General features: G+C 45.2%; 1 protein-coding gene across 1 annotated transcript; it reads right to left on the reverse strand.

Annotated features, from left to right (window-relative positions):
* Window positions 1–42,469: 42,469 nt before the first annotated feature.
* On the reverse strand, window positions 42,470–52,507 carry LOC148516738 (gastricsin-like). Its single transcript, XM_088479648.1, has 9 exons — window positions 52,452–52,507; window positions 49,109–49,244; window positions 48,360–48,477; window positions 46,053–46,171; window positions 45,241–45,440; window positions 45,018–45,137; window positions 44,668–44,815; window positions 42,827–42,925; window positions 42,470–42,622 (listed from the first exon to the last, which is right to left on the reverse strand). Exons 1-9 carry the CDS (start codon window positions 52,505–52,507, stop codon window positions 42,470–42,472), a joined length of 1,149 nt encoding a protein of 382 aa, XP_088335774.1.
* Between the last annotated feature and the right edge of the window lie 19,297 nt (window positions 52,508–71,804).

The raw sequence follows: 71,804 nt of genomic DNA on the forward strand, positions 1-71,804 counted from the left end.
TGTGTTATTGTGTTCCCTTCTCCCCATCTATGTTATTGTGTCCCTCCCCATCTGTGTAATTGTGTCCCTCCCCACCTGTGTTATTGTATCCCTCTCCACCTGTGTTATTGTGTCCCTTTCCACCTGTGTTATTGTGTCCCTTTCCATCTGTGTTATTGTGTCCCTCCCCATCTGTGTTATTGTGTCTCTCCCATCTGTGTTATTGTGTCCCTCCCCATCTGTTTTATTGTGTCCCTCCCCATCTGTGTTATTGTGTCTCTCCCCATCTGTGTTATTGTGTCCCTCCCCATCTGTGTTATTGTGTCCCTCCCCATCTGTGTTATTGTGTCCCTCCCCACCTGTGTTATGGTGTTCCTCTCCACCTGTGTTATGGTGTCCCTCTCCATCTGTGTTATTGTGTCCCTCCCCATCTGTGTTATTGTGTCCCTCCCCATCTGTGTTATTGTGTCCCACACCACCTGTGTTATTGTGTCCCTCACCCCCTGTGTTATTGTTTCCCTCTCCACCTGTGTTATTGTGTCCCTCCCCACCTGTGTTATTGTGTCCCTCCCCACCTGTGTTATTGTGTCCATCTCCATCTGTTTTATTGTGTCCAACCCCATCTGTGCTATTGTGTCCCTCACCTTCTGTGTTAGTGTGTCCCTCCCCATCTGTGTTATTGTGTCCCTCCCCATCTGTGTTATTGTGTTCCTCCCCAGATGTGTTATTGTGTCCCTCCCCACCTGTGTTATTGTGTCCCCCTTCTCCCAATATGTTTTATTGTGTCCCTCCCCATCTGTGTTATTGTGTCGCTCCCCATCTGTGTTATTGTGTCCGTCCCAACCTGTTTTATTGTGTCCCTCCCCATCTGTGTTATTCTGTTCCCTTCTCCCCATCTGTGTTATTGTGTCCCTCCCCATCTGTGTTATTGTGTCCCTCCCAACCTGTTTTCTTGTGTCCAAACCCATCTGTGTTATTGTGTCCCTCTCCACCTGTGTTATTGTGTCCCTCCCCATCTGTGTTATTGTGTCCCTCTCCATCTGTGTTATTGTGTCCCTCCCCATCTGTGTTATTGTGTCCCTCCCCATCTATGTTCTTGTGTCCCTCCCCATCTGTGTTATTGTGTCCCTCCCCACCTGTGTTATTGTGTCCCTCTCCACCTGTGTTATTGTGTCCCTCCCCTTCTGTGTTATTGTTTTCCTCCCCATCTGTGTTATTGTGTCCCTCCCCACCTGTGTAATTGTCTCCCTCCCCACCTGTCTTATTGTGTCCCTCCCCATCTGTGTTATTGTGTTCCCTTCTCCCCATCTGTGTTATTGTGACTCTCCCCATCTGTGTTGCATCCCTCCCCTTCTGTGTTATTGTGTCCCTCCCCATCTGTGTTATTGTGTCCCTCCCCACCTGTGTTATTGTGTCCCTTCCCTCCTGTGTTATTGTGTCCCCCTTCTCCCAGTCTGCGTTATTGTGTCCCTACCAATCTGTGTTATTGTAACCCTCCCCATCAGTGTGTTTGTGTCCCTCCCCACCTGTGTTATTGTGTCTCCCCTTCTGTGTTATTGTGTACCTCCCCATCTGTGTTATTGTGTTCCCATCTCCCCATCTGTGTTATTGCTTCCCTCCCAACCTGTTTTCTTGTGTCCAAACCCATCTGTTTTATTGTGTCCCTCTCCACCTGTGTTATTGTGTCCCTCTCCATCTGTGTTATTGTGTCCCTCCCCATCTGTGTTATTGTGTCTCTCCCATCTCTGTTATTGTGTCCCTCCCCATCTGTGTTATTGTGTCCCTCCCCATCTGTGTTATTGTGTCTCTCCCCTTCTGTGTTATTGTGTCCCTCCCCATCTGTGTTATTGTGTCCATCCCCATCTGTGTTATTGTGTCCCTCCCCTCCTGTGTTATTGTGTCCCTCTCCACCTGTGTTATTCTGTCCTTCTCCATCTGTGTTATTGTGTTCCTCCCCAGATGTGTTATTGTGTCCCTCCCCACCTGTGTTATTGTGTCCCCCTTCTCCCAATCTGTTTTATTGTGGCCCTCCCCATCTGTGTTATTGTGTCCCTCCCCATCTGTGTTATTGTGTCCCTCCCAACCTGTTTTATTGTGTCCCTCCCCATCTTTGTTATTGTGTTCCCTTCTCCCCATCTGTGTTATTGTCTCCAACCCCATCTGTGTTATTGTGTTCCCTTCTCCCCATCTGTATTATTGTGTTCCTCCCCAGATGTGTTATTGTGTCCCTCCCCACCTGTGTTATTGTGTCCCCCTTCTCCCAATCTGTTTTATTGTGTCCCTCCCCATCTGTGTTATTGTGTCCCTCCCCATCTGTGTTATTGTGTCCCTCCCAACCTGTTTTATTGTGTCCCTCCCCTTCTGTGTTATTGTGTTCCCTTCTCCCCATCTGTGTTATTGTGTCCCTCCCCATCTGTGTTATTGTGTCCCTCCCAACCTGTTTTATTGTGTCCAAACCCATCTGTGTTATTGTGTTCCCTTCTACCCATCTGTGCTATTGTGTCCCTCCCCACCTGTGTAATTGTGTCCCTCCCCACCTGTGTTATTGTGTCCCTCTCCACCTGTGTTATTGTGTCCCTCTCCACCTGTGTTATTGTGTCCCTCTCCATCTGTGTTATTGTGTCCCTCCCCATCTGTGTTATTGTGACCCTCCCCATCTGTGTTATTGTGTCTCTCCCCATCTGTGTTATTGTGTCCTTCCCCATCTGTTTTATTGTGTCCCTCCCTACCTGTGTTATTGTGTCCCTTTACACCTGTGTTATTGTGTCCCTCCCCATCTGTGTTATTGTGTCCCTCCCCATCTGTGTTATTGTGTCCCTCCCCACCTGTGTTATTGTGTCCCTCCCCATCTGTGTTATTGTGTCCCTCCCCATCTGTGTTATTGTGTTCCATTCTCCCCATCTGTGTTATTGTGTCTCTCCCCATCTGTGTTGCGTCCCTCCCCATCTGTGTTATTATGTCCCTCCCCATCTGTGTTATTGTGTCCCTCCCCACCTGTGTTATTGTGTCCCTCCCCTCCTGTGTTATTGTGTCCCCCTTCTCCCAATCTGTGTTATTGTGTCCCTACCCATCTGTGTTATTGTAACCCTCCCCATCAGTGTTTTGTGTCCCTCCCCACCTGAGTTATTGTGTCTCCCCATCTGTGTTATTGTGTACCTCCCCATCTGTGTTATTGTGTTCCCATCTCCCCATCTGTGTTATTGCATCCCTCCCCATCTGTGTTATTGTGTCACTCCCCATCTGTGTTATTGTGTCCCCCCCATCTGTTATTCTGTCTCTCCCTACCTGTGTTATTGTGTCCCTCCCCATCTGTGTTATTTTGTCAATCCCCATCTTTGTTATTGTGTCACTCCCCATCTGTGCTATTGTGTCCCTCCCAACCTGTGTTATTGTGTCCCTCCCCACCTGTGTTATTGTGTCCCTCTCCACCTGTGTTATTGTTTCCCTCTCCACCTGTGTTATTGTGACCCTACCCACCTGTGTTATTGTGTCCCTCCCCACCTGTGTTAATGTGTCCAACCCCATCTGTGTTATTGTGTCCCTCCCCACCAGTGTTATTGTGTCCCTCCCCACCTGTGTTATTGTGTCCCTCTCCACCTGTGTTATTCTGTCCCTCTCCACCTGTGTTATTGTGACCCTACCCACCTGTTATTGTGTCCCTCTCCCACCTGTGTTATTGTAACCAACCCCATCTGTGTTATTGTGTCCTTACCCATCTGTGTTATTCTGTCCCTCCCCGTCTGTGTTATTGTGTTCCTCCCCATCTCTGTTGTGTCCCTCCCCATCTGTGTTATTGTGTCCCTCCCCATCTGTGTTATTGTGTCCCTCCCCAGATGTGTGATTGTGTCCCTCCCCATCTGTGTTATTGTGTCCCCCTTCTCCCAATCTGTGTTATTGTGTCCATCCCCATCTGTGATATTGTGTCCCTCCCCATCTGTTATTGTGTCCCTCCCAACCTGTTTTATTGTGTCCCTCCCCATCTGTGTTATTGTGTTCCCTTCTCCCCATCTGTGTTATTGTGTCGCTCCCCATCTGTGTTATTGTGTCCCTCCCCACCTGTGTTATTGTGTCCCCCTTCTCCCAATCTGTTTTATTGTGTCCCTCCCCATCTGTGTTATTGTGTCCCTCCCCATCTGTGTTATTGTGTCCCTCCCAACCTGTTTTATTGTGTCCCTCCCCACCTGTGTTATTGTGTTCCCTTCTCCCCATCTGTGTTATTGCGTCCCTCCCCATCTGTGTTATTGTGTCCCTCCCAACCTGTTTTATTGTGTCCAACCCCATCTGTGTTATTGTGTTCCCTTCTCCCCATCTGTGTTATTGTGTCCCTCCCCATCTGTGTAATTGTGTCCCTCCCCATCTGTGTTATTGTGTCCCTCCCAACCTGTTTTATTGTGTCCCTCCCCATCTGTGTTATTGTGTTCCCTTCTCCCCATCTGTGTTATTGTGTCCCTCCCCATCTGTGTTATTGTGTCCCTCCCAACCTGTTTTCTTGTGTCCAAACCCATCTGTGTTATTGTGTCCCTCTCCACCTGTGTTATTGTGTCCCTCTCCATCTGTGTTATTGTGTCCCTCCCCATCTGTGTTATTGTGTCCCTCCCCATCTGTGTTATTGTGTCCCTCCCCATCTATGTTCTTGTGTCCCTCCCCATCTGTGTTATTGTGTCCCTCCCCACCTGTGTTATTGTGTCCCTCTCCACCTGTGTTATTGTGTCCCTCCCCTTCTGTGTTATTGTGTCCCTCTCCACCTGTGTTATTGTGTCCCTTTCCAACTGTGTTATTGTGTCCCTCTCCATCTGTGTTATTGTGTCCCTCCCCAGCTGTGATATTGTGTCTCTCCCATCTCTGTTTTTGAGTCCCTCCCCATCTGTGTTATTGTGTCCCTCCCCATCTGTGTTATTGTGTCTCTCCCCTTCTGTGTTATTGTGTCCCTCCCCACCTGTGTTATTGTGTCCATCCCCATCTGTGTTATTGTGTCCCTCCCCTCCAGTGTTATTGTGTCCCTCTCCACCTGTGTTATTCTGTCCTTCTCCATCTGTGTTATTGTTTCCCTCCCCATCTGTGTTATTGTGTCCCTCCCCATCTGTGTTAATGTGTCCCTCCCCATCTGTGTTATTGTGTCCAACCCCATCTGTGCTATTGTGTCCCTCCCCTTCTGTGTTAGTGTGTCCCTCCCCATCTGTGTTATTGTGTCCCTCCCCATCTGTGTTATTGTGTTCCTCCCCAGATGTGTTATTGTGTCCCTCCCCACCTGTGTTATTGTGTCCCCCTTCTCCCAATCTGTTTTATTGTGTCCCTCCCCATCTGTGTTATTGTGTCGCTCCCCATCTGTGTTATTGTGTCGCTCCCCATCTGTGTTATTGTGTCCCTCCCAACCTGTTTTATTGTGTCCCTCCCCATCTGTGTTATTGTGTTCCCTTCTCCCCATCTGTGTTATTGTGTCCCTCCCCATCTGTGTTAATGTGTCCCTCCCAACCTGTTTTCTTGTGTCCAAACCCATCTGTGTTATTGTGTCCCTCTCCACCTGTGTTATTGTGTCCCTCTCCATCTGTGTTATTGTGTCCCTCCCCATCTGTGTTATTGTGTCCCTCCCCATCTGTGTTATTGTGTCCCTCCCCATCTATGTTCTTGTGTCCCTCCCCATCTGTGTTATTGTGTCCCTCCCCACCTGTGTTATTGTTTCCCTCTCCACCTGTGTTATTGTGTCCCTCCCCTTCTGTGTTATTGTGTTCCTCCCCATCTGTGTTATTGTGTCGCTCCCCACCTGTGTAATTGTTTCCCTCCCCACCTGTCTTATTGTGTCCCTCCCCATCTGTGTTATTGTGTTCCCTTCTCCCCATCTGTGTTATTGTGTCTCTCCCCATCTGTGTTGCGTCCCTCCACATCTGTGTTATTGTGTCCCTCCCCATCTATGTTATTGTGTCCCTCCCCACCTGTGTTATTGTGTCCCTCCCCTCCTGTGTTATTGTGTCCCCCTTCTCCCAATCTGCGTTATTGTGTCCCTACCAATCTGTGTTATTGTAACCCTCCCCATCAGTGTGTTTGTGTCCCTTCCCACCTGTGTTATTGTGTCTCCCCTTCTGTGTTATTGTGTACCTCCCCATCTGTGTTATTGTGTTCCCATCTCCCCATCTGTGTTATTGCTTCCCTCCCAACCTGTTTTCTTGTGTCCAAACCCATCTGTGTTATTGTGTCCCTCTCCACCTGTGTTATTGTGTCCCTCTCCATCTGTGTTATTGTGTCCCTCCCCATCTGTGTTATTGTGTCTCTCCCATCTCTGTTATTGTGTCCCTCCCCATCTGTGTTATTGTGTCCCTCCCCATCTGTGTTATTGTGTCTCTCCCCTTCTGTGTTATTGTGTCCCTCCCCATCTGTGTTATTGTGTCCATCCCCATCTGTGTTATTGTGTCCCTCCCCTCCTGTGTTATTGTGTCCCTCTCCACCTGTGTTATTCTGTCCTTCTCCATCTGTGTTATTGTGTTCCTCCCCAGATGTGTTATTGTGTCCCTCCCCACCTGTGTTATTGTGTCCCCCTTCTCCCAATCTGTTTTATTGTGGCCCTCCCCATCTGTGTTATTGTGTCCCTCCCCATCTGTGTTATTGTGTCCCTCCCAACCTGTTTTATTGTGTCCCTCCCCATCTTTGTTATTGTGTTCCCTTCTCCCCATCTGTGTTATTGTGTCCCTCCCCATCTGTGTTATTGTGTCCCTTCCCACCTGTTTTATTGTGTCCAACCCCATCTGTGTTATTGTGTTCCCTTCTCCCCATCTGTATTATTGTGTTCCTCCCCAGATGTGTTATTGTGTCCCTCCCCACCTGTGTTATTGTGTCCCCCTTCTCCCAATCTGTTTTATTGTGTCCCTCCCCATCTGTGTTATTGTGTCCCTCCCAACCTGTTTTATTGTGTCCCTCCCCATCTGTGTTATTGTGTTCCCTTCTCCCCATCTGTGTTATTGTGTCCCTCCCCATCTGTGTTATTGTGTCCCTCCCAACCTGTTTTATTGTGTCCAAACCCATCTGTGTTATTGTGTTCCCTTCTACCCATCTGTGCTATTGTGTCCCTCCCCACCTGTGTAATTGTGTCCCTCCCCACCTGTGTAATTGTGTCCCTCTCCACCTGTGTTATTGTGTCCCTCTCCACCTGTGTTATTGTGTCCCTCTCCATCTGTGTTATTGTGTCCCTCCCCATCTGTGTTATTGTGTCCCTCCCCATCTGTGTTATTGTGTCTCTCCCCATCTGTGTTATTGTGTCCCTCCCCATCTGTTTTATTGTGTCCCTCCCTACCTGTGTTATTGTGTCCCTCTACACCTGTGTTATTGTGTCCCTCCCCATCTGTGTTATTGTGTCCCTCCCCATCTGTGTTATTGTGTCCCTCCCCACCTGTGTTATTGTGTCCCTCCCCATCTGTGCTATTCTGTCCCTCCCCATCTGTGTTATTGTGTTCCCTTCTCCCCATCTGTGTTATTGTGTCTCTCCCCATCTGTGTTGCGTCCCTCCCCATCTGTGTTATTATGTCCCTCCCCATCTGTGTTATTGTGTCCCTCCCCACCTGTGTTATTGTGTCCCTCCCCTCCTGTGTTATTGTGTCCCCCTTCTCCCAATCTGTGATATTGTGTCCCTACCCATCTGTGTTATTGTAACCCTCCCCATCAGTGTGTTTGTGTCCCTCCCCACCTGAGTTATTGTGTCTCCCCATCTGTGTTATTGTATACCTCCCCATCTGTGTTATTGTGTTCCCATCTCCCCATCTGTGTTATTGTATCCCTCCCCATCTGTGTTATTGTGTCACTCCCCATCTGTGTTATTGTGTCCCCCCCATCTGTTATTGTGTCTCTCCCTACCTGTGTTATTGTGTCCCTCCCCATCTGTGTTATTTTGTCAATCCCCATCTGTGTTATTGTGTCACTCCCCATCTGTGCTATTGTGTCCCTCCCAACCTGTGTTATTGTGTCCCTCCCCACCTGTGTTATTGTGTCCCTCTCCACCTGTGTTATTGTTTCACTCTCCACCTGTGTTATTGTGACCCTACCCACCTGTGTTATTGTGTCCCTCCCCACCTGTGTTAATGTGTCCAACCCCATCTGTGTTATTGTGTCCCTCCCCACTAATGTTATTGTGTCCCTCCCCACCTGTGTTATTGTGTCCCTCTCCACCTTTGTTATTCTGTCCCTCTCCACCTGTGTTATTGTGACCCTACACACCTGTTATTGTGTCCCTCTCCCACCTGTGTTATTGTAACCAACCCCATCTGTGTTATTGTGTCCTTCCCCATCTGTGTTATTCTGTCCCTCCCCGTCTGTGTTATTGTGTTCCTCCCCATCTCTGTTGTGTCCCTCCCCATCTGTGTTATTGTGTCCCTCCCCATCTGTGTTATTGTGTCCCTCCCCAGATGTGTGATTGTGTCCCTACCCATCTGTGTTATTGTGTCCCCCTTCTCCCAATCTGTGTTATTGTGTCCCTCCCCATCTGTGTTATTGTGTCCCTCCCCATCTGTTATTGTGTCCCTCCCAACCTGTTTTATTGTGTCCCTCCCCATCTGTGTTATTGTGTTCCCTTCTCCCCATCTGTGTTATTGCGTCCCTCCCCATCTGTGTTATTGTGTCCCTCCCAACCTGTTTTATTGTGTCCAACCCCATCTGTGTTATTGTGTTCCCTTCTCCCCATCTGTGTTATTGTGTCCCTCCCCATCTGTGTAATTGTGTCCCTCCCCACCTGTGTTATTGTATCCCTCTCCACCTGTGTTATTGTGTCCCTTTCCAACTGTGTTATTGTGTCCCTCTCCATCTGTGTTATTGTGTCCCTCCCCAGCTGTGATATTGTGTCTCTCCCATCTCTGTTTTTGAGTCCCTCCCCATCTGTGTTATTGTGTCCCTCCCCATCTGTGTTATTGTGTCTCTCCCCTTCTGTGTTATTGTGTCCCTCCCCATCTGTGTTATTGTGTCCATCCCCATCTGTGTTATTGTGTCCCTCCCCTCCTGTGTTATTGTGTCCCTCCCCATCTGTGTTATTGTGTCCCTCCCCATCTGTGTTATTGTGTCTCTCCCCATCTGTGTTATTGTGTCCCTCCCCATCTGTTTTATTGTGTCCCTCCCTACCTGTGTTATTGTGTCCCTCTACACCTGTGTTATTGTGTCCCTCCCCATCTGTGTTATTGTGTCCCTCCCCATCTGTGTTATTGTGTCCCTCCCCACCTGTGTTATTGTGTCCCTCCCCATCTGTGCTATTGTGTCCCTCCCCATCTGTGTTATTGTGTTCCCTTCTCCCCATCTGTGTTATTGTGTCTCTCCCCATCTGTGTTGCGTCCCTCCCCATCTGTGTTATTATGTCCCTCCCCATCTGTGTTATTGTGTCCCTCCCCACCTGTGTTATTGTGTCCCTCCCCTCCTGTGTTATTGTGTCCCCCTTCTCCCAATCTGTGATATTGTGTCCCTACCCATCTGTGTTATTGTAACCCTCCCCATCAGTGTGTTTGTGTCCCTCCCCACCTGAGTTATTGTGTCTCCCCATCTGTGTTATTGTATACCTCCCCATCTGTGTTATTGTGTTCCCATCTCCCCATCTGTGTTATTGTATCCCTCCCCATCTGTGTTATTGTGTCACTCCCCATCTGTGTTATTGTGTCCCCCCATCTGTTATTGTGTCTCTCCCTACCTGTGTTATTGTGTCCCTCCCCATCTGTGTTATTTTGTCAATCCCCATCTGTGTTATTGTGTCACTCCCCATCTGTGCTATTGTGTCCCTCCCAACCTGTGTTATTGTGTCCCTCCCCACCTGTGTTATTGTGTCCCTCTCCACCTGTGTTATTGTTTCCCTCTCCACCTGTGTTATTGTGACCCTACCCACCTGTGTTATTGTGTCCCTCCCCACCTGTGTTAATGTGTCCAACCCCATCTGTGCAATTGTGTCCCTCCCCACTAGTGTTATTGTGTCCCTCCCCACCTGTGTTATTGTGTCCCTCTCCACCTTTGTTATTCTGTCCCTCTCCACCTGTGTTATTGTGACCCTACACACCTGTTATTGTGTCCCTCTCCCACCTGTGTTATTGTAACCAACCCCATCTGTGTTATTGTGTCCTTCCCCATCTGTGTTATTCTGTCCCTCCCCGTCTGTGTTATTGTGTTCCTCCCCATCTCTGTTGTGTCCCTCCCCATCTGTGTTATTGTGTCCCTCCCCATCTGTGTTATTGTGTCCCTCCCCAGATGTGTGATTGTGTCCCTACCCATCTGTGTTATTGTGTCCCCCTTCTCCCAATCTGTGTTATTGTGTCCCTCCCCATCTGTGTTATTGTGTCCCTCCCCATCTGTTATTGTGTCCCTCCCAACCTGTTTTATTGTGTCCCTCCCCATCTGTGTTATTGTGTTCCCTTCTCCCCATCTGTGTTATTGTGTTCCCTTCTCCCCATCTGTGTTATTGTGACTCTCCCCATCTGTGTTGCATCCCTCCCCATCTGTGTTATTGTGTCCCTCCCCATCTGTGTTATTGTGTCCCTCCCCACCTGTGTTATTGTATCCCTCCCCTCCTGTGTTATTGTGTCCCCCTTCTCCCAGTCTGCGTTATTGTGTCCCTACCAATCTGTGTTATTGTAACCCTCCCCATCAGTGTGTTTGTGTCCCTCCCCACCTGTGTTATTGTGTCTCCCCTTCTGTGTTATTGTGTACCTCCCCATCTGTGTTATTGTGTTCCCATCTCCCCATCTGTGTTATTGCTTCCCTCCCAACCTGTTTTCTTGTGTCCAAACCCATCTGTTTTATTGTGTCCCTCTCCACCTGTGTTATTGTGTCCCTCTCCATCTGTGTTATTGTGTCCCTCCCCATCTGTGTTATTGTGTCTCTCCCATCTCTGTTATTGTGTCCCTCCCCATCTGTGTTATTGTGTCCCTCCCCATCTGTGTTATTGTGTCTCTCCCCTTCTGTGTTATTGTGTCCCTCCCCATCTGTGTTATTGTGTCCATCCCCATCTGTGTTATTGTGTCCCTCCCCTCCTGTGTTATTGTGTCCCTCTCCACCTGTGTTATTCTGTCCTTCTCCATCTGTGTTATTGTGTTCCTCCCCAGATGTGTTATTGTGTCCCTCCCCACCTGTGTTATTGTGTCCCCCTTCTCCCAATCTGTTTTATTGTGGCCCTCCCCATCTGTGTTATTGTGTCCCTCCCCATCTGTGTTATTGTGTCCCTCCCAACCTGTTTTATTGTGTCCCTCCCCATCTTTGTTATTGTGTTCCCTTCTCCCCATCTGTGTTATTGTCTCCAACCCCATCTGTGTTATTGTGTTCCCTTCTCCCCATCTGTATTATTGTGTTCCTCCCCAGATGTGTTATTGTGTCCCTCCCCACCTGTGTTATTGTGTCCCCCTTCTCCCAATCTGTTTTATTGTGTCCCTCCCCATCTGTGTTATTGTGTCCCTCCCCATCTGTGTTATTGTGTCCCTCCCAACCTGTTTTATTGTGTCCCTCCCCTTCTGTGTTATTGTGTTCCCTTCTCCCCATCTGTGTTATTGTGTCCCTCCCCATCTGTGTTATTGTGTCCCTCCCAACCTGTTTTATTGTGTCCAAACCCATCTGTGTTATTGTGTTCCCTTCTACCCATCTGTGCTATTGTGTCCCTCCCCACCTGTGTAATTGTGTCCCTCCCCACCTGTGTTATTGTGTCCCTCTCCACCTGTGTTATTGTGTCCCTCTCCACCTGTGTTATTGTGTCCCTCTCCATCTGTGTTATTGTGTCCCTCCCCATCTGTGTTATTGTGTCCCTCCCCATCTGTGTTATTGTGTCTCTCCCCATCTGTGTTATTGTGTCCTTCCCCATCTGTTTTATTGTGTCCCTCCCTACCTGTGTTATTGTGTCCCTTTACACCTGTGTTATTGTGTCCCTCCCCATCTGTGTTATTGTGTCCCTCCCCATCTGTGTTATTGTGTCCCTCCCCACCTGTGTTATTGTGTCCCTCCCCATCTGTGTTATTGTGTCCCTCCCCATCTGTGTTATTGTGTTCCATTCTCCCCATCTGTGTTATTGTGTCTCTCCCCATCTGTGTTGCGTCCCTCCCCATCTGTGTTATTATGTCCCTCCCCATCTGTGTTATTGTGTCCCTCCCCACCTGTGTTATTGTGTCCCTCCCCTCCTGTGTTATTGTGTCCCCCTTCTCCCAATCTGTGTTATTGTGTCCCTACTCATCTGTGTTATTGTAACCCTCCCCATCAGTGTTTTGTGTCCCTCCCCACCTGAGTTATTGTGTCTCCCCATCTGTGTTATTGTGTACCTCCCCATCTGTGTTATTGTGTTCCCATCTCCCCATCTGTGTTATTGCATCCCTCCCCATCTGTGTTATTGTGTCACTCCCCATCTGTGTTATTGTGTCCCCCCCATCTGTTATTGTGTCTCTCCCTACCTGTGTTATTGTGTCCCTCCCCATCTGTGTTATTTTGTCAATCCCCATCTTTGTTATTGTGTCACTCCCCATCTGTGCTATTGTGTCCCTCCCAACCTGTGTTATTGTGTCCCTCCCCACCTGTGTTATTGTGTCCCTCTCCACCTGTGTTATTGTTTCCCTCTCCACCTGTGTTATTGTGACCCTACCCACCTGTGTTATTGTGTCCCTCCCCACCTGTGTTAATGTGTCCAACCCCATCTGTGTTATTGTGTCCCTCCCCACCAGTGTTATTGTGTCCCTCCCCACCTGTGTTATTGTGTCCCTCTCCACCTGTGTTATTCTGTCCCTCTCCACCTGTGTTATTGTGACCCTACCCACCTGTTATTGTGTCCCTCTCCCACCTGTGTTATTGTAACCAACCCCATCTGTGTTATTGTGTCCTTACCCATCTGTGTTATTCTGTCCCTCCCCGTCTGTGTTATTGTGTTCCTCCCCATCTCTGTTGTGTCCCTCCCCATCTGTGTTATTGTGTCCCTCCCCATCTGTGTTATTGTGTCCCTCCCCAGATGTGTGATTGTGTCCCTCCCCATCTGTGTTATTGTGTCCCCCTTCTCCCAATCTGTGTTATTGTGTCCATCCCCATCTGTGATATTGTGTCCCTCCCCATCTGTTATTGTGTCCCTCCCAACCTGTTTTATTGTGTCCCTCCCCATCTGTGTTATTGTGTTCCCTTCTCCCATCTGTGTTATTGTGTCGCTCCCCATCTGTGTTATTGTGTCCCTCCCCACCTGTGTTATTGTGTCCCCCTTCTCCCAATCTGTTTTATTGTGTCCCTCCCCATCTGTGTTATTGTGTCCCTCCCCATCTGTGTTATTGTGTCCCTCCCAACCTGTTTTATTGTGTCCCTCCCCACCTGTGTTATTGTGTTCCTTCTCCCCATCTGTGTTATTGCGTCCCTCCCCATCTGTGTTATTGTGTCCCTCCCAACCTGTTTTATTGTGTCCAACCCCATCTGTGTTATTGTGTTCCCTTCTCCCCATCTGTGTTATTGTGTCCCTCCCCATCTGTGTAATTGTGTCCCTCCCCATCTGTGTTATTGTGTCCCTCCCAACCTGTTTTATTGTGTCCCTCCCCATCTGTGTTATTGTGTTCCCTTCTCCCCATCTGTGTTATTGTGTCCCTCCCCATCTGTGTTATTGTGTCCCTCCCAACCTGTTTTCTTGTGTCCAAACCCATCTGTGTTATTGTGTCCCTCTCCACCTGTGTTATTGTGTCCCTCTCCATCTGTGTTATTGTGTCCCTCCCCATCTGTGTTATTGTGTCCCTCCCCATCTGTGTTATTGTGTCCCTCCCCATCTATGTTCTTGTGTCCCTCCCCATCTGTGTTATTGTGTCCCTCCCCACCTGTGTTATTGTGTCCCTCTCCACCTGTGTTATTGTGTCCCTCCCCTTCTGTGTTATTGTGTCCCTCTCCACCTGTGTTATTGTGTCCCTTTCCAACTGTGTTATTGTGTCCCTCTCCATCTGTGTTATTGTGTCCCTCCCCAGCTGTGATATTGTGTCTCTCCCATCTCTGTTTTTGAGTCCCTCCCCATCTGTGTTATTGTGTCCCTCCCCATCTGTGTTATTGTGTCTCTTCCCTTCTGTGTTATTGTGTCCCTCCCCACCTGTGTTATTGTGTCCATCCCCATCTGTGTTATTGTGTCCCTCCCCTCCTGTGTTATTGTGTCCCTCTCCACCTGTGTTATTCTGTCCTTCTCCATCTGTGTTATTGTGTCCCTCCCCATCTGTGTTATTGTGTCCCTCCCCATCTGTGTTAATGTGTCCCTCCCCATCTGTGTTATTGTGTCCAACCCCATCTGTGCTATTGTGTCCCTCCCCTTCTGTGTTAGTGTGTCCCTCCCCATCTGTGTTATTGTGTCCCTCCCCATCTGTGTTATTGTGTTCCTCCCCAGATGTGTTATTGTGTCCCTCCCCACCTGTGTTACTGTGTCCCCCTTCTCCCAATCTGTTTTATTGTGTCCCTCCCCATCTGTGTTATTGTGTCACTCCCCATCTGTGTTATTGTGTCCCTCCCAACCTGTTTTATTGTGTCCCTCCCCATCTGTGTTATTGTGTTCCCTTCTCCCCATCTGTGTTATTGTGTCCCTCCCCATCTGTGTTAATGTGTCCCTCCCAACCTGTTTTCTTGTGTCCAAACCCATCTGTGTTATTGTGTCCCTCTCCACCTGTGTTATTGTGTCCCTCTCCATCTGTGTTATTGTGTCCCTCCCCATCTGTGTTATTGTGTCCCTCCCCATCTGTGTTATTGTGTCCCTCCCCATCTATGTTCTTGTGTCCCTCCCCATCTGTGTTATTGTGTCCCTCCCCACCTGTGTTATTGTTTCCCTCTCCACCTGTGTTATTGTGTCCCTCCCCTTCTGTGTTATTGTGTTCCTCCCCATCTGTGTTATTGTGTCGCTCCCCACCTGTGTAATTGTTTGCCTCCCCACCTGTCTTATTGTGTCCCTCCCCATCTGTGTTATTGTGTTCCCTTCTCCCCATCTGTGTTATTGTGTCTCTCCCCATCTGTGTTGCGTCCCTCCACATCTGTGTTATTGTGTCCCTCCCCATCTGTGTTATTGTGTCCCTCCCCACCTGTGTTATTGTGTCCCTCCCCTCCTGTGTTATTGTGTCCCCCTTCTCCCAATCTGCGTTATTGTGTCCCTACCAATCTGTGTTATTGTAACCCTCCCCATCAGTGTGTTTGTGTCCCTTCCCACCTGTGTTATTGTGTCTCCCCTTCTGTGTTATTGTGTACCTCCCCATCTGTGTTATTGTGTTCCCATCTCCCCATCTGTGTTATTGCTTCCCTCCCAACCTGTTTTCTTGTGTCCAAACCCATCTGTGTTATTGTGTCCCTCTCCACCTGTGTTATTGTGTCCCTCTCCATCTGTGTTATTGTGTCCCTCCCCATCTGTGTTATTGTGTCTCTCCCATCTCTGTTATTGTGTCCCTCCCCATCTGTGTTATTGTGTCCCTCCCCATCTGTGTTATTGTGTCTCTCCCCTTCTGTGTTATTGTGTCCCTCCCCATCTGTGTTATTGTGTCCATCCCCATCTGTGTTATTGTGTCCCTCCCCTCCTGTGTTATTGTGTCCCTCTCCACCTGTGTTATTCTGTCCTTCTCCATCTGTGTTATTGTGTTCCTCCCCAGATGTGTTATTGTGTCCCTCCCCACCTGTGTTATTGTGTCCCCCTTCTCCCAATCTGTTTTATTGTGGCCCTCCCCATCTGTGTTATTGTGTCCCTCCCCATCTGTGTTATTGTGTCCCTCCCAACCTGTTTTATTGTGTCCCTCCCCATCTTTGTTATTGTGTTCCCTTCTCCCCATCTGTGTTATTGTGTCCCTCCCCATCTGTGTTATTGTGTCCCTTCCCACCTGTTTTATTGTGTCCAACCCCATCTGTGTTATTGTGTTCCCTTCTCCCCATCTGTATTATTGTGTTCCTCCCCAGATGTGTTATTGTGTCCCTCCCCACCTGTGTTATTGTGTCCCCCTTCTCCCAATCTGTTTTATTGTGTCCCTCCCCATCTGTGTTATTGTGTCCCTCCCAACCTGTTTTATTCTGTCCCTCCCCATCTGTGTTATTGTGTTCCCTTCTCCCCATCTGTGTTATTGTGTCCCTCCCCATCTGTGTTATTGTGTCCCTCCCAACCTGTGTAATTGTGTCCCTCCCCACCTGTGTTATTGTGTCCCTCTCCACCTGTGTTATTGTGTCCCTCTCCATCTGTGTTATTGTGTCCCTCCCCATCTGTGTTATTGTGTCCCTCCCCATCTGTGTTATTGTGTCTCTCCCCATCTGTGTTATTGTGTCCCTCCCCATCTGTTTTATTGTGTCCCTCCCTACCTGTGTTATTGTGTCCCTCTACACCTGTGTTATTGTGTCCCTCCCCATCTGTGTTATTGTGTCCCTCCCCATCTGTGTTATTGTGTCCCTCCCCACCTGTGTTATTGTGTCCCTCCCCATCTGTGCTATTCTGTCCCTCCCCATCTGTGTTATTGTGTTCCCTTCTCCCCATCTGTGTTATTGTGTCTCTCCCCATCTGTGTTGCGTCCCTCCCCATCTGTGTTATTATGTCCCTCCCCATCTGTGTTATTGTGTCCCTCCCCACCTGTGTTATTGTGTCCCTCCCCTCCTGTGTTATTGTGTCCCCCTTCTCCCAATCTGTGATATTGTGTCCCTACCCATCTGTGTTATTGTAACCCTCCCCATCAGTGTGTTTGTGTCCCTCCCCACCTGAGTTATTGTGTCTCCCCATCTGTGTTATTGTATACCTCCCCATCTGTGTTATTGTGTTCCCATCTCCCCATCTGTGTTATTGTATCCCTCCCCATCTGTGTTATTGTGTCACTCCCCATCTGTGTTATTGTGTCCCCCCCATCTGTTATTGTGTCTCTCCCTACCTGTGTTATTGTGTCCCTCCCCATCTGTTATTTTGTCAATCCCCATCTGTGTTATTGTGTCACTCCCCATCTGTGCTATTGTGTCCCTCCCAACCTGTGTTATTGTGTCCCTCCCCACCTGTGTTATTGTGTCCCTCTCCACCTGTGTTATTGTTTCCCTCTCCACCTGTGTTATTGTGACCCTACCCACCTGTGTTATTGTGTCCCTCCCCACCTGTGTTAATGTGTCCAACCCCATCTGTGTTATTGTGTCCCTCCCCACTAGTGTTATTGTGTCCCTCCCCACCTGTGTTATTGTGTCCCTCTCCACCTTTGTTATTCTGTCCCTCTCCACCTGTGTTATTGTGACCCTACACACCTGTTATTGTGTCCCTCTCCCACCTGTGTTATTGTAACCAACCCCATCTGTGTTATTGTGTCCTTCCCCATCTGTGTTATTCTGTCCCTCCCCGTCTGTGTTATTGTGTTCCTCCCCATCTCTGTTGTGTCCCTCCCCATCTGTGTTATTGTGTCCCTCCCCATCTGTGTTATTGTGTCCCTCCCCAGATGTGTGATTGTGTCCCTACCCATCTGTGTTATTGTGTCCCCCTTCTCCCAATCTGTGTTATTGTGTCCCTCCCCATCTGTGTTATTGTGTCCCTCCCCATCTGTTATTGTGTCCCTCCCAACCTGTTTTATTGTGTCCCTCCCCATCTGTGTTATTGTGTTCCCTTCTCCCCATCTGTGTTATTGTGTCCCTCCCCATCTGTGTTATTGTGTCCCTCCCCACCTGTGTTATTGTGTCCCCCTTCTCCCAATCTGTTTTATTGTGTCCCTCCCCATCTGTGTTATTGTGTCCCTCCCCATCTGTGTTATTGTGTCCCTCCCAACCTGTTTTATTGTGTCCCTCCCCATCTGTGTTATTGTGTTCCCTTCTCCCCATCTGTGTTATTGCGTCCCTCCCCATCTGTGTAATTGTGTCCCTCCCAACCTGTTTTATTGTGTCCAACCCCATCTGTGTTATTGTGTTCCCTTCTCCCCATCTGTGTTATTGTGTCCCTCCCCATCTGTGTAATTGTGTCCCTCCCCACCTGTGTTATTGTATCCCTCTCCACCTGTGTTATTGTGTCCCTTTCCAACTGTGTTATTGTGTCCCTCTCCATCTGTGTTATTGTGTCCCTCCCCAGCTGTGATATTGTGTCTCTCCCATCTCTGTTTTTGAGTCCCTCCCCATCTGTGTTATTGTGTCCCTCCCCATCTGTGTTATTGTGTCTCTCCCCTTCTGTGTTATTGTGTCCCTCCCCATCTGTGTTATTGTGTCCATCCCCATCTGTGTTATTGTGTCCCTCCCCTCCTGTGTTATTGTGTCCCTCCCCATCTGTGTTATTGTGTCCCTCCCCATCTGTGTTATTGTGTCTCTCCCCATCTGTGTTATTGTGTCCCTCCCCATCTGTTTTATTGTGTCCCTCCCTACCTGTGTTATTGTGTCCCTCCCTACCTGTGTTATTGTGTCCCTCCCCATCTGTGTTATTGTGTCCCTCCCCATCTGTGTTATTGTGTCCCTCCCCACCTGTGTTATTGTGTCCCTCCCCATCTGTGCTATTGTGTCCCTCCCCATCTGTGTTATTGTGTTCCCTTCTCCCCATCTGTGTTATTGTGTCTCTCCCCATCTGTGTTGTGTCCCTCCCCATCTGTGTTATTATGTCCCTCCCCATCTGTGTTATTGTGTCCCTCCCCACCTGTGTTATTGTGTCCCTCCCCTCCTGTGTTATTGTGTCCCCCTTCTCCCAATCTGTGATATTGTGTCCCTACCCATCTGTGTTATTGTAACCCTCCCCATCAGTGTGTTTGTGTCCCTCCCCACCTGAGTTATTGTGTCTCCCCATCTGTGTTATTGTATACCTCCCCATCTGTGTTATTGTGTTCCCATCTCCCCATCTGTGTTATTGTATCCCTCCCCATCTGTGTTATTGTGTCACTCCCCATCTGTGTTATTGTGTCCCCCCATCTGTTATTGTGTCTCTCCCTACCTGTGTTATTGTGTCCCTCCCCATCTGTGTTATTTTGTCAATCCCCATCTGTGTTATTGTGTCACTCCCCATCTGTGCTATTGTGTCCCTCCCCATCTGTGTTATTGTGTCCCTCCCCATCTGTGTTATTGTGTCCCTCCCAACCTGTTTTATTGTGTCCCTCCCCATCTGTGTTATTGTGTTCCCTTCTCCCCATCTGTGTTATTGCGTCCCTCCCCATCTGTGTTATTGTGTCCCTCCCAACCTGTTTTATTGTGTCCAACCCCATCTGTGTTATTGTGTTCCCTTCTCCCCATCTGTGTTATTGTGTCCCTCCCCATCTGTGTTATTGTATCCCTCTCCACCTGTGTTATTGTGTCCCTTTCCAACTGTGTTATTGTGTCCCTCTCCATCTGTGTTATTGTGTCCCTCCCCAGCTGTGATATTGTGTCTCTCCCATCTCTGTTTTTGAGTCCCTCCCCATCTGTGTTATTGTGTCCCTCCCCATCTGTGTTATTGTGTCTCTCCCCTTCTGTGTTATTGTGTCCCTCCCCATCTGTGTTATTGTGTCCATCCCCATCTGTGTTATTGTGTCCCTCCCCTCCTGTGTTATTGTGTCCCTCTCCACCTGTGTTATTCTGTCCTTCTCCATCTGTGTTATTGTGTCCCTCCCCATCTGTGTTATTGTGTCCCTCCCCATCTGTGTTAATGTGTCCCTCCCCATCTGTGTTATTGTGTTCCTCCCCAGATGTGTTATTGTGTCCCTCCCCACCTGTGTTATTGTGTCCCCCTTCTCCCAATCTGTTTTATTGTGGCCCTCCCCATCTGTGTTATTGTGTCCCTCCCCATCTGTGTTATTGTGTCCCTCCCAACCTGTTTTATTGTGTCCCTCCCCATCTTTGTTATTGTGTTCCCTTCTCCCCATCTGTGTTATTGTGTCCCTCCCGATCTGTGTTATTGTGTCCCTCCCAACCTGTTTTATTGTGTCCAACCCCATCTGTGTTATTGTGTTCCCTTCTCCCCATCTGTGTTATTGTGTTCCTCCCCAGATGTGTTATTGTGTCCCTCCCCACCTGTGTTATTGTGTCCCCCTTCTCCCAATCTGTTTTATTGTGTCCCTCCCCATCTGTGTTATTGTGTCCCTCCCCATCTGTGTTATTGTGTCCCTCCCCACCTGTCTTATTGTGTCCCTCCCCATCTGTGTTATTGTGTTCCCTTCTCCCCATCTGTGTTGTTGTGTCCCTCCCCATCTGTGTTATTGTGTCCCTCCCCTCCTGTGTTATTGTGTCCCTCTCCACCTGTGTTATTCTGTCCTTCTCCATCTGTGTTATTGTGTCCCTCCCCATTTGTGTTATTGTGTCCCTCCCCATCTGTGTTAATGTGTCCCTCCCCATCTGTGTTATTGTGTCCCTCCCCAGATGTGTTATTGTGTCCCTCCCCACCTGTGTTATTGTGTCCCCCTTCTCCCAATCTGTTTTATTGTGGCCCTCCCCATCTGTGTTATTGTGTTCCCTTCTACCCATCTGTGTTATTGTGTACCTCCCCATCTGTGTTATTGTGTTGCCATCTCCCCATCTGTGTTATTGCATCCCTCCCCATCTGTGTTATTGTGTCACTCCCCATCTGTGTTATTGTGTCCCCCCCATCTGTTATTGTGTCTCTCCCTACCTGTGTTATTGTGTCCTTCCCCATCTGTGTTATTTTGTCAATCCCCATCTGTGTTATTGTGTCACTCCCCATCTGTGTTATTGTGTCCCTCCCAACCTGTGTTATTGTGTCCCTCCCCACCTGTGTTATTGTGTCCCTCTCCACCTGTGTTATTGTGACCCTACCCACCTGTGTTATTGTGTCCCTCCCCACCTGTGTTAATGTGTCCAACCCCATCTGTGTTATTGTGTCCCTCCCCACCAGTGTTATTGTGTCCCTCCCCACCTGTGTTATTGTGTCCCTCTCCACCTGTGTTATTCTGTCCCTCTCCACCTGTGTTATTGTGACCCTACCCACCTGTTATTGTGTCCCTCTCCCACCTGTGTTATTGTAACCAACCCCATCTGTGTTATTGTGTCCTTCCCCATCTGTGTTATTCTGTCCCTCCCGTCTGTGTTATTGTGTTCCTCCCCATCTCTGTTGTGTCCCTCCCCATCTGTGTTATTGTGTCCCTCCCCATCTGTGTTATTGTGTCCCTCCCCAGATGTGTGATTGTGTCCCTCCCCATCTGTGTTATTGTGTCCCCCTTCTCCCAATCTGTGTTATTGTGTCCCTCCCCATCTGTGATATTGTGTCCCTCCCCATCTGTTATTGTGTCCCTCCCAACCTGTTTTATTGTGTCCCTCCCCATCTGTGTTATTGTGTTCCCTTCTCCCCATCTGTGTTATTGTGTCCCTCCCCATCTGTGTTATTGTGTCCCTCCCCTCCTGTGTTATTGTGTCCCCCTTCTCCCAATCTGTTTTATTGTGTCCCTCCCCATCTGTGTTATTGTGTCCCTCCCCATCTGTGTAATTGTGTCCCTCCCAACCTGTTTTATTGTGTCCCTCCCCATCTGTGTTATTGTGTTCCCTTCTCCCCATCTGTGTTAATGTGTCCCTCCCCATCTGTGTTATTGTGTCCCTCCCAACTTGTTTTATTGTGTCCAACCCCATCTGTCTTATTGTGTTCCCTTCTCCCCATCTGTGTTATTGTGTCCCTCCCCATCTGTGTAATTGTGTCCCTCCCCACCTGTGTTATTGTATCCCTCTCCACCTGTGTTATTGTGTCCCTTTCCAACTGTGTTATTGTGTCCCTCTCCATCTGTGTTATTGTGTCCCTCCCCAGCTGTGTTATTGTGTCTCTCCCATCTCTGTTTTTGTGTCCCTCCCCATCTGTGTTATTGTGTCCCTCCCCATCTGTGTTATTGTGTCTCTCCCCTTCTGTGTTATTGTGTCCCTCCCAATCTGTATTATTGTGTCCATCCCCATCTGTGTTATTGTGTCCCTCGCCTCCTGTGTTATTGTGTCCCTCTCCACCTGTGTTATTCTGTCCTTCTCCATCTGTGTTATTGTGTCCCTCCCCATCTGTGTTATTGTGTCCCTCCCCATCTGTGTTAATGTGTCCCTCCCCATCTGTGTTATAGTGTTCCTCCCCAGATGTGTTATTGTGTCCCTCCCCACCTGTGTTATTGTGTCCCCCTTCTCCCAATCTGTTTTATTGTGGCCCTCCCCATCTGTGTTATTGTGTCCCTCCCCATCTGTGTTATTGTGTCCCTCCCAACCTGTTTTATTGTGTCCCTCCCCATCTTTGTTATTGTGTTCCCTTCTCCCCATCTGTGTTATTGTGTCCCTCCCCGTCTGTGTTATTGTGTCCCTCCCAACCTGTTTTATTGTGTCCAACCCCATCTGTGTTATTGTGTTCCCTTCTCCCCATCTGTGTTATTGTGTTCCTCCCCAGATGTGATATTGTGTCCCTCCCCACCTGTGTTATTGTGTCCACCTTCTCCCAATCTGTTTTATTGTGTCCCTCCCCATCTGTGTTATTGTGTTCCCTTCTCCCCATCTGTGTTATTGTGTCCCTCCCCATCTGTGTAATTGTGTCCCTCCCCACCTGTTATTTTGTCCTTTTCCACCTGTGTTATTGTGTCCCTCCCCATCTGTGTTATTGTGTCCCTCCCCATCTGTGTTATTGTGTCTCTCCCCATCTGTGTTATTGTGTCCCTCCCCATCTGTGTTATTGTGTCCCTCCCCATCTGTGTTATTGTGTCCCACCCCACCTGTGTTATTGTGTCCCACGCCACCTGTGTTATTGTGTCCCTCTCCACCTGTGTTATTGTGTCCCTCCCCACCTATGTTATTGTGTACCTCCCCACCTGTGTTATTGTGTCCCTCCCCATCTGTGTTATTGTGTCCCTCCCCAGATGTGTTATTGTGTCCCTCTCCACCTGTGTTATTGTGTCCCCCTTCTCCCAATCTGTGTTATTGTGTCCCTCGCCATCTGTTTTACTGTGTTCCTCCCCATCTGTTATTGTGTCCCTCCCCACCTGTTTTATTGTGTCCCTCCCCATCTGTGTTATTGTGTTCCCTTCTCCCCATCTGTGTTATTGTGTCCCTCCCCATCTGTGTAATTGTGTCCCTCCCCACCTGTCATTTTGTCCCTTTCCACCTGTGTTATTGTGTCCCTCTCCATCTGTGTTATTGTGTCCAACCCCATCTGTGCTATTGTGTCCCTCCCCATCTGTGTTAGTGTTTCCCTCCCCATCTGTGTTATTCTGTCCCTCCCCATCTGTTTTATTGTGTTCCTCCCCATCTCTGTTGTGTCCCTCCCCATCTGTGTTATTGTGTCCTTCCCCTTCTGTGTTATTGTGTCCCTCCCCATCTGTGTTATTGTGTCCCTCCCCAGATGTGTTATTGTGTCCCTCCCCACCTGTGTTATTGTGTCCCCCTTCTCCCAATCTGTGTTATTGTGTCCCTCCCCATCTGTGTTATTGTGTCCCTCCCCATCTGTGTTATTGTGTCCCTCCCCACCTGTCTTATTGTGTCCCTCCCTATCTGTGTTATTGTGTTCCCTTCTCCCAATCTGTGTTATTGTGTCCCTCCCCATCTGTGTAATTGTGTCTCTCCACACCTATTATTTTGTCCCTTTCCACCTGTGTTATTGTGTCCCTCTCCATCTGTGTTATTGTGTCCCTCCCCATCTGTGTTATTGTGTCCCTCCCCTCCTGTGTTATTGTGTCCCTCTCCACCTGTGTTATTCTGTCCTTCTCCATCTGTGTTATTGTGTCCCTCCCCATTTGTGTTATTGTGTCCCTCCCCATCTGTGTTAATGTGTCCCTCCCCATCTGTGTTATTGTGTTCCTCCCCAGATGTGTTATTGTGTCCCTCCTCACCTGTGTTATTGTGTCCCCCTTCTCCCAATCTGTTTTATTGTGGCCCTCGCCATCTGTGTTATTGTGTCCCTCCCCATCTGTGATATTGTGTCCCTCCCCATCTGTTATTGTGTCCCTCCCCACCTGTGTTATTGTGTCCCTCCCCACCTGTGTTATTGTGTCCCCCTTCTCCCAATCTGTTTTATTGTGTCCCTCCCCATCTGTGTTATTGTATCCCTCCCCACCTGTGTTATTGTGTCCCCCTTCTCCCAATCTGTTTTATTGTGTCCCTCCCCATCTGTGTTATTGTGTCCCTCCCCATCTGTGTTATTGTGTCCCTCCCAACCTGTTTTATTGTGTCCCTCCCCATCTGTGTTATTGTGTTCCCTTCTCCCCATCTGTGTTATTGCGTCCCTCCCCATCTGTGTTATTGTGTCCCTCCCAACCTGTTTTATTGTGTCCAACCCCATCTGTGTTATTGTGTTCCCTTCTCCACATCTGTGTTATTGTGTCCCTCCCCATCTGTTTAATTGTGTCCCTCCCCACCTGTGTTATTGTATCCCTCTCCACCTGTGTTATTGTGTCCCTTTCCAACTGTGTTATTGTGTCCCTCTCCATCTGTGTTATTGTGTCCCTCGACAGCTGTGATATTGTGTCTCTCCCATCTCTGTTTTTGAGTCCCTCCCCATCTGTGTTATTGTGTCCCTCCCCCTCTGTGTTATTGTGTCTCTCCCCTTCTGTGTTATTGTGTCCCTCCCCATCTGTGTTATTGTGTCCATCCCCATCTGTGTTATTGTGTCCCTCCCCTCCTGTATTATTGTGTCCCTCTCCACCTGTGTTATTCTGTCCTTCTCCATCTGTGTTATTGTGTCCCTCCCCATCTGTGTTATTGTGTCCCTCCCCATCTGTGTTAATGTGTCCCTCCCCATCTGTGTTATTGTGTTCCTCCCCACATGTGTTATTGTGTCCCTCCCCACCTGTGTTATTGTGTCCCCCTTCTCCCAATCTGTTTTATTGTGGCCCTCCCCATCTGTGTTATTGTGTCCCTCCCCATCTGTGTTATTGTGTCCCTCCCAACCTGTTTTATTGTGTCCCTCCCCATCTTTGTTATTGTGTTCCCTTCTCCCCATCTGTGTTATTGTGTCCCTCCCGATCTGTGTTATTGTGTCCCTCCCAACCTGTTTTATTGTGTCCAACCCCATCTGTGTTATTGTGTTCCCTTCTCCCAATCTGTGTTATTGTGTTCCTCCCCAGATGTGTTATTGTGTCCCTCCCCACCTGTGTTATTGTGTCCCCCTTCTCCCAATCTGTTTTATTGTGTCCCTCCCCATCTGTGTTATTGTGTCCCTCCCCATCTGTGTTATTGTGTCCCTCCCCACCTGTCTTATTGTGTCCCTCCCCATCTGTGTTATTGTGTTCCCTTCTCCCCATCTGTGTTATTGTTTCCCTCCCCATCTGTGTAATTGTGTCCCTCCCCACCTGTTATTTTGTGCTTTTCCACCTGTGTTATTGTGTCCCTCTCCATCTGTGTTATTGTGTCCCTCCCCATCTGTGTTATTGTGTCTCTCCCCGTCTGTGTTATTGTGTCCCTCCCCATCTGTGTTATTGTGTCCCTCCCCATCTGTGTTATCGTGTCCCACCCCACCTGTGTTATTGTGTCCCACGCCACCTGTGTTATTGTGTCCCTCTCCACCTGTGTTATTGTGTCCCTCCCCACCTATGTTATTGTGTCCCTCCCCACCTGTGTTATTGTGTCCCTCCCCATCTGTGTTATTGTGTCCCTCCCCAGATGTGTTATTGTGTCCCTCTCCACCTGTGTTATTGTGTCCCCCTTCTCCCAATCTGTGTTATTGTGTCCCTCCCCATCTGTGTAATTGTGTCCCTCCCCACCTGTTATTTTGTCCCTTTCCACCTGTGTTATTGTGTCCCTCTCCATCTGTGTTATTGTGTCCCTCCCCATCTGTGTTATTGTGTCCCTCCCCTCCTGTGTTATTGTGTCCCTCTCCACCTGTGTTATTCTGTCCTTCTCCATCTGTGTTATTGTGTCCCTCCCCATCTGTGTTATTGTGTCCCTCCCCATCTGTGTTAATGTGTCCCTCCCCATCTGTGTTATTGTGTTCCTCCCCAGATGTGTTATTGTGTCCCTCCCCACCTGTGTTATTGTGTCCCCCTTCTCCCAATCTGTTTTATTGTGGCCCTCCCCATCTGTGTTATTGTGTCCCTCCCCATCTGTGTTATTGTGTCCCTCCCAACCTGTTTTATTGTGTCCCTCCCCATCTTTGTTATTGTGTTCCCTTCTCCCCATCTGTGTTATTGTGTCCTTCCCCATCTGTGCTATTGTGTCCCTCCCAACCTGTTTTATTGTGTCCAACCACATCTGTGTTATTGTGTTCCCTTCTCCCCATCTGTGTTATTGTGTTCCTCCCCAGATGTGTTATTGTGTCCCTCCCCACCTGTGTTATTGTGTCCCCCTTCTCCCAATCTGTTTTATTGTGTCCCTCCCCATCTGTGTTATTGTGTCCCTCCCCATCTGTGTTATTGTGTCCCTCCCAACCTGTTTTATTGTGTCCCTCCCCATCTGTGTTATTGTGTTCCCTTCTCCCCATCTGTGTTATTGTGTCCCTCCCCATCTGTGTTATTGTGTCCCTCCCAACCTGTCTTATTGTGTCCAAACCCATCTGTGTTATTGTGTTCCCTTCTACCCATCTGTGTTATTGTGTACCTCCCCATCTGTGTTATTGTGTTCCCATCTCCCCATCTGTGTTATTGCATCCCTCCCCATCTGTGTTATTGTGTCACTCCCCATCTGTGTTATTGTGTCCCCCCCATCTGTTATTGTGTCTCTCCCTACCTGTGTTATTGTGTCCCTCCCCATCTGTGTTATTTTGTCAATCCCCATCTGTGTTATTGTGTCACTCCCCATCTGTGTTATTGTGTCCCTCCCCACCTGTGTTATTGTGTCCCTCCCCACCTGTGTTATTGTGTCCCTCCCCACCTGTGTTATTGTGTCCCTCTCCACCTGTGTTATTGTTTCCCTCTCCACCTGTGTTATTGTGACCCTACCCACCTGTGTTATTGTGTCCCTCCCCACCTGTGTTAATGTGTCCAACCTCATCTGTGTTATTGTGTCCCTCCCCACCAGTGTTATTGTGTCCCTCCCCACCTGTGTTATTGTGTCCCTCTCCACCTGTGTTATTCTGTCCCTCTCCACCTGTGTTATTGTGACCCTACCCACCTGTTATTGTGTCCCTCTCCCACCTGTGTTATTGTAACCAACCCCATCTGTGTTATTGTGTCCTTCCCCATCTGTGTTATTCTGTCCCTCCCCGTCTGTGTTATTGTGTTCCTCCCCATCTCTGTTGTGTCCCTCCCCATCTGTGTTATTGTGTCCCTCCCCATCTGTGTTATTGTGTCCCTCCCCGGATGTGTGATTGTGTCCCTCCCCATCTGTGTTATTGTGTCCCCCTTCTCCCAATCTGTGTTATTGTGTCCCTCCCCATCTGTGATATTGTGTCCCTCCCCATCTGTTATTGTGTCCCTCCCAACCTGTTTTATTGTGTCCCTCCCCATCTGTGTTATTGTGTTCCCTTCTCCCCATCTGTGTTATTGTGTCCCTCCCCATCTGTGTTATTGTATCCCTCCCCACCTGCGTTATTGTGTCCCCCTTCTCCCAATCTGTTTTATTGTGTCCCTCCCCATCTGTGTTATTGTGTCCCTCCCCATCTGTGTTATTGTGTCCCTCCCAACCTGTTTTATTGTGTCCCTCCCCATCTGTGTTATTGTGTTCCCTTCTCCCCATCTGTGTTAATGTGTCCCTCCCCATCTGTGTTATTGTGTCCCTCCCAACCTGTTTTATTGTGTCCAACCCCATCTGTGTTATTGTGTTCCCTTCTCCCCATCTGTGTTATTGTGTCCCTCCCCATCTGTGTAATTGTGTCCCTCCCCACCTGTGTTATTGTATCCCTCTCCACCTGTGTTATTGTGTCCCTTTCCAACTGTGTTATTGTGTCCCTCTCCATCTGTGTTATTGTGTCCCTCCCCAGCTGTGTTATTGTGTCTCTCCCATCTCTGTTTTTGTGTCCCTCCCCATCTGTGTTATTGTGTCCCTCCCCATCTGTGTTATTGTGTCTCTCCCCTTCTGTGTTATTGTGTCCCTCCCCATCTGTGTTATTCTGTCCATCCCCATCTGTGTTATTGTGTCCCTCCCCTCCTGTGTTATTGTGTCCCTCTCCACCTGTGTTATTCTGTCCTTCTCCATCTGTGTTATTGTGTCCCTCCCCATCTGTGTTATTGTGTCCCTCCCCATCTGTGTTAATGTGTCCCTCCCCATCTGTGTTATTGTGTTCCTCCCCAGATGTGTTATTGTGTCCCTCCCCACCTGTGTTATTGTGTCCCCCTTCTCCCAATCTGTTTTATTGTGGCCCTCCCCATCTGTGTTATTGTGTCCCTCCCCATCTGTGTTATTGTGTCCCTCCCAACCTGTTTTATTGTGTCCCTCCCCATCTTTGTTATTGTGTTCCCTTCTCCCCATCTGTGTTATTGTGTCCCTCCCCATCTGTGTTATTGTGTCCCTCCCAACCTGTTTTATTGTGTCCAACCCCATCTGTGTTATTGTGTTCCCTTCTCCCCATCTGTGTTATTGTGTTCCTCCCCAGATGTGATATTGTGTCCCTCCCCACCTGTGTTATTGTGTCCCCCTTCTCCCAATCTGTTTTATTGTGTCCCTCCCCATCTGTGTTATTGTGTCCCTCCCCACCTGTCTTATTGTGTCCCTCCCCATCTGTGTTATTGTGTTCCCTTCTCCCCATCTGTGTTATTGTGTCCCTCCCCATCAGTGTAATTGTGTCCCTCCCCACCTGTTATTTTGTCCTTTTCCACCTGTTATTGTGTCCCTCTCCATCTGTGTTATTGTGTCCCTCCCCATCTGTGTTATTGTGTCTCTCCCCATCTGTGTTTTTGTGTCCCTCCCCATCTGTGTTATTGTGTCCCTCCCCATCTGTGTTATTGTGTCCCACCCCACCTGTGTTATTGTGTCCCACGCCACCTGTGTTATTGTGTCCCTCTCCACCTGTGTTATTGTGTCCCTCCCCACCTATGTTATTGTGTCCCTCCCCACCAGTGTTATTGTGTCCCTCCCCATCTGTGTTATTGTGTCCCTCCCCAGATGTGTTATTGTGTCCCTCACCACCTGTGTTATTGTGTCCCCCTTCTCCTAATCTGTGTTATTGTGTCCCTCCCCATCTGTTTTATTGTGTTCCTCCCCATCTGTGTTATTGTGTCCCTCCCCACCTGTTTTATTGTGTCCCTCCCCATCTGTGTTATTGTGTTCCCTTCTCCCCATCTGTGTTATTGTGTCCCTCCCCATCTGTGTAATTGTGTCCCTCCTCACCTGTCATTTTGTCCCTCTCCATCTGTGTTATTGTGTCAAACCCCATCTGTGCTATTGTGTCCCTCCCCATCTGTGTTAGTTTGTCCCTCCCCATCTGTGTTATTCTGTCCCTCCCCATCTGTTTTATTGTGTTCCTCCCCATCTCTGTTGTGTCCCTCCCCATCTGTGTTATTGTGTCCTTCCCCTTCTGTGTTATTGTGTCCCTCCCCAGATGTGTTATTGTGTCCCTCCCCACCTGTGTTATTGTGTCCCCCTTCTCCCAATCTGTGTTATTGTGTCCCTCCCCATCTGTGTTATTGTGTCCCTCCCCTTCTGTGTTATTGTGTCCCTCCCCATCTGTGTTATTGTGTTCCCTTCTCCCAATCTGTGTTATTGTGTCCCTCCCCATCTGTGTAATTGTGTCCCTCCCCACCTGTTATTTTGTCCCTTTCCACCTGTGTTATTGTGTCCCTCTCCATCTGTGTTATTGTGTCCCTCCCCATCTGTGTTATTGTGTCCCTCCCCTCCTGTGTTATTGTGTCCCTCTCCACCTGTGTTATTCTGTCCTTCTCCATCTGTGTTATTGTGTCCCTCACCATTTGTGTTATTGTGTCCCTCCCCATCTGTGTTAATGTGTCCCTCCCCATCTGTGTTATTGTGTTCCTCCCCAGATGTGTTATTGTGTCCCTCCCCACCTGTGTTATTGTGTCCCCCTTCACCCAATCTGTTTTATTGTGGCCCTCCCCATCTGTGTTATTGTGTCCCTCCCCATCTGTGTTATTGTTTCCCTCCCAACCTGTTTTATTGTGTCCCTCCCCATCTTTGTTATTGTGTTCCCTTCTCCCCATCTGTGTTATTGTGTCCCTCCCCATCTGTGTTATTGTGTCCCTCCCAACCTGTTTTATTGTGTCCAACCCCATCTGTGTTATTGTGTTCCCTTCTCCCCATCTGTGTTATTGTGTTCCTCCCCAGATGTGTTATTGTGTCCCTCCCCACCTGTGTTATTGTGTCCCCCTTCTCCCAATCTGTTTTATTGTGTCCCTCCCCATCTGTGTTATTGTGTCCTTCCCCATCTGTGTTATTGTGTCCCTCCCAACCTGTTTTATTGTGTCCCTCCCCATCTGTGTTATTGTGTTCCCTTCTCCCCATCTGTGTTATTGTGTCCCTCCCCATCTGTGTTATTGTGTCTCTCCCCTTCTGTGTTATTGTGTCCCTCCCCTTCTGTGTTATTGTGTTCCTCCCCATCTGTGTTATTGTGTCCCTCCCCAGATGTGTTATTGTGTCCTCCCCACCTGTGTTATTGTGTCCCCCTTCTCCCAATCTGTGCTATTGTGTCCCTCCCCATCTGTTTTATTGTGTCCCTCCCCATCTTTGTTATTGTGTCCCTCCCCACCTGTTTTATTGTGTCCCTCCTCATCTGTGTTATTGTGTTCCCTTCTCCCCATCTGTGTTATTGTGTCCCACCCCACCTGTGTTATTGTGTCCCTCGCCACCTGTGTTATTGTGTTTCTCTCCACCTGTGTTATTGTGTCCCTCCCCATCTGTGTTATTGTGTCTCTCCCCATCTGTGTTATTGTGTCCCTCCCCACCTGTGTTATTGTGTCCCTCTCCATCTGTGTTATTGTGTACCTCCCCATCTGTGTTATTGTGTCCCTCCCCATCTGTCTTATTTTTTCCCTCTCCACCTGTGTTATTGTGTCCCTCTCCTTCTGTGTTATTGTGTCCCTCCCCATCTGTGCTATTGTGTCCCTCCCCATCTGTGTTATTGTGTCCCTCCCTATCTGTGTTATTGTGTCCCTCCCCACCTGTGTTATTGTGTCCCTCCCCCTGTTTTATTGTGTTCCTCCCCATCTCTGTTGTGTCCCTCCCCATCTGTGTTATTGTGTCCCTCCCCTTCTGTGTTATTGTGTCCCTCCCCATCTGTGTTATTGTGTCCCTCCCCAGATGTGTTATTGTGTCCCTCTCCTCACCTTTGTTATTGTGTCCCCCTTCTCCCAATCTGTGTTATTGTGTCCCTCCCCAGATGTGTTATTGTGTCCCTCTCCTCACCTTTGTTATTGTGTCCCCCTTCTCCCAATCTGTGTTATTGTGTCCCTCCCCATCTGTTTTATTGTGTCCCTCCCCATCTGTTTTATTTTGTCCCTTTCCACCTGTGTTATTGTGTCCCTCTCCATCTGTGTTATTGTGTCCCTAACCATCTGTGTTATTGTGTCTCTCCCCTTCTGTGTTATTGTGTCCCTCCCCATCTGTGTTATTGTGTCCCTCCCCATCTGTGTTATTGTGTCTCTCCCCATCTGTGTTATTGTGTCCCTCCCCATCTGTGTTATTGTGTCCCTCCCCATTTGTGTTACTGTTTCCCTCCCCATGTGTGTTATTGTGTCCTTCCCCATCTGTGTTATTGTGTCCCTCCCCATCTGTGTTATTGTGTCCCTCCCCACCTGTGTTATTGTGTCCCTCCCCACCTGTGTTATTGTGTCCCTCCCCATCTGTGTTATTGTGTCCCTCCCAATCTGTGTTATTGTGTCCCACCCCACCTGTGTTATTGTGTCCCTCGCCACCTGTGTTATTGTGTCCCTCGCCACCTGTGTTATTGTGTTCCTCTCCATCTGTGTTATTGTGTCCCTCCCCATCTGTGTTATTGTGTCTCTCCCCATCTGTGTTATTGTGTCCCTCCCCACCTGTGTTATTGTGTCCCTCCCCATCTGTGTTATTGTGTCCCTCCCCATTTGTGTTATTGTGTCCCTCCCCATCTGTCTTATTTTTTCCCTCTCCACCTGTGTTATTGTGTCCCTCTCCATCTGTGTTATTGTTTCCCTCCCCATCTGTTTTATTGTGTCCCTCCCCATCTGTTTTATTGTGTCCCTCCCCACCTGTGTTATTGTGTCCCTCCCCCTGTTTTATTGTGTTCCTCCCCATCTCTGTTGTGTCCCTCCCCATCTGTGTTATTGTGTCCCTCCCCTTCTGTGTTATTGTGTCCCTCCCCTTCTGTGTTATTGTGTCCCTCCCCATCTGTGTTATTGTGTCCCTCCCCAGATGTGTTATTGTGTCCCTCCCCACCTGTGTTATCGTGTCCCCCTTCTCCCAATCTGTGCTATTGTGTCCCTCCCCATCTGTTTTATTGTGTCCCTCTCCACCTGTGTTATTGTGTCCCTCCCCACCTATGTTATTGTGTCCCTCCCTACCTGTGTTATTGTGTCCATCTCCATCTGTGTTATTGTGTCCAACCCCATCTGTGCTATTGTGTCCCTCCCCACCTGTGTAAGTGTGTCCCTCCCCATCTGTGTTATTGTGTCCCTCCCCATCTGTTTTATTGTGTTCCTCCCCATCTCTGTTGTGTCCCTCCCCATCTGTGTTATTGTGTCCCTCCCCATCTGTGTTATTGTGTCCCTCCCCATCTGTGTTATTGTGTCCCTCCCCATCTGTGTTATTGTGTCCCTCCCCAGATGTGTTATTGTGTCCCTCCCCACCTGTGTTATTGTGTCCCCCTTCTCCCAATCTGTGTTATTGTGTCCCTACCCATCTGTTTTATTGTGTCCCTCCCCATCTTTGTTATTGTGTCCCTCCCCACCTGTTTTATTGTGTCCCTCCCCATCTGTGTTATTGTGTTCCCTTCTCCCCATCTGTGTAATTGTGTCCCTCCCCACCTGTTATTTTGTCCCTTTCCACCTGTGTTATTGTGTCCCTCTCCATCTGTGTTATTGTGTCCAACCCCATCTGTGCTATTGTGTCCCTCCCCATCTGTGTTAGTGTGTCCCTCCCCATCTGTGTTATTGTGTCCCTCCCCATCTGTTTTATTGTGTTCATCCCCATCTCTGTTGTGTTCCTCCCCATCTGTGTTATTGTGTCCCTCCCCTTCTGTGTTATTGTGTCCCTCCCCATCTGTGTTATTGTGTCCCTCCCCAGATGTGTTATTGTGTCCCTCCCCACCTGTGTTATTGTGTCCCCCTTCTCCCAATCTCTGTTATTGTGTCCCTCCCCATCTGTGTTATTGTATCCCTCCCCATCTGTGCTATTGTGTCCCTCCCCACCTGTTTTATTGTGTCCCTCCCCATCTGTGTTATTCTGTTCCCTTCTCCCCATCTGTGTTATTGTTTCCCTTCCCGTCTGTGTAATTGTGTCCCTCCCCACATGTTATTTTGTCCCTTTCCACCTGTGTTATTGTGTCCCTCTCCATCTGTGTTATTGTGTCCCTCACCATCTGTGTTATTGTGTCTCTCCCCATCTGTGTTATTGTGTCTCTCCCCATGTGTGTTATTGTGTCCTTCCCCATCTGTGTTATTGTGTCCCTCCCCATCTGTGTTATTGTGTCCCTCCCCACCTGTGTTATTGTGTCCCTCTCCACTTGTGTTATTGTGTCCCTCCCCAGATGTGTTATTGTGTCCCTCCCCACCTGTGTTATTGTGTCCCCCTTCTCCCAATCTGTGTTATTGTGTCCCTACCCATCTGTTTTAATGTGTCCCTCCCCATCTTTGTTATTGTGTCCCTCCCCACCTGTTTTATTGTGTCTCTCCCCATCTGTGTTATTGTGTTCCCTTCTCCCCATCTGTGTTATTGTGTCCCTCCCCATCTGTGTAATTGTGTCCCTCCCCACCTGTTATTTTGTCCCTTTCCACCTGTGTTATTGTGTCCCTCTCCATCTGTGTTATTGTGTCCAACCCCATCTGTGCTATTGTGTCCCTCCCCATCTGTGTTAGTGTGTCCCTCCCCATCTGTGTTATTGTGTCCCTCCCCATCTGTTTTATTGTGTTCATCCCCATCTCTGTTGTGTTCCTCCCCATCTGTGTTATTGTGTCCCTCCACTTCTGTGTTATTGTGTCCCTCCCCATCTGTGTTATTGTGTCCCTCCCCAGATGTGTTATTGTGTCCCTCCCCACCTGTGTTATTGTGTCCCCCTTCTCCCAATCTCTGTTATTGTGTCCCTCCCCATCTGTTTTATTGTGTCCCTCCCCATCTTTGTTATTGTGTCCCTCCCCACCTGTTTTATTGTGTCCCTCCCCATCTGTGTTATTGTGTTCCCTTCTCCCCATCTGTGTTATTGTGTCCCACCCCACCTGTGTTATTGTGTCCCTCGCCACCTGTGTTATTGTGTTTCTCTCCACCTGTGTTATTGTGTCCCTCCCCATCTGTGTTATTGTGTCTCTCCCCATCTGTGTTATTGTGTCCCTCCCCACCTGTGTTATTGTGTCCCTCCCCATCTGTGTTATTGTGTCCCTCCCCATCTGTGTTATTGTGTCCCTCCCCATCTGTCTTATTTTTTCCCTCTCCACCTGTGTTATTGTGTCCCTCTCCTTCTGTGTTATTGTGTCCCTCCCCATCTGTGCTATTGTGTCCCTCCCCATCTGTGTTATTGTGTCCCTCCCTATCTGTGTTATTGTGTCCCTCCCCACCTGTGTTATTGTGTCCCTCCCCCTGTTTTATTGTGTTCCTCCCCATCTCTGTTGTGTCCCTCCCCATCTGTGTTATTGTGTCCCTCCCCTTCTGTGTTATTGTGTCCCTCCCCATCTGTGTTATTGTGTCCCTCCCCAGATGTGTTATTGTGTCCCTCTCCTCACCTTTGTTATTGTGTCCCCCTTCTCCCAATCTGTGTTATTGTGTCCCTCCCCAGATGTGTTATTGTGTCCCTCTCCTCACCTTTGTTATTGTGTCCCCCTTCTCCCAATCTGTGTTATTGTGTCCCTCCCCATCTGTTTTATTGTGTCCCTCCCCATCTGTTTTATTTTGTCCCTTTCCACCTGTGTTATTGTGTCCCTCTCCATCTGTGTTATTGTGTCCCTCACCATCTGTGTTATTGTGTCTCTCCCCATCTGTGTTATTGTGTCCCTCCCCATCTGTGTTATTGTGTCCCTCCCCATCTGTGTTATTGTGTCTCTCCCCATCTGTGTTATTGTGTCCCTCCCCATCTGTGTTATTGTGTCCCTCCCCATTTGTGTTACTGTTTCCCTCCCCATGTGTGTTATTGTGTCCTTCCCCATCTGTGTTATTGTGTCCCTCCCCATCTGTGTTATTGTGTCCCTCCCCACCTGTGTTATTGTGTCCCTCCCCACCTGTGTTATTGTGTCCCTCCCCATCTGTGTTATTGTGTCCCTCCCAATCTGTGTTATTGTGTCCCACCCCACCTGTGTTATTGTGTCCCTCGCCACCTGTGTTATTGTGTCCCTCGCCACCTGTGTTATTGTGTTCCTCTCCATCTGTGTTATTGTGTCCCTCCCCATCTGTGTTATTGTGTCTCTCCCCATCTGTGTTATTGTGTCCCTCCCCATCTGTCTTATTTTTTCCCTCTCCACCTGTGTTATTGTGTCCCTCTCCATCTGTGTTATTGTTTCCCTCCCCATCTGTTTTATTGTGTCCCTCCCCATCTGTTTTATTGTGTCCCTCCCCACCTGTGTTATTGTGTCCCTCCCCCTGTTTTTTTGTGTTCCTCCCCATCTCTGTTGTGTCCCTCCCCATCTGTGTTATTGTGTCCCTCCCCTTCTGTGTTATTGTGTCCCTCCCCTTCTGTGTTATTGTGTCCCTCCCCATCTGTGTTATTGTGTCCCTCCCCAGATGTGTTATTGTGTCCCTCCCCACCTGTGTTATTGTGTCCCTCTCCACTTGTGTTATTGTGTCCCTCCCCAGATGTGTTATTGTGTCCCTCGCCACCTGTGTTATTGTGTTCCTCTCCATCTGTGTTATTGTGTCCCTCCCCATCTGTGTTATTGTGTCTCTCCCCATCTGTGTTATTGTGTCCCTCCCCACCTGTGTTATCGTGTCCCCCTTCTCCCAATCTGTGCTATTGTGTCCCTCCCCATCTGTTTTATTGTGTCCCTCTCCACCTGTGTTATTGTGTCCCTCCCCACCTATGTTATTGTGTCCCTCCCTACCTGTGTTATTGTGTCCATCTCCATCTGTGTTATTGTGTCCAACCCCATCTGTGCTATTGTGTCCCTCCCCACCTGTGTTAGTGTGTCCCTCCCCATCTGTGTTATTGTGTCCCTCCCCATCTGTTTTATTGTGTTCCTCCCCATCTCTGTTGTGTCCCTCCCCATCTGTGTTATTGTGTCCCCCTTCTCCCAATCTCTGTGATTGTGTCCCTCCCCATCTGTGTTATTGTGTCCCTCCCCATCTGTGTTATTGTGTCCCTCCCCATCTGTGTTATTGTGTCCCTCCCCATCTGTGTTATTGTGTCCCTCCCCAGATGTGTTATTGTGTCCCTCCCCATCTGTGTTATTGTGTTCCCTTCTCCCCATCTGTGTAATTGTGTCCCTCCCCACCTGTTATTTTGTCCCTTTCCACCTGTGTTATTGTGTCCCTCTCCATCTGTGTTATTGTGTCCAACCCCATCTGTGCTATTGTGTCCCTCCCCATCTGTGTTAGTGTGTCCCTCCCCATCTGTGTTATTGTGTCCCTCCCCATCTGTTTTATTGTGTTCATCCCCATCTCTGTTGTGTTCCTCCCCATCTGTGTTATTGTGTCCCTCCCCTTCTGTGTTATTGTGTCCCTCCCCATCTGTGTTATTGTGTCCCTCCCCAGATGTGTTATTGTGTCCCTCCCCACCTGTGTTATTGTGTCCCCCTTCTCCCAATCTCTGTTATTGTGTCCCTCCCCATCTGTGTTATTGTATCCCTCCCCATCTGTGCTATTGTGTCCCTCCCCACCTGTTTTATTGTGTCCCTCCCCATCTGTGTTATTCTGTTCCCTTCTCCCCATCTGTGTTATTGTTTCCCTTCCCGTCTGTGTAATTGTGTCCCTCCCCACATGTTATTTTGTCCCTTTCCACCTGTGTTATTGTGTCCCTCTCCATCTGTGTTATTGTGTCCCTCACCATCTGTGTTATTGTGTCTCTCCCCATCTGTGTTATTGTGTCTCTCCCCATGTGTGTTATTGTGTCCTTCCCTATCTGTGTTATTGTGTCCCTCCCCATCTGTGTTATTGTGTCCCTCCCCACCTGTGTTATTGTGTCCCTCTCCACTTGTGTTATTGTGTCCCTCCCCAGATGTGTTATTGTGTCCCTCCCCACCTGTGTTATTGTGTCCCCCTTCTCCCAATCTGTGTTATTGTGTCCCTACCCATCTGTTTTAATGTGTCCCTCCCCATCTTTGTTATTGTGTCCCTCCCCACCTGTTTTATTGTGTCCCTCCCCATCTGTGTTATTGTGTTCCCTTCTCCCCATCTGTGTTATTGTGTCCCTCCCCATCTGTGTAATTGTGTCCCTCCCCACCTGTTATTTTGTCCCTTTCCACCTGTGTTATTGTGTCCCTCTCCATCTGTGTTATTGTGTCCAACCCCATCTGTGCTATTGTGTCCCTCCCCATCTGTGTTAGTGTGTCCCTCCCCATCTGTGTTATTGTGTCCCTCCCCATCTGTTTTATTGTGTTCATCCCCATCTCTGTTGTGTTCCTCCCCATCTGTGTTATTGTGTCCCTCCCCTTCTGTGTTATTGTGTCCCTCCCCATCTGTGTTATTGTGTCCCTCCCCAGATGTGTTATTGTGTCCCTCCCCACCTGTGTTATTGTGTCCCCCTTCTCCCAATCTCTGTGATTGTGTCCCTCCCCATCTGTGTTATTGTGTCCCTCCCCATCTGTGTTATTGTGTCCCTCCCCACCTGTTTTATTGTGTCCCTCCCCAGATGTGTTATTGTGTCCCTCCCCACTTGTGTTATTGTGTCCCCCTTCTCCCAATCTCTGTTATTGTGTCCCTCCCATTCTGTGTTATTGTGTCCCTCCCCATCTGTGTTATTGTGTCCCTCCCCACCTATTTTATTGTGTCCCTCCCCATCTGTGTTATTCTGTTCCCTTCTCCCCATCTGTGTTATTGTTTCCCTTCCCATCTGTGTAATTGTGTCCCTCCCCACATGTTATTTTGTCCCTTTCCACCTGTGTTATTGTGTCCCTCTCCATCTGTGTTATTGTGTCCCTCACCATCTGTGTTATTGTGTCTCTCCCCATCTGTGTTATTGTGTCCCTCCCCATCTGTGTTATTGTGTCCCTCCCCATCTGTGTTATTGTGTCTCTCCCCATCTGTGTTATTGTGTCCCTCCCCATCTGTGTTATTGTGTCCCTCCCCATCTGTGTTATTGTGTCTCTCCCCATCTGTGTTATTGTGTCCCTCCCCATCTGTGTTACTGTTTCCCTCCCCATGTGTGTTATTGTGTCCTTCCCCATCTGTGTTATTGTGTCCCTCCCCATCTGTGTTATTGTGTCCCTCCCCACCTGTGTTATTGTGTCCCTCTCCACTTGTGTTATTGTGTCCCTCTCCACCTGTGTTATTGTGTCCCTCCCCATCTGTGTTATTGTGTTCCTCCCCATCTGTGTTATTGTGTCCCTCCCCACCAGTGTTATTGTGTCCCTCCCCACCTGTGTTATTGTGTCCCTCCCCATCTGTGTTATTGTGTCCCTCCCAATCTGTGTTATTGTGTCCCACCCCACCTGTGTTATTGTGTCCCTCGCCACCTGTGTTATTGTGTCCCTCGCCACCTGTGTTATTGTGTCCCTCGCCACCTGTGTTATTGTGTTCCTCTCCATCTGTGTTATTGTGTCCCTCCCCATCTGTGTTATTGTGTCTCTCCCCATCTGTGTTATTGTGTCCCTCCCCACCTGTGTTATTGTGTCCCTCCCCATCTGTGTTATTGTGTCCCTCCCCACCTGTGTTATTGTGTCCCTCCCCATCTGTGTTATTGTGTCCCTCCCCACCTGTGTTATTGTGTCCCTCCCCATCTGTGTTATTGTGTCCCTCCCCATCTGTGTTATTGTGTCCCTCCCCACCTGTTTTATTGTGTCCCTCCCCATCTGTGTTATTCTGTTCCCTTCTCCCCATCTGTGTTATTGTTTCCCTTCCCATCTGTGTAATTGTGTCCCTCCCCACATGTTATTTTGTCCCTTTCCACCTGTGTTATTGTGTCCCTCTCCATCTGTGTTATTGTGTCCCTCACCATCTGTGTTATTGTGTCTCTCCCCATCTGTGTTATTGTGTCCCTCCCCATCTGTGTTATTGTGTCCCTCCCCATCTGTGTTATTGTGTCTCTCCCCATCTGTGTTATTGTGTCCCTCCCCATCTGTGTTATTGTGTCCCTCCCCATTTGTGTTACTGTTTCCCTCCCCATGTGTGTTATTGTGTCCTTCCCCATCTGTGTTATTGTGTCCCTCCCCATCTGTGTTATTGTGTCCCTCCCCACCTGTGTTATTGTGTCCCTCTCCACTTGTGTTATTGTGTCCCTCTCCACCTGTGTTATTGTGTCCCTCCCCATCTGTGTTATTGTGTTCCTCCCCATTTGTGTTATTGTGTCCCTCCCCACCTGTGTTATTGTGTCCCTCCCCACCTGTGTTATTGTGTCCCTCCCCATCTGTGTTATTGTGTCCCTCCCATTCTGTGTTATTGTGTCCCACCCAACCTGTGTTATTGTGTCCCTCGCCACCTGTGTTATTGTGTCCCTCGCCACCTGTGTTATTGTGTTCCTCTCCATCTGTGTTATTGTGTCCCTCCCCATCTGTGTTATTGTGTCTCTCCCCATCTGTGTTATTGTGTCCCTCCCCACCTGTGTTATTGTGTCCCTCCCCATCTGTGTTATTGTGTCCCTCCCCACCTGTGTTATTGTGTCCCTCCCCCTGTTTTATTGTGTTCCTCCCCATCTCTGTTGTGTCCCTCCCCATCTGTGTTATTGTGTCCCTCCCCTTCTGTGTTATTGTGTCCCTCCCCATCTGTGTTATTGTGTCCCTCCCCAGATGTGTTATTGTGTCCCTCCCCACCTGTGTTATCGTGTCCCCCTTCTCCCAATCTGTGCTATTGTGTCCCTCCCCATCTGTTTTATTGTGTCCCTCCCCATCTTTGTTATTGTGTCCCTCCCCACCTGTTTTATTGTGTCCCTCCCCATCTGTGTTATTGTGTTCCCTTCTCCCCATCTGTGTTATTGTGTCCCTCCCCATCTGTGTAATTGTGTCCCTCCCCACCTGTTATTTTGTCCCTTTCCACTTGTGTTATTGTGTCCCTCTCCATCTGTGTTATTGTGTCCAACCCCATCTGTGCTATTGTGTCCCTCCCCATCTGTGTTAGTGTGTCCCTCCCCATCTGTGTTATTGTGTCCCTCCCCATCTGTTTTATTGTGTTCATCCCCATCTCTGTTGTGTTCCTCCCCATCTGTGTTATTGTGTCCCTCCCCTTCTGTGTTATTGTGTCCCTCCCCATCTGTGTTATTGTGTCCCTCCCCAGATGTGTTATTGTGTCCCTCCCCACTTGTGTTATTGTGTCCCCCTTCTCCCAATCTCTGTTATTGTGTCCCTCCCCATCTGTGTTATTGTGTCCCTCCCCATCTGTGTTATTGTGTCCCTCCCCACCTATTTTATTGTGTCCCTCCCCATCTGTGTTATTCTGTTCCCTTCTCCCCATCTGTGTTATTGTTTCCCTTCCCATCTGTGTAATTGTGTCCCTCCCCACATGTTATTTTGTCCCTTTCCACCTGTGTTATTGTGTCCCTCTCCATCTGTGTTATTGTGTCCCTCACCATCTGTGTTATTGTGTCTCTCCCCATCTGTGTTATTGTGTCCCTCCCCATCTGTGTTATTGTGTCCCTCCCCATCTGTGTTATTGTGTCTCTCCCCATCTGTGTTATTGTGTCCCTCCCCATCTGTGTTATTGTGTCCCTCCCCATCTGTGTTATTGTGTCTCTCCCCTTCTGTGTTATTGTGTCCCTCCCCTTCTGTGTTATTGTGTCCCTCCCCATCTGTGTTATTGTGTCCCTCCCCAGATGTGTTATTGTGTCCCTCCCCACCTGTGTTATTGTGTCCCCCTTCTCCCAATCTGTGCTATTGTGTCCCTCCCCATCTGTTTTATTGTGTCCCTCCCCATCTTTGTTATTGTGTCCCTCCCCACCTGTTTTATTGTGTCCCTCCCCATCTGTGTTATTGTGTTCCCTTCTCCCCATCTGTGTTATTGTGTCCCTCCCCATCTGTGTTATTGTGTCCCTCCCCACCTGTGTTATTGTGTCCCTCCCCATCTGTGTTATTGTGTCCCTCCCCATCTGTGTTATTGTGTCCCTCCCCCTGTTTTATTGTGTTCCTCCCCATCTCTGTTGTGTCCCTCCCCATCTGTGTTATTGTGTCCCTCCCCTTCTGTGTTATTGTGTCCCTCCCCATCTGTGTTATTGTGTCCCTCCCCAGATGTGTTATTGTGTCCCTCTCCTCACCTTTGTTATTGTGTCCCCCTTCTCCCAATCTGTGTTATTGTGTCCCTCCCCAGATGTGTTATTGTGTCCCTCTCCTCACCTTTGTTATTGTGTCCCCCTTCTCCCAATCTGTGTTATTGTGTCCCTCCCCATCTGTTTTATTGTGTCCCTCCCCATCTGTTTTATTGTGTCCCTCCCCATCTGTGTTATTGTGTCCCTCCCCACCTGTGTTATTGTGTCCCTCCCCATCTGTGTTATTGTGTCTCTCCCCATCTGTGTTATTGTGTCCCTCCCCACCTGTGTTATTGTGTCCCTCCCCTCCTGTGTTATTGTGTCCCTCCCCATCTGTGTTATTGTGTCCCTCCCCATCTGTGTTATTGTGTCTCTCCCCATCTGTGTTATTGTGTCCCTCCCCATCTGTGTTATTGTGTCCCTCTCCACTTGTGTTATTGTGTGCCTCCTCATCTGTGTTATTGTGTCCCTCCCCATCTGTGTTATTGTGTCCCTCTCCATCTGTGTTATTGTGTCCCTCCCCATCTGTGTTATTGTGTCCCTCTCCACCTGTGTTATTGTGTCCCTCTCCATCTGTGTTATTATGTCCCTCCCCATCTGTGTTATTGTGTCCCTTTCCACCTGTGTTATTGTGTCCCTCCCCATCTGTGTTGTTGTGTTCTTCTTCTCCCAATCTGTGTTATGTCAAAGTCATTGGCCTCCTATTGCATCTAAAACGTATCTGGCTACTAGGATAAGAAAAACTTCAGTATTAAATGTATGGGATAAGTTTCCACTACTATAAGGAAATTTGGAGTATAGGTATTTTATATTGTTACAGATTTCTGTGGTGGCTTATAATATCTGTAATAAATTACTGTAGGTGGTACATTATTCAACTGACAGCCTCATTTCTACAGGGTTATTCTGATTGGTCAGTTGTGCCTCAATTACTCAATAACAGTCAGGAGGTTTATCATTTATAATTATTTTCCTTAAGGTCTTTACATAAAAATGATTGCATTTCACTCCATATTTTATGTATTCTTCACCACACATATATATTCCACTATAAGTCTTACTTTGCAGTCAGGGAATCCAGATATTGCAGTTTCATTATAGTGGTCTTGATGAATACAAATGATGTATACAAAGAGAAAAAAAATATTTAAACTAACACAATAGACAAATGAAGTTGATTACAATACATTTATTAATGGCAAATCATCAGACTTCTAAAATATTTACCAAAAATTTTGCTTAATGAGACTTGTTATGTGAATATTTTGAGATCATGACATGCAGGTATTTCCTTCTATGGTTGATCACATTGACATTGGATGAATCAGGTAGCTAGGTCAGCAAGTAGGTCTATGCAGCAGCAGCAAATCCAACCTGGTTGTTTCCCAAATCATAGACAGAATAGTACTGCCGAAGGAAGACGTCACCCAGGATCCAGAGAGGCTGTCCATTTTGAGAGGGCAGGTATGTTGGCATGATACCAATAGTGCAGTATCCATTTTGCTATATAAGGAAAACATAATATAAATGTGTCAAAAAAATTAAGGTTGAAGGTGGTTCTCATTTGTTTGTGAAAGAGATTTTCAAAATATAAAGATCTTTTTAATTCAGCTACGGTAGGTCTCAGCTTTCAGATTGTGAGTAGGAGCGAGTGAGGGGTGTTCTGTTTTAAGTATGTTATGTCACTAGTAGAAGAAGATAACCTACCTGAAGAACGTATGCAGATGGGGGAAGGGGGAAAGAGGTTCCACTAATGGTAAAGCTGATAGTAGGTAGACTCTGGATGTTACTACAGCTCACAGCATACTGTCATAAGAAAAAGAAAAAGATTAATACATCTAAATTTCACACAATATGTAAAACAATTTATTTATTGATCCATTTGCTATTCTTAATTTCTTTAAAGAATATGATTCACCAAATTGTGATCATCATCAATAAATTGCAAAATCCTAATGGCATATCCTAAGGGACACTTTCATTACTTGAGTAGGACTAAAAAGCCTAAAATACAAATAGGCATAAGTATATAAAAGTTTTTGTGGACTGAAAATGACAATGCCCAACATTTACATAAAAAGGAATAATATGATTTTAGAGCATGTCAGTAAATTTGCTCACACTACATTAACAGGCCCAAGTGATGCTGGAAGTAATCTACTAGATTAGCCAAATAAGCCAAAGGGCTGAATTTAGTTGACCACCTATGTGGTGGTAATGCTACCCTAACATAGAAATCAAGTTGTGCAGGAATCACTATGATATAGATAGAATAAATAGACCACAGGTGATCACAGTGGAAAAAAACAAAAAACTATTTAAAATAGATTTAAAAAAAAAACAAAACCTTACCTGCAACCAGGGAACGGTGATCCGGTGAGCTCCTCTGTGACTCAGGTCAGCTGATCACCATGCTTCTGCTCTGTGCAGCTGACCGAGGGTCACAGAGCAGGAGCACGGCGATCAGCTGACCTAAGTCACAAAAGAGCTCACCAGATCACGATCACCGTGCAGGTAAGGATTAGCTTTAGTGGGGGAGATCTCGTGGAGGTAGGTCATGGGGGGGTGTAGCAGGTGGCGCATGAGCGGTCAGTCGCACTCTTAGAGTATTTTATGCAAAAAATACCTGGAGAAGTGTGGGGGAAAGACTCACAGGGACAAAGCTTTCTTGCAATATCGGGACCTCATTCAGAGCCGGTCGCACAGAGCGTGCGGTCGGTCTGAATGAGGGGAGGACCTCTTGAATTTTCAAGACGTCCTCCTTTGTGGTGGTAAGGCTGTGGGTTAACACCCACAGCCTTACGACCGCCTAAGGTGATGGTCGCCATGGTCAAGACCATCGCGACCATCGGGGCTTACGACGAGACCCTAGGGTAGGGTCTCCCTTGTCGTAAGCCCCGGAGAGCTTTCGGCTCTGTCTGAGTCGGAAGCTCTCCACTAACATCACTAGTGATGTCAGTGGGGCCGTCCCCAAACGGTAGGCGTTCCCATGGGAACGCCCCCGTTTGGGCTGCCACCCCCCCGGCCCAAAACGGGGCGAGCTGTCAATCAACATCGACAGCTCGCCCCCTTTGGATCGAGACCCGCTACGACCGGCGCTGTCGGTTCATAGCGGGTCTCACGCATGCGCACGACGGCGCCGGCGCCATCGTGCGCATGCTCTGTGGGGGGCCATTGACCCGGTCCGAGCGCATCGGCGCTAACGACCGGGTCTGAATGACCCCCTCTGTCCCTGCATGTGATATTTGACACATCATTTCGATGTATTCAAATATTGCAATGCAAATTTGGATGAATTTTATCACATCCCATCGACATCTGAGATGCGGATTGTGATAAATATGCCCCTTAATGAGAAGAGAGTGGTATGAAATGTACTGAGTTCTCATTGGCCACAGGAAGTAATTATCTCAAATTATCTCAGATAAAAACAGGGTCACATTTGTAATCTATACATATACAGAGGATATGAACATTTTACTACAAGTCCAACTCTAGAAGTCCTTTGCTAGTTACTGCGTTTCCATGGTTCTCCTCATATACAGTACCTGTCCATTCTGATCTTGCTGGGCACCAATGCTTTGCATAAGTGACGAGAAGATTTGTTGAGGAGCAGTCAGCAGAGAAGTTCCAGTATCCACAATACCCTGACATCCTTGACTACACCATCCAGTTGCTTGTCCATTAATGGAGAACCTGAAAGGAATACATAAGCAAATTCAGCTACTCAATAACAAACATTGTTATCTTTTTATACTCTAGAAGTAAAGCCAATAAATGTTATGAGCAAGCACTAAACTATTGATATCATGTGTGCATAGAGAAAAAGAGGACAACGTTACATCCAGGTTTATAAGTCCAAAAGCCATGCTTAAATAAAAATGATTTGAGGAACTACCCTTGAATTCCAATTTGCCAATATGTTTCAGATGTCACAGGGGTCCAGTAGATTTGTCCTGAATAGTAGTTTTGGTCAACTCCTCCAAAAGCCACTTCTCCGCCACTCTGAGAGTTCTGGCTGAAAATCACATACACAAAATTATGGCAAAGCAGAAATACTCACATTAAACAAAGTAACATAGAACAACTGAAGAAAAAGTGAACAAAACAAGTAATCTTACCCACTCAGGTAGAATCCAAAGATAGGCTGATTGAGAAGGCCCTGCTGAATCATATTCTGCATCACAGTTGTAGCACCTCCTTCAGCAATGGCTGGATAGGCCAAACCCAAGATGCCATCAAACTGAGCATACACAAAGTTGGTTCCAGGCTCTGTCACACTCAAGCCAAACTCTTGCTGTGTAATAGCTACATTTTGGATCTGTATAAATCAAGAAAGGAAGGTCTGTAAACTGGGAATATTCAGGAACTGCATATTATTAATATATTTCAGCTGGCTGCCTACATTTTTATTAATCGATGAGTGAGTTAATAAATTTTTTATTAAAGGTGCACTTACACCTGCTAAAAAAACCTTAATAACACTCCCCTTTGCCCCCCCCCCCTCCCCCCCCAAATCCCATGTAACTTGTAAATACCTAGAATGGCCTAAAAAAAATTCCTGTGATACATTTTTTACCTGCCCCACAGAATAAACAGTTCAATAATGCTTTCAAAAGGCAAGCTGGTGCTGACATAGTTTTCCAAAATTGTGGGGGGAAATATTCTCCAATGCATGTTAGATTAACATTCGTGCTGCACTTGGTTTTGTACTACTACAATTTTCCAGTAATAATGTGTCCTTCAGAAGCTGTGGAAAAAAAACAGCTCCCTTTATAACACATAACACTGAATTGGAAACATTGTTTCCTTGTCACAACTGGACGCTTCAAAAGTTGAAAACATGTGCTCCTCTCCAACTCCATGGTGTGAAAGTGACTACAGATCAAACAGCTCCTGAAGGGTGTTTTCCAGAATGTAAATGTACACTTACAGCCACAGTGTCATATCCCAGGATTCCAGTCAGACTGCCAGTCCCGTACTGCAGAGAGAATTGCTGCTGGTTGGAGGTATAGGTGGAAGACTGGCTGGGGTTAAATACAGGGTGGTTTGCTAGAGAAATAAATATACGAGGAAGTAAATATGAAGGTCATTAACAGAACATTAGAATAAACAGCCCAGATATTCCTTCAAGACATAAAATACATTATCACAAGGGCTAAGTGTTAGTAGTTTCCCAGGTGATCTGTGTTTATCTTGGAGCCATTGAAGTGTGGTTTAGTGGTTTCGTATCTGCAGAAATTACTATATCATCTATATATAAATCAGGATTGTTTCTTGATGCAATTTCTATTGGAAAATATAAAATAATATTGGGGGGAGGGGGGGTTGTGTCTAAGTTAGCTTACAAATTGTAAAACCTAAAACAATTGGTAATAAGTAACTTTTAAGTATTTCAAATAGGTGCACCCTTTTATAATGCCCACATGAACCCTAGGATTTATATATGTAATTCTGGCTCTGATACTGCACGTAACTGATATATATAGACATTATCACAATTATGTTACATTACACTGCATTCCTAGAACTATCTGTGAATCAACTGTACTGTAAGGATGTTATATTACAATAGTGATTGCATCATTGTATAATAGGCTACTCCATATAAATGAACTACGTGCTCCACCCTCTTCAGAAACAAACCACCACATATCCAGAGGGAAGTGGAGGCAAGGGATATAGGCCCTCATTCAGAGCCGTACGCTCTGAGCAGAGCGCACGCTCTGAATGAGGGCCGCCCTCCATAAAAATGGAGCGTCCTCCTGGACGCTCGTATAGCTGTGGGTCACCACCCACAGCCTATACGAGCGTGCAGTTTGATGGCCACGATGGTCTTGACCATCGCGACCATCGAAACTGCGAGCCGGAGCCTCCGGAGTGATTTTGGCTCTATCAGAGCCAAAATCACTCCCACTGACATCACTAGTGATGTCAGTGGGCCGGCTTCTGACGGGAGGCGTTCCCGTGGGAACGCCCCCGTCAGGGAGGCACGCCCACCAAAGGGGGCGTGCTGTCAATCAACATCGACAGCACGCCCCCTTTGATCAGACACAACGAGCGAAGGACTTTCCTTCGCTCGTCGCGTCTGGCGCATGCGCACGACGGAGCTCCCTCCGTCGTGCGCATGCTCAGTGCAGAACATCGACCCACTTGCGAGCGGACAGCCGCTCGCGAGTGGGTCTGAATCAGGGCCTTAGCACTCTTCCAGGACCTCTGGACAAAGCAAAATCATTATGTGCATGATTTGATATCATATATGGTATGCATATTTATTACCCTCTAACTGAGTTAATTAATTTATATAAAATAATACACTATGAGGTGCTTTTATCTCACCCTTTGTTTTACATATATATATATATATATATATATATATATATATATATATATATATATATATAGAAAGGTGCCCAGACCATGTACTCTCTGATGGTTAGCCAAACCTTAAGCTGCCCCTACCACTGCATTCACCTGCTGGGTCCTGCCTGACACTGCGCTTTTTGTAAAATTGCAAAATGGTACTGTGTATGGCCGCAAAAAAAGCATACACCTATATCCATATGAAGTCCTGACACTTGCTCCTTCTTCTGTTTGGACATGTGGAATGGGGGAGGGATGGGGCGTGCAAACGCAGGCTAAATAATCAAGAGCTGAGACTGACTTATATTTATCCATGTGAGTCTGTCAGTAGCAGTATCAATTGCATGTGAATGAGGGCTGGTGCAAATATATAATAGAATGGTCAGCACTAGCTAACTGCTCCTGATGGGCTGCTTGTATTTTCTACATTAATCATGCATATATTTTATGATTAATGATTTTGTGGGCATTTTTCAAATGTATTTATTGCTACTTTCATTTGTACATGAAAATGGATATTACATGCTTTATTATAGAAGGGTTTAAACTTTTAATTTCAAACCTAGGCCCCCATTTATTAATGAGTTTTATCACCAAAATGAGAGAGACATTTCACTGTGTATGATGAATGGTGCTCCAGCCAATCAGCTCCCAACTGTCATTTTTCTAACAGTTGACAGTTGGGAGTTGATTGGCTGGAGCACCATTTATCATACAAACAAGTTTTATCACTCATTGACAAATGAGGCCCTATCTCCTACCAGAGGCATAACTATGTACTGTATGTCACTGCAAACACTATTGGGACACATTATTGGAGGCCTTACACCACTATAGAGAGCACACAATAGGAGTTACTGGATGCATTGTTACTCACTGCAGGCCTGGCTTTGACAGTAGGTTGAGGCCACCCACAAGTTGGAAGATCCAGTGTCAAACAGCACCAGGAAGTTCTGAGGTGGCGTTCCTATGCTGATCTCCCCGTAGTAAGACATCTATTCAGAATGGACACTATAAATATTTGTTTTAACAATTAATCTGTTTTACACATACAATTCTATAGAAAATACTAACTTAAAATATGAGTTATCGTATACTGTACATATTAGCTTATCTAGGCATTTATTCCAGCTAGTTCCTTGGAGTTTTTATGATAATGTATATAGCTCTGCATACCGAGTACCTTCTCCTACACTGCTTTATTATACTTAGATTAGGTTTTAGCACATTTTTCAGTGTTATAGTAGCACAGTAGCTTTAAAACCCAGTAATCTAATACATCTATTAACAATATCCTTTACAAAGGAAATCATAGACATAGGAATCAGATGACTTGCCTTTGGGACCCCAGGCCATGCGCTTTGTAAAGTATATTAATGAAAAATACAGTATGTTATAGTTGCACAACTTATATTAGCATGTGTATAACTAACAACCTCCAAGTAAGATCCTCCAGGTAAGAACCCCATAGAGTACACTGGACATTATGCACTAGGCTCAATAGGACCTACAGTCATCCCATATCTGTGCCTGTAATTTTACATGGATACTGTAGGTAAATGTTTTCCACTGATGAAAGTTACAGTACATACAGGTACATTTTGACCATTGTTCCTTGCAACTCACATCCATGTAGTTATCCAAAGGTTCAAAAGCAACAGCATATTTGCTGTAATACTTTGTAGCTGGGTCAACAACTGGGGCTTTGATACCGTGCTCCTTCATCACCTGCCTCATGGACTTAAACCTCTTCAGGGGGACTCTGCAGGGAAAATAGTCACAATTTATTTTCACATTAGTTTTATGTACATTCACAAGGGTTATGCTGTAGGGAAATTGAGGATCATATGGCGACGTCTTCTTATACACAACCTAACCAAAGCTCTTTGCTGTGTGAACCTGGTGCTGTGATTTTATTATTATTATTATTATTATGGTTTATTTATATGGCGCCACAAGTGTTCCGCAGCGCCTTACATAGTACATAGAACTAATAAGTGAACAAGAAACAAGTAACTTACAGTACATTACAGTGCAGGACAAGGACACGATTTATATACATTGCTGCAATAGCGATTAAAGCACTCACAATAAGCAGCCGGGAGTTGGCAGTCACGTGTTAGGTGCCCTTATGGGGAGTAAAGAGTCGAAGAAAATGTAAAGAGAAGCACATGAGGGAAGAGGTCCCTGCTGTACAATGCAGTGCTTTTCTTTAAATCTAATCCAATGGGGCATCAATACCAAAGGCAAGAGCCCTGCACCAATATAGTCACAAGCAGAACTAAATCTACCAATAACTTCAGAGCTCTTGGACAGCAAGTTTTGTAAAAATACATCTTTAAACAGTTAAGATGCCTTAGTCATCCTTGCAAACAAATTAAAAAAATACTATGACCGTGGATGATGGTGTTTTGCTATATTGTTCTATAGAGAGTCTCAGTAAACTCCATAAATTACCACCACTTCCCAGATATTTTTAATTAAGTCTAAGTCTTGCTGCCATGACATAACCTGTATAGGTAATTAATGTGGTACATTTGTACAGGCACAAATTTTACAAGATGACAGACTCTAGTTTCGATACACTGACTTGCCCTAACTATGTTCCTTCGTCATAATAAACTTACATAACCTCTTGCTAGGTTTTTACTTTGACACAGAGAGATACTCATATTTAAATCACTTACTAGACTGTGAAGCCAGGGGCACAGTCTCCTATCTCTGTGAATTACAAGGTACATGTTGAGACCTGTAGCTGAATGATGTTTATATGTCATGTTCTTGCCATTTTTGCTGCAGCCCCCTGTGGCGTAGATGCACTAAGCCTTGGGGAGTGATAAAGCGGAGAGTGATAAAGTACCATCTAGTCAGCTCCACTCTCTTAGGCTTAGTGCATCTCCCCCTGTATGTCCCTTCATCCGTTTCTCTTACCAATCAATGAACATACCTATTGCTGTTTATTATGGTTTGTTAGTGCTTGTAGGTTATGAAGCCAAAATACTTTTATTGTAGATTTTAGTTGTTAATAGGTCATACAAAGGAATTTAATTAAATGTTTTTTATGAGATTAGCTTGGTATTTAGAAGAAATAGCTTTACGATGACTATTCATTAGAACTCACGTTAGTTTCTCTGTAGCTTGCAATGATATTGGTTTATCTTTTCTAGCAAATTAGTTATGCACTTTGAGATTATCATACATTTATAATGAACACTATGAAAGGTAATATACATTATAAAATTGGTGGGATAATCAGGTCTACGTTCATTAAGTAAAAAGCACGGCTTTAGATATGTATGCATAGAAATTACTTCGGAGAAGACATATCAGTCACTAACTTCCACAGTATGCTCACTTGTGTAAAACAAATACAGATAAGACTAAGCAATGCAAACAAGTGATTTTTTATCAATGATGCACAGCATCATAATTAATCTGAAAACTAAAAAATACATTCATAGCACTTTAAACAAAACATAATAGTTTTTATTTTGTTGTTAAACGTAAATAAAAATTATTTATACTTAATGATTGGGTTATTTGGTGTATGATTGACTTGTTTAAATATTTGTGACATAGTGATTATTAAGTAGTATACAGCATTACAAATACTAATTATAGTACATGTAATTAAGCAAGGACAGTGCATCAGATATTTAAGTATACTGTAGTTTGTGGTATTATATTTACATTCCATGTTCTATTTTTCTCTGTCCTTTTCTGAAAGGATTGGCAATACACGTTACGGATCAGTGAGAAATTTGGGAAAACAGTAGTGATCTAATTGTCCAAGGGCCACGCCAAACAACCTGTAAACAATACAGGCATGGACTCCTGTATTTCAGGGTTGAGCAATGTTTTATCTGCTGCTAAGTGTCAATGCATATATAGAAAACTGTCCATAGTCTCCTTGCCTGTTCCATGGTACTGGTTTGCTCAACCTGAAACCATGCGAAAATGCTAAGATAAACATAGTGTTGAACAATATCCTCTAATAATCACAGCTGTTCTAATGCCTTATCATTTATTCTCAGACTTCACCCATCTATTTGTTCCCTTTTATCGTATATGGACCATTGAGTCCTTGGCCAACCTTCATCACCAACCTTAGAACAAATTTCTATAGGGTCAGTTGTGAGAGAACATTAAGACTCTCCCCAAAACATGTCACTATTGACCATGTGAATATTTTTTGCACCATCTTTCTGTGCTCTTTCTCATATAAAGTTTCTAGTTGGTGGAAGAACATCTCATTAGAGGTATATAAGCTAATGCCCGATCTCCAAGGTTGTGTGTGAGGAGACCCAACTGCATGTGATTTACCAACCAAAGTATAAGCTTCCTAATACCAGACCTTAAACTGGGTACACACACTATGCAATTCTTGGCCCGACATAGCTATATCTGTCAGATAGGCCCATAATTATGTAGTGTGCATGCAGCAACAGGGCCTGAAGGTCGGTCCAAAACCTGTTGGACTGGCACCAGATATACTGTAGTGTGTGCTGCACATGCTATGTCAGTCCTGTCATTTTGGTATCGTCCAGACAGTGCAGTGTGTACAGACCTCAGCCTTATGTCTGCTAATTAATTAGCATTCCCCTTCTCTGAAAGCACAATTATCTGAGGGTGTGTCCATAGACGAGACAATTTGCAAACAAAAGGATTGTTTGGCACTAAATGACTATTGGCTAGTCTGTATGCTGAATATCAACCAATTTTGGGATAATTTTGGTCGGTCTGAATCGGTCTTGTCATTGGCAGAATCTTATAAACTTCAACTGATATGATAGATGTTTCAATAGCCTTACTTTCTATCTTGGGTGATGCTGCACCCCTCCAGCTCATTCTCAGTACAATGCAAAACCATATAGTCTTCACTTTTAGCAATAATGCCCATATTCTGCAAATGGTTAGCTTGTTTAACAATAGATGAGCTTGTTACAAAATTATTAATTTATATACTCACTTAATAATCCCCTCTGAGAGCTGGAGACAAACGAGAGCAAGAATTAGACACTTCATGTTGAAGATCACCTTCTACTGTATACCCGTGATACCTCCCTTTACTGTTTTATATACCCAAAGAAAGCCTGGCCTATCTTATCTATAAAAAGTGTTATTATAATGTCAATGTCATTAGGTATCCCTTATCTATAAATCCACTGTTCTTATAATCTCAAATCTGCACTGGAGGCTGATAATATTTACAGCAAATAGACTGGAAACGTAATCTTACTAATGATATAACCCTTATTAATAAAAACTTATAGCTGGCTCTAATGTGTGAAATTGTTAAGGTTTGGAGACACTGAAAATACATTGATGACTCTTTTATATATTCCCTAACTGTACACTTCAACAACCAGAACAGTGGCAAATGCAGGATTTCTATAAAGGGGCTTCCAAATGGTTGATTAAGTGTGGCCAGTCCATGAAAAGAGCATTATCAGCACTTTACTAGCTATAATATAAGTCATACGACGGTATGAAATAATTCTGACATATACAGGACCAGTAATCACAGCATGACATTATATGCGGAAGTAGGGCCATCCTATCGGATGATTTCAGATGTACTGGATAGTGTATTATTATACAGTATTAATAATTGACCCTATAGATGGTCTATATCAGTGCAGCCCTAACAGTGCATGTTTTCCAGATCTCCTTGTTGATGCACAAGTATATCCATTACTGGCTGACACATTTTAAAAGATCAAAAGGTGGTGCTAATTATGTCATTTTTACACTGAGGGGGGATCTTAAAAACATGCAACTTTAGTAATATATGCTAAATCTATTGGGGATGCAGTCAGCTGACCGACGGCCACGAGGCCACTGGTCTAAATGCCAACGCTGATAACCCGACAATGAAGTTCAGAGCCGTAGCTAGACTTTTTGGTGCCCTGTGCCAGAAAGAGCATTGGCGCCCCCCTCGTTTTTCAAAGGGACATAATGCACCCAAAAAAGGGGAATGGCCTCGTGGGGAAGGGCCAGGTAAGAGATAGGAGAGGCCAGGAGATGCTGGGGATGAAATAAGAGGAAGCTACAAGTGAGAATGATAATAAACAGAAATTTGACAGGCCCATACAGCGCCCCCTGACCTGTGGTGCCCTGTGCGATGGCACCGGCCGCATTACCCTAGCTACGGCCCTGATGAAGTTAAGATAGGCGTCGAAATGCCGATGCCTATCTTAATCCTGATGCCAGAAAGCAGACGGACGGATGCCCGAAGAAAGTAAGTACGGGGCACCCGTCCTCTTAGCCATGGGAAGGGGGGGGTTAGGGTAATTAGCAGGGTTAGTGTTAGGTTTTGGGGGGGAGGTTATTGGTTAGGCACTCCTAGGAGGGAGGGTTAGGGTCAGGCACGAAGGAGGGGGACTTAGGTTCAGGAACTAACGGGGAGGGTTAGGGTTAGGCTACCAGAAGGGATGGTTGGGGGGAGGGTAAATATACTTACCTGACCCCTGTCGGGATACCAACCATCGGGATGCCACTGTCGGTATTCTGACAGGAGGCATCCCGACAGCCGGCATATCATACCGATTCATTCTATTTTGGTCATCATGGTTTGGGCTAGGGAGGGGGGTTTCAATGCAACCGGGATACCCCCTGTGTTTGCCTATGCAGGAAGGAGGCCTGTTGACACCCACTGATGCTGAGAATAAAAGTCATTTACTCGTCCTTCTTCAAGACCGAATATCCACTGAATTTCAGTAATGTAACCTGGGTTCAGACTGAGCAATTACAGTTGGAGCTGCAGCTTATAAGTGTTTTCCTTATTACCTTATTACAAGTAGTACAGGTACTTATATTTAGGAAATAACACTTTCCAAAACAACAGTCTCCCTTTGGACCTAATTCTACTAAATATATAATTTAATCTGAAAGGCCAACATATTTGAATCAAACTAGTGCATGCAGGAGATTAGCTACTCTAAAACTTTGTGGGCCCCATAGCAATATTTTGAAGGGCGTCTAATGCTTCTAGAGAGACACCTTTCCCCGAGTAGTTGTTCATGATATGTCGCATAGTCGTGAACTAGTTAATTTTATGCTCCATAGTAGTGCTTTTCTTCACATTATGATATATTGTGCCCTTAGTTTACAATGTGCCATATTGAGGTTCCCACAGTTTACATTTTGCCACACAATGCCTCAGTTCACATTATACCACATTGTAGCACCCCAGTTCACATTATGCTGCACACTGACCCAGTATATATTATACCACATTGAATGCTTCCAGTTCACATTATTCCACATTGTAGTTTCACCTGTTCACATTATGCCACATAGTGCCTCCAGTTCATATTGGCGGGATCCTAATTACCATGCTTCTCAAGCTTGGTTGCTACTTTCTTCCCCTTGGGCTGTGTGTGCTGGATCTACTGCACACAATCCGCTGTGAGGCGGCGGGCCCTTAGAAAGGGACAGTCTACAAACTACTAGACACAGTTAAATACACTGTACTGAATACAGTCATATCGTGCTGAATAGCTTGCAGACTGTAGCTTTTTGTATTCAATACCATGTCACCTATTCATATCATGCTGCTTGGTACTGATGCCGATGTGAACTGGGTGCAGGGGAGGTGGGTTCCTAAGCCTTCAGACCACAGTGCAACTGCAATCCCTGCACCTACTACAGGTACGCCTTTCAGTGTATGATTGCTTGCTGCACACCTTGGTAAGATATGGTTTATGGTTTTGTATATTAAATTGCATTATTTTGTCTGTTTTTAAGTTTTCAGTCCAATATCAAGATGTAATAATTGCATACATGGGACTATCACTAGGGCTAAGATACAGATTCCCAAACTCTATGAAAGTGATGGAGTAAATTTTTTAAACCTGAGCAGATGATTTTCCACTAACTGCAAAATTTGAAGATTAGAATCTTGAGAGTTGTGGGTGAAAAAAAAATAAATGGCCTCAAATTACCCCAACATAATCATTTTAGCTAAATAATGCCATCCAAATTTCATGAAAGCATTTATTTCAATGAAAAAAAATTTGCTTTTTATAATTTTTTTTTACATTTTTTAAAGTCACCTCACAGCAACCCCAAAGTATCTTTTTCTCTACCTTTTTTTGCATTTTCTGTTTAATTCAATTACATGAAATTCTACAGATATTTCCTTTATTTTGCTTTTATTAAAAAAAATGCACAAAGCAGCCATTTGACACTTTTTAAAACCATACCGTACTTTCCTTATAGTCACAAACAGTCTTCTGTGTTATGATTCTGCTAACAAAGTTTAAACTTTTTTGGGGTCCATGAAGGTCTCCCTACTTTTTCATGCTTTTTGCCCTGTTAGCTTTTTGGACAAAATTCGAACACTGTCACTGCGAGCAGTGGGAATTATCATTTCTAATTGAATTCTGCACATCTTGGGTTTTCGCAGGAAGGTGAAGCATGCGAATTATAAGGCGAAGGGTGTGAGTTTATCGCCTTTTGCAAACTCGCACCTAATTGTATTCCCAACTTAAGCACAAGCCTACTGCACACTTAATTTGTTTTTAGGGTTCTGTCTTTCAATCTTCACTAACTTTTTGTAAAAGTGCTATTATGTTTCCAATTATCACTTAAAACAAAGCAGGTGGGAGATTTGCCTGTCTCCATACTATATCCAGCCTAACCCCAACCCTCCCCCAAGTGCCTAACCCCTTATCCTAACCATAACCTTAAAAGTGTTGAAGAACCCTAAAACAACATGTGGACCATTTTTGTGTCGACCATTTGTTAGCCATTTGAACCTGTCAACCTTCTGCACCGTCGACCATTTGTCAGTCCACCTTTTGTCCCTGTCAACCTTTTGACCATGCTGACCATTTGGTGTCGACCTATTGACTGTCGATCTTCCATCTGTATACCATCAAGAACCGTCTGAGTTGTGATGTCAGTGGTCCCTGTATCCATATGGGTGGTCGGTGGGTAGCCCATACACACATGCAGATGCATCTATATATCTTTCAGACATATCGGCAACGGCTATGCTGCAGGGCCGACCTGATGTGTATGTGAACAACGCCTTTCACAGATATATCGGGTGTACAAACCCGCGTATCGTTCGTCGATCAAATGAACGATATATATCAACAAGTGTGTACACAGCATACTATTAATGGATCCTGAATGTGTACATTTAATACAGTCTCTCATACTTTGGGAAGTTACTATTTAGATCTTCCTAAGGGAAGGTGTTTATGGTCTCCTCACATGCATAGTTGCTAACAATTTAAAATAGCTTGCAGGGAAATTTAGGTAATGAGCAGGTGCTTGTGAGAATTGGGAATCCGAAATGTAACATGTGGGAAGATATAGCAAAATTGTCACAATGCTTAGCAGAGCTGTGAGTGGGAAAGGAAGTGCATAGGCGTTTTCAAAGCAAAAACTCCAGGACAAAAGCTATTGTTTTCTAAAACATTGGCAGCGATATCACAGTATCCTGTATGGATTTTTAAATTGGTGCTAACATTATGAAGTTTTTTTTTTTCCAATTGATTTATTGTTTATTTCCTTAACAGACTGGCACCAGTCTTTTGTCTCTAATGCTGAATAAGCCCCACTTGGGATATAATTCATGAAATGTAGCAAAGCTATTATTTAGAGCAGAAAATAGCTATAATTTAGTCATACTGAAAAAGGACACTGTTAATGATAAAACAAAGGGGTAGATTTACTATAACATCTAAAAATGAAAAGTGGTGGTATTGTCCATAGCAACCAATCAGATTGTAGCTATCATTTCCCTGTTGCATCCTAGAAAATGATTGGTTGCTATGGACAACACCACCATTTTCCATTTTTAGAGGCTTTAGTAAATCTACCTCTGACTCTCTAGAAATATGACACATATAATAAATGATGTGGTCACAGACAATAACAAAAACAAATTGTGACAATTGTTACAATGTCCCCAACAGCAAATCTAAAATGATGAACCAATATAAGTGCATATCCTATGTACATGCACCCACCAGCCAAGATTTACAAACATAATTTAGAAACATTATGCCTCTTTTTATTTAAAATATCTAGTCTAGTGTTTTATTTCTCTGCACTTTCAAAAAACAAATTTTCCACTTTTCACATTCAAGCGAGTCTGCTCTAATACAGAGGCCATGTTCATACAATCTAATCTTAGGCCCTCATTCAGAGCCGTTCGCTATTTGCGGTCGTTCGTTTAAAAACAAGGGGTGGCTATTCAAATGATCCGTACGCACATTGCAGTCTGTTCACACCTCTAAGTCTGAACGAGCGAGCAAAACATACGCTCGTTTATTTGTTAAAAACGCCCCCTGGCCGCTCACACCATACGTCATGTCCGCTATTTATTAGATTAATCGAGTACATCGACCAGCGTATGAACTGCTCGCTATTCTTGTGGTTGGTGTTTGCTACCACAAATTTGCGAGCAGTTCTGGCTAGAAAATAACCCAGTGACGTGGACAATGACGCTGCTGTTTTAAATATACACACCCATAAAACGCCCGTTTTGACCTTTAAGCACGCCTGCGTTCGGATCTCCACTCCCCATTTTCAAGCACCTTCCCCTGTTACCACCCACATACGCCTCATTCTGTCACTCAAAATAGCAGGCACTCGCTATATAGCGTACAAACGATTTTCGGCCGCACTGACTGGTTCGCGCATGCGTACTAAAAACCGTACGCATGCGCAGATGTGCAAACATCGCTCGGAACGAGCGTACTGCCGCTAACGAGCGGCTCTGAATGAAGGCCTTAATCTCTATGCTAATTTGTCCTACATAAACCAAACCACTTGAACATTTAAGACGGTAAATGACATTTGAAGAATTGCAAAATAATACATTTCTAGGATTATTATGACCATGTGAGGTATATGTGACAATGATACTTATTTAACTATTGCATTGCCGTTCTGCCAATTGAGACAAGAAAAACTTTAATTGAATCTGTTGTTTGTGTAGTTTTTTGTAATCCCATATATACCAATGTATTTACCACTGTGGTATGAAAACACAGGGGGTTCTCGTCATACAATTTCCACACTTAGGATCACACTGCAATACTTTTCAGTGCTTACTGATATATCACAGGTTCTCAAACTCGGTCCTCAGGACCCCAAACAGTGCATGTTTTCCAGGTCTCCTCACAGATTCACAAGTGAAATAATTAGCTCCACCAGTGGATCTTATAAAATTGGTCAGTGAGCAATGAATACACCTGTCCACCTGCTGGGTGACCTGGAAAACATGGCCTGTGTGGGGTCCCGAGGACCGAGTTTGAGAACCACTGCTATTATATATACAGAATCGCCTTTAATTTATTATTAAAGGTACTACTAATGCATACTTAGCCAACTGTTTGATCTTTACCTAATGCTGTGATACGTTATGAGTGGCTTTATTGTGAATGCAATATGATTGTCATATGTTGTCTTAAATTTGTGAAAGAAGCTACAATCTGGGCCAGATTTAGACGCCACCATCGGTCACACCATCGAGCCCTATGTCAGGTGCAGATTTACCATCAGACTATGGCCTCCAAAAAGTTACAATTCAGCATCTGAGTATGCAAACACTAAAGCAACATGCCCGTGACACTTCCATAACACTCCCATAAGACGGACTATCTCCGCACATCTGCTTAGCCACCATCCAGTCACCGCCCAGGTACAACCCAGTGGGGGAATTTGGGTGCCCCCCTCTGAATCAGGCCAACAGTTACTTGCTTTTTTTGCTTTGCTTCCAACTCAGAATCAGAATCATAACAACATGTCTAACCAAGGATTGTTATTCAAAAGAGTGGTCTGCTCAATTTCTGCCATAACAATTTTTTCCTTTTTTGGTGCTACAGATGAACCCTGAGCTGAACCATGCAATTGAGGAAGAAAATCTACACCAAATATAGAACAGCAGTGGACAGGAGCACTCTAGATAGGTGATGCATCTCCTCCTGTCATTGAGTATTTAGACTAAAAGGAATCATTGTTAATTTGAATTCAATGAGTGAAGTTTATTTTCCTTTTCATTAGTTGGTTGTGAATGAAAAGTTGGTAATATTTTTAGGGTTCCTGTTATCTCCAAATTCTCCTCCTTGCAGAGAGTTCTCCTGGATCACCTTTATATACATTCCTTCCGTTACCCAGTATTCCCTTTACAGATTGCCAACCTAAGTTCCCCCTATTCCCTTACTACATTTAAAGTATCCAAATACTTACCATAAGTTTGAGGATAAATAAGCACCTGGTTTTGTATGTGAATTTTGTGCAGCCAGTTAAGAAGGGTTAAGGTTCAGGGTGGGTAGCTGTCAATAATTAAGGCTTACCTGTCAGATCAGTTCAGGGAGGGGTTAACAGTTCCATATATATTCCTTTGGCTGGTAGCCATTTTTCCCTTTTTGATCCTGGAATCCTGGCTGGCTGAGTATCCGGTTTACCAGTGTTTTCATTTGATTCTCTGCCAAATTTTGTGCTTCTCCTTTTATATTCAATTCTCTCTGCTTTACACTCTCATTTTCTGTCCCTACTCTCTCTCTCTTATTTAAATTTTTCCCCATACCCTCTCCTGGTCTTCCTTTACCTTGTATCCTCCCCCCCCCCCTCGCTCCTTGTTCTTCCAGACCTGTCATCATGCCACCCTGCACACCACCTCCCCCGCCATTAGATAGAGAGTGCCCTGACCGGAAAAGACTAGTTCCCCCTCAGATACTGTACCTGGAAGTGAGGTGAACTGAGGGCGGAAGTGCAGTTTGCTGCCCACACAGTCCAGAAAAAAAAGAAAGTTGGCCCCTCGCGGGCTAGCTTCGCTCGCCACGATTCGGGCTCAGTGTTTTCAAGTGCAAGTTTAAAGAAGTGGAGGCATGGCTGGAGGTTACTCAGCATGAGAGGCCAGCGCAGACTTTATGGGAGAGAGAAAAAATCCATTTCCGGCCCACTCCGGATTCCCTGGATCCGGAAAAGGTAAATGTTATGCGTATGTGTCTCTCCATTAGGGGTGGATAAAGGACCCTGGGAAGTTTAGATTAATTCAACATCTGTCTTTCCTAGAAAGCGGCTTGGTAAATGACTCACTGGGTCTTTTGGATTGCAGAGTAGTTTACCAGTCTTTCGAGCAGGCTTTGCCGGTGGTTCAGGATTTTGGGCAGGGAGACTTGCTGGCTAAGGTGGATATGGAATCTGCCTTCCGGTTGCTCCCCCTTCACCCAGATTCTTTTAAATATATGGGTTTTCAAGTTGAAAGCCTGTTTTTTGTTGATAAGTGCTTACCAATGGGTTGCTCAATCACGTCTGCTTTTTTCGAACGTTTTAGTTATTTTCTTCACTGGTGTGTTTCTGCAGGTACAGGGCAATTTGGTATTGCCATCTACCTGGACGATTTTTTACTGGTGGGTTTGGCCGATGACAATGTCTGTAGCGAATTGTTGTTTTCAGTTCAGGCCCTTTTTTCAGGCCCCATCGCGAAAGATAAGGATAAAGGTCCCACGACGCAGTTATTGTATTGGGGCATCGAGATCAATATTCAATTAGGTCTTTGCCACTTGCCTCCTGACAGGTGCGTATGTTAAGGGAGTTGCTGGATAGCTTCCTTGCTGGTAAGAAGGTTAGCTTTAAGTAGATGCAGTCTTTATTGGGTTTGCTAAATTTTTCGTGTCAGGTCATTCTGATGGGTGGTCCCACAGCTATGTGAGCTAGGAGGAGGCCACTCAAAAAAACCAGACGGCCGGCCCTGATTCAGAGCGAGCGCTCTGTCAGAGCGTCCGGCTCTGAATCAGGCCCACTGTTCCTTATAGTATCTCTAAGAGGAGATGTGCTCCCCATCCTGTTGCACTCGGGTCTATGGCTAAGATCAGCCACTCTGATTTTCCCTGTGTACTTATATTTGGTTTCTGCAGCCACATCAGAGATTTCCTGGTGTTGTTGGATAATCTCAATTCTGATCCAACAGCCTCAGGGTTTCCAACTGAAGACTATGAATATGCCATCTCATGCAGGGAGGCATTCCTATTGTTGAAGAAAACATTCCCAACAGGTCACTCTGGTAAACTCCAACTGAGGTGGGGGAATAAGCTCACTATTTCACTGATTCACAATACATCCATGTACATCATCTGTAAATATTTTATTACTTGTATTATTTTAGTTTTTAATGCCTGTTACAGTTTCTCAAACACTAGGATATCATCTAAATTTAGCCATAGCTTGACTTCCTGTTTTCTTAATTCTCCTGTAAGCAGGGCCGTAACTAGGGTGGTGTGACCAGTGCCATGGCAAAGGGCACCGCAGGGCAGGGAGCGCTTTTTGGACCTATCAATTTTCCTGTTTATTATCATTCTCACTTGTAACTTCCTCTTCTTTTATCCCCAGCATCTCCTGGCCTCCACTATCTCTTCCTTGGTCCTTCCCATTGAGGCAATGGGCCTTTTTTAGGTGCATTATCTTATGTCCCTATTTTAAAAAATGAAGGGGGGGGTGCCAATGCGCTCTCTGGCACAGGGCACCAAAAAGTCTAGCTACGACTCTGCCTATAAGTGATATTCTGTAGGTTCTGGCAGACGTTTCAAAGCCAAAGGGCAGACACATGAATTCTAAATGTTGCCCCAATATCCAAAATCTCATAAACTTTCTATATATGTTATACAGCAACAGGAATGTGGAAGTAACCATCCTGAAAGTCAATTGATGACCAGAAATATGACCCGCTTCGGGGACAGTGGCAGGTGGGGAGTTTGACTGGGGCGGTACACCTGTCAAACCAAAACACAGGTGTCCTATGGCGAGCTCAGGGTGGACAGAAACCTCCCATGGAGCAGAAGGGCTTTAAAGTAAAGAAATAAAGAAATCTAAAAAAAAAAAAGGAAAAGGTATAAAAACATAAATCAAAAGTATAAAAGGTGTTAAGACCAGAGCATTTTAAATAAAAACAGAACTAAAAAAGGGAACTCCAAGCATTCGATTCTTGAATGGAAATGGTAGATAGGGAGAGCATCATGTGCTACTTCCCTCATGACTGCAATCCATATGTACTGCATCAGTAAAACACATGTGTGGTAATGGTTTAGTGATTCCACATGACAGTTCTTGAAGTTTTTTAAAAGTGTTTACAATTTTATTGTACATAGGCCCTTTAGGTCTCTCCTAAATTTCTCCTGAGTCATCACTAGAGGAAGTACACCAGGCAGCAGATGAATCTTGTTCTTCTCTATGAAGGACCTGTGTCTTTTAAGACCTTGTCTTGACTGAAACACATAATTGGTAATGCTAGCATTTAAATCATCTTTAGTAACTAATGCTTGCGTCATCCATACAACCAACTCCTTGTATTGCTCAGGTGGTTGCAGAATCTTCTTATGCTGAGAACTATACATTGAACAAACATTTTTTTGCCATAAAAGATCAATCACATGGAGCAATAGGGCTTACTTTGAGCAGGTTTTTTTTCAGCTGTTTGGGTATAGGCTTCAGGCTGGCTGGTGGATACAGACTTCATTAATTGCTGCTTAAGGCACCTAGGATGTAATATTGTGCCTCTCACATCATTTTTAGGATATGCCCTCAGCCTGACCTGATGTGTGTGCGCACAAGACTCTCTGGCAACAATCGAGATATAGGAGTCTTTCAAGCCAGCAGAACTCCTGAGGCAGCATCCACCATAGCCAGCCCTGTGCCAGCCCTGTCCATGGACTTGCAGCGTAATACTGTGTTCCAGGACCTTATGGTCAAGGTAAATATATTGTGGTGAGAGGGGTTGTCTCTCACCTGAATTGCCCACATTCCGGTGGGATCAGCTCCCTCCAAGGGTGGCTGGAGTGAAGCCTGTGCATTCTGCATTAGCAGTGGAGATGTGGAACTCCAGGTTTCACGGTTGCACGGTTGCACAGGCCCAGCTGCAACTCATCACTCAGCAGAGGAAGAGTTTAAAACTCTCACAAACCCACTGCTCTGGGGCATGATGCTGTCTAGCGGTCAGTTAGTAGGAATAAGTGTCTGTAGTGCCAGGGACCAAGGGGTATGCTAGGAGAGCATGGCCGATTGTGGCTGCAAGCCACTGCTGACTGCTGAGTACGAGGAGTGCTGGGACTTTTATGTTTAGTTGTTTATTTGTTCTATATGCCTGTGTGTGTGTTCAGGCCTAAGCTCACGTATGCTAAGTGCAGTATCTGCTGCTATTAAAACACACTGCTTTACCAAATACCTGCCTGTCCTCATTTCTATACCACATGTTATGAAATTATATATGGGTCATTACAATATATATATATATATATATATATATTGTATCTTTTATTTTGATAAAGATCCAAGGAAAGAACAAAAGCTTCAAGTATCCCTCACTAAGGTCGACAGTGAGGGGGTATATTAAGCGCTTACTCGGGGGGTGGCAGCAGATCTAGTAGAGAGGTTCCATTCTTGCAGAACATAAGACAGAAAGGATGAAGGTAGTCTGCGTCTGTAGGTGTAAATTATATATTGATTTAAACCTTGCTATGCAGGAGAATGTGAGGAGTAGCGGATAGAAAAGAGACAATGTTGCTGTGTGGAAAGTGGCAGAATAATATACTGATGTAGTACCTGTAGTGATCCTGGTAAAAAATAAATACTCTAGTGGAACCAAAGAGTGTCACCCAATAATGAGATGGTACTATAATAGTAAGAAAAATGTATGCATTAGAGTCACAATGCTCCAATTATATGGGAAAAAATAATGAATGAAATAAAAAACTGTGGTTTGGAAATATGGGCAAAGGAATAGGTGATCAGTTGAATCGGAGCTGGAAGGATACATGAGGGGGCTGGAGTGATATATTGGGGGCTGGATTGTATTATGTGGATCTGGCTTTTTGAATTTTTCAGTATATTTTATGTGAACATGGCTTTTTCAAGGTATTTTATTTGGATCTGGCTTTTTCAATGTATTTTATGTGTAACTGGCTTTTTCAATGTATTTTATGTTAATCTGGCTTTTTCAAGGTATTTTATGTTAATCTGGCTTTTTCAAATAATTTTATGTGGACCTGGCTTTTTGAATGTATTTTATGTGGACCAAGTTTTTTCAGTGTATTTTTTGTGGACCGACCTGGCTTTTTTAATGTATTTTATGTTGATCTAGGTTTTTAATGTATTTTATGTGGATCTGGCTTTTTTTAATGTATTTTATGTGGACCTGGTTTTTTCAATGTATATTATGTGGACGTGGCTTTTTCAATGTATTTTATGTGGATCTGGCTTTTTCAATGTATTTTATGTGGACCTAGTTTTATCAATATATTTTATGTGGACCTGGCTTTTTTAATGTCATTTATGTGGACCTAGTTTTTTAATGTATTTTATGTGGACTTGGCTTTTTCAATATATTTTATGTGGATCTGACTTTTTTAATGTATTTTATGTGGACCTAGTTTTTTCAATATATTTTATGTGGACCTGGCTTTTTCAATGTATTTTATGTGAATCATGGCGTTCACTAACTTACCATTCATCAACTCCTACCCTAACTAAACAATTATCTATCTCCATGTATTATATAGAGTATCGGCGCCAACTTAGATATTAATTTAAATAGTACTCTTAAAAATCAAAAGATACGCTCTCCCTATAAATAAAGGGTGTCAGCTGGACCAAATATGTAGAGGCAATGGGTGTGCACCTTAGTGAAGGTATGCGTGAGTGTATAAGGTCTTTAGCGACTAGCGTATTAATATTGTGGAAAATACTTAAATATGCAGGAAAGTGTTTGTGCAGAAAGTTTACCATAAAAATGAAATGTCAATATAACGTGATATGTTTATCTTTTTAATCAGTATATAAATTACAAAACAAACACAAATTGAGTATTAAGCTTCCAAATGCTCAGACAGGCTCTGTCAGTGACCCATAGGTCTCACTAATCCCCTGTTCAAATAGTGCATGTAATAAAGTGCAGAGTTTGTAAACAATACATATATACTATAAGTCCCTTTTACACATGTGATAAATATAGGGTAAAAACATAATATAGTAAATGGAATTGATATACAGTAAAATAAATGGTATCCTTGAAGAAGTCCCTTGTGGATGAAACGCGTTGGAAAGCTGCCTCTTGCCTCAATGAACAATTAAGATAAGCACCTGATGACATATCGCTTTTGAACCTTTGCTTTTACTTTTTTAAGTGTAATTTGAACATTTTTAAATAGTATTGCCTATTTTAGCAGATACCATTTATTTTACTGTATATCAATTCTCTATGATCCCTATGACTACATGCATTTTCTGAAAAGTATCAGTGTGTTTTCATCAACAAATAGACCTTATTAACTGCTTTGAGGCTCATTTACATTTGGATGGAAGTCAATTTTATGACACGCTTCTCAGATGTAGCAGGACATGCCCACTTTACCTCTGCGCTCATAGCTGCTGCTTTCACAATCTCCTTCAAATGCTTTTTCAAAAGTAGGCAAGCATGAATAAACCCTAATACTTTCTTGCTTTGTAAAGTACGTTCCGCACCTGCTTTATTTGTTACTTAAGAAACATATGCCCTGAGCATTTCATTAGCTAGGTCATCAAATATTTTTGCAGATTATCCTTTTGAGGAATAAGCATATGGCCTTCTATTGGGAAGATACCAGACTAGGGGAGATGTATCAAACCTTTGACAGAGATAAAGTGAAGTTGTCCATAGCAATCAATCAGCTTCTGTCATTTCATAAACTGTACTATATAAGTGACAGAAGCTAGAGTGGTTGCTATAGGCATTTTCTTCACTTTATCTCTCTCCAAGGTTTGATATATTCCCCCAGATCATTTCGCATTTCAAATTACTCTTCTCTGTTGGAATCTCAGATTCCTTATTGTTGAATCACTGTGTTCCCAATCTCCTGAATATCTATTCAGGTACATGACTTATAGGACCTGATTCAGAGTTGTATTCTATGCTGCAAAAAAACTGATGAAGGTGTGTAGACACACGGAAACACGTTGAGCAAATACAGCTGGACTTGTGGCATCTGATTCTCTAAGCAACATTTTCTTTACTCTGAGCGGACACATTATCCAGATCATTATACAGTCCACCACCCTCTCTAACAGAGAGATTCCGGTAACACACAAACTGGTATGAAGTCTCCATCGGGGGTCACGTCTATCCATTGTGACTGCAAGCATCCGCTCCCAAGTGAGTGTACAGCCAAGCCGGCCGGCAGCTCCGTCAGCAGCTACACATTACCTGACACGAAGCGGAGTAACACCACTGAGAGATCCCGCGATGAAAGGGAGAAAGTTCTCTATCTAATAACAGGCACATGAAGGTATACGCTGCAGCCACCGGGATCTATACAGCAATACACGTGGAATACTGACACTTTTGATCTGCAGATCACAGGCTGTCATACCAGCCAGGAAATCGGGTGAGCTCATTCCGTGTTGCAGAATATAGCAACAATATATCAAACTGTTGCACTATCTTTAAAATTGCCACAGATACAACGTATCTATACATAAGAGATACATTTGTTTTCCTTTACCTGGTAACAACCTAACTAGGAAAATTGATTACACCCATCAAATCTTTTTCTGATACTAATTATATGTTTTGTATATGTATGTATGTAACTTTATAGTAGGAACATATATATGTTCCACTTAGGACAATCTCCTACACAAATATAAAATATTCAGTGCCTATTAAAATATTTTTACACTTCATACTCAAGTATGGTTTATAATATACATATTAAGTGTGATTAATTGAGCGCAGCCAATTTTGTTCCTTGTATGCTATGCTGATGTTATCACAGCTACATTACCGTAGTCGCTCACAGCGACTATTCATTCACAGTGTGGTTGACAGTCAGGGAGCGTTTGGGGGAGATAATGGGGAGTGGCTGTAAGGAACGCAGCCGTGCCACGACCATTTCAGGGGCATGTCACATGCTGCATTTGCGATTTTGTATATACAGTCAGGTCCATAAATATTGGGACAGTGACAGAATTTTCATATTTTGGCCTCTATTCACCACCACTATGGCTTTGAAATGAAACAAACAAGATGTGATTTAACTGCAGACTTTCAGGTTTAATTTGAGGGTAATTACATCCAAATCAGGTGAACGGTGTAGAAATTACAATGGTTTCTATATGTGCCTCCCACTTTTTAGGGGGCCAAAAGTAATGGGACAAACTAAACAATCCTAAATCTAATTTTCACTTTTTAATACTTTGTTGCAAATCCTTTGCAGGCAATTACAGCCTGAAGTCTGGAATGCATAGACATCACCAGACGCTGGGTTTCATACCTGGTGATGCTCTGCCAGGCCTCTACTGCAAATGTCTTCAGATCCTGCTTGTTCTTGGGGCATTTTCCCTTCAGTTTTGTCTTCATCAAGTGAAATGCATGCTCAATCGGATTCAGGTCAGGGGATTGACTTAGCCATTGCATAACATTCCACTTTTTAGCCTTAAAAAAGTCCTTGGTTGCTTATGCAGTATGCTTCGGGTCATTGCCCATCTGCACTGTGAAGCGCCGTCCAATGAGTTCTGAAGTATTTGACTGAATATGAGCATATAATATAGCCCGAAAAACTTCAGAATTCATTCTGCTGCTTTTGTCAGCAGTCACATCATCAAGAAATACAAGGGAACCAGTTCCATTGGCAGCCATACATGCCCACGCCATGACACTACCACCACCATGCTTCACTGATGAGGATCATGAGCAGTTCCTTTCCTTCTCTTCTCTTCCCATCACTCTGGTACAAGTTGATCTTTGTCTCATCTGTCCATAGGATGTTGTTCCAGAACTGTAATGGCTTTTTTACATGTTTGGCAAACTCTAATCTGGTCTTCCTGTTTTTGTGGCTCACCAATGGTTTGCATCTTGTGGTGAACCTTCTATATTCACTCTTGTGAAGTCTTCTCTTGATTGTTGATTTTGACACATATACACCTACCTCCTGGAGAGTGTTTTTGATTTGGCCAACTGTTGTGAAGGGGTTTTTCTTCACCAGGGAAATAATTCTTTTGTCATCCACCACAGTTGTTTTCCGTGGTCTTCCGGGTCTTTTGGTGTTGCTGAGCTTTCCGGTGCGTTCTTTTTTTTTTTAAGAATGTTCCAAACAGTTGATTTGGCCACACCTAATGTTTTTGCTATTTCTCTGATGGGTTTGTTTTGATTTTTCAGCCTAATGATGGCTTGCTTCACTGATAGTGACAGCTCTTTGGATCTCATATTGAGAGTTGATAGCAACTGATTCCAAATGCAAATGTCACACCTAGAATCAACTCCAGACCTTTTACCTGCTTAATTGATAATGAAATAACGAGGAAATAGCCCACACCTGTCCATGAAATAGCTTTTGAGTTGATAGTCCCATTACTTTTGGTCCCTTAAAAAGTGGGAGGCACATATTGAAACTGTTGTAATTCCTACACCGTTCACCCGATTTGGATGTAATTACCCTCAAATTAAATCTGAAAGTCTGCAGTTAAAGCACATCTTGTTTGTTTCATTTCAAAACCGTTGTGGTGGTGAATAGAGGCCAAAATCTGAAAATTCTGTCAATGTCCCAATATTTATGGACCTGACTGTATATGACTCTGGTGTCTCAATTCCCACAGCAATTCTGTGCAATTATAGATTCACTGAGGACAGCGACAATAGCATGATCTGCGACCGATGCTGCCCTTTTGTAGATTCTTGGATTTGCAAAGCTGAAGGTGGGTGTCTCAATACATCTACTGGTGGAGCAACAATTGCATATTTTCACATTACAGCTGCGTATACAGATGCAGCGGTGGCTGCATTGGCATATAATTCTGAATCAGGCGCACAGTCACAAAAATAATACATTCCCTGAATCAATATGTATGACTGGAAATTTTAAGGAAATGCCATGTTATTACTTTTTAACCCATCAGAGGTTTTTGCTAAACCTGCATATTTCAGCACCCTGGGCTCCATTTTTTTCAGCACCACTCACCATTGCTTGTCCACATGCCATCTTCTCTCCAGCACCTTATTAACATAAAGCTTGTCCCTGTACTGACTGCATTGTGCTGGAGACTAAGACACGGGGGCCCTGTACATTTGTCACTGGGGCAAATAAAATTCACCCATGGTGCCCCCATGGACTTGTGCCATGAGTGAGGCTACCAGTCACCCAGTCTGCAGTATGGGTTGGGTACGTGATCCCGGTGCATACAATCCGAATCCTGAAAGTTGCATGCAGATAAGTAATTTAACCCTTCCCCTAACTCTAACACACCTTTCCCGCAGCCTAAACCTCTCCCCTGCAGTCTGACCCTAACCCTCCCAGTCAGGATCGTAGCCGATGGGATTCCAGAGATGGGATTATGACTCCGATCGGGATTCAGGTGCCGGCATTCTGTGCGCTGCGATACCAACTACATCCTTGCTGTATGTTCCTGATGACTTGTTGTGTACCTTTATAAAAGATACCAAATTAAGGGGTCTATTTACTAAGCAGTGTTAGGAGACAGAGTGAAAAGTCATAAGAAAGTGATATGGTGCCAGCCAATCAGCTCCCAACTGTCATCTCACAAGCTGTGTTTGAAAAATGACAGTTGGGAGCTGATTGGCTGGCACCTTATCACTTTTCACTATGTCTCCTAACACTGCTTAGCAAATAGACCCCTAAATGTTGTACTCTGTTTTGCTATTACTAGTCAAAATATAGCACTGCAATATTTGGCACATTTGCTTGCCACTCCAGTTTTTGTTTCATGAAGAAAAAAAATCTGAGCTCTCCTTTCTCTTTTTTCCTAATCAACATGTTTCTTACAAAAATGTCTTATTTTGTGTATCTTAGATTTTATTCAGATTATGCAATCCTTTGTTAGTGGCTACTGAGGTTTCTTTTGACTCATAGGTAGGCATTCCTTTAGTAAGCGTCAGTTTTGACTTTCGCTATTTTTCTACTGGTTTTGCAATTCACACATACTAAAGGCAATCCGACGAAATGTTCAATTACATTTTAAAGTCGGACATTGATTCACTATCAATGTTTTAACCAGTGTAAGTATAGAGACCCCAGATTTACTAAACATCGGGTTCCAAAATACTATCAAAACCAATGAAACAATTATGTGAAAATGGCCAAATAACTAAGTCTACCAACTGAGCGGTAAGTTTGTGTCCAAAAACCCATTCTATTAGTCTAAGCTTCATCAAGATGCCTATAAAAAAGGGACAGAACCATGTGTTGCACTACAGCTGTAGGAATTATATAATTTGAAGGATATTCTATGCTCACCACTTACATAAAATATGCAGCACTCCACCACCTTACTAGGAGGAGCCTTGAGGACCAAGAGCAGCTTCCTGAGATACTGTAAACATAGAACAAAAAGAAACCAGATGCACCATATCACCATTAATAATAATATATAATATGCAAGGTTTTGGCATAAATTTGGCCAAAGTTATGAGCTTACCCACCATCGTCAAGGTAACCTCATCGGGTAAGTCCCTAACACTATGGGGGATCATGTTTGAGGCGTGGGGCACCCCCAAACCACCCCAGCCAAACCTCGCCAGGGCATCATAAATAATAAAATGTAGCAGTGAAGGGTAAGTGAAAGTGGCTTTTTAGTGTTGAAAGTGTTATAAAAAAAGGAAAAATAAATGTGTGAAAATGTAACCTAAACAAAAGACAAACAGAGTGATATAAAGTGTTAAAAGTAAGTGTTAAGTTGTGACACCCCAAAAAAGTCCAGCTAGAGCAGTTCAAGGGGCCCCACGCCCCAAAAGTCACCCCATAACTGACTTGCTACATAGTACTAAATACATAAGGTCTTACCTGTAGCTTTTCTATACAGACTGTGCAGTCAGTATTTGATAGGTCCCTAATTAAAACCATCACACACACACACACACACACACACACACACACACATACACATAGTATGTAAATATTATAGGGAAAGTGGGCCTGTACTGCACACCCTAGCTCTTTATAATGGGTTGTGCTACTTAGCTGAGACTTAATATACAGTACAACATAGAACAAAAAGAAACCAGATGCACCATACTACCATTAATAATAATGCATAATATGCAAGGTTTTGTCATAAAATTGGCCACAGTTACAAGTTTACCCACCATCGTCCAGGTAACCTCATCAGGTAAGTCTCTAACACCATGGGGGATCATGTTTGGGGCGTAGGGCACCCCCAAACCACCCCAGCCAAACCTATTGTGGCTTAGGTACTTCCATGGGTGGTTGAACCTTAAAGCCGTCTCTGATGGTGAGGTCATACATATGTTCTGCCTCAGTTGCACCAACTTAATGAGCCTGTATGACCTCATCAAGGATCAGCTTAAGCCAGACAA

This window comes from Taudactylus pleione, unplaced genomic scaffold (assembly GCF_031769625.1).
Source record: "Taudactylus pleione unplaced genomic scaffold, aTauple2 ptg000242l, whole genome shotgun sequence".
NCBI lineage: Eukaryota > Metazoa > Chordata > Amphibia > Anura > Myobatrachidae > Taudactylus > Taudactylus pleione.

Coding starts and splice junctions, on each gene's coding strand:
- LOC148516738 (XM_088479648.1), bottom strand. CDS start 52,507: ATGAAGTGTCTAATTCTTGCTCTCGTTTGTCTCCAGCTCTCAGAGGGG. Junction 46,172..48,359: donor CTGTCAAAGCCAGGCCTGCA/GTGAGTAACAAT, acceptor TTATTTCTCTAG/CAAACCACCCTGTATTTAAC. Junction 45,441..46,052: donor TGGGATATGACACTGTGGCT/GTAAGTGTACAT, acceptor TGATTTATACAG/ATCCAAAATGTAGCTATTAC.